This window comes from Thamnophis sirtalis, unplaced genomic scaffold, assembly GCF_051295495.1.
Source record: "Thamnophis sirtalis isolate CommonGarterSnake01/CBP01778 unplaced genomic scaffold, rThaSir2_p1.2 scaffold_11, whole genome shotgun sequence".
Taxonomy (NCBI): Eukaryota; Metazoa; Chordata; class Lepidosauria; order Squamata; family Natricidae; genus Thamnophis; species Thamnophis sirtalis.
Window position 1 is genome coordinate 11,111,508 of NW_028261391.1, and position 72,089 is coordinate 11,183,596.

Genomic DNA, 72,089 nt, shown 5'->3' on the forward strand with positions numbered 1-72,089 from the left:
AGTAACAGTCATCACTATGGTTCTTTTGCTCTCACCATACCATAGGAATCCCATAATGGAAAGATTTTTTCTTACCCTTGAACCAGTTTCAGAGGTCCTCAACACATCGTTTGCACACTTTATGAGGCGCCCAAACTTTGTCTTGATCTCCAATTTTTAGTCCAAAGTATGCAAAATATACTTTTTTTCCACAAAGTCTGTAATATTCTGCTCTTGCTTCAACACTGTATATTCACCACAGATGAAACAGAAGCTGTCTGGCGAATTAATACACTTTCGCAGAACCATAACAGAGAGGTTGAAGAATGACGAGCTAATATGAATTGCCATGAAAAAGTATGAACAGCCTTGAACCAAGAACCTGATGATTCGTGCACAAGTGTGGCATGCAGGAGAGAGCAGCTCTGTGTCTGTACACAAGAGGTCACAGTGCTGGCCACGCCCCCTGCACTGACAGGAGATGCTGCTATCTGCCCTGTGTCTCCCTCCCACTGGATTCTTCAGGAAAGATTAACCCCTTCTACCATTAGAAGCACAGACTTAAAACTTGCTTATGTATATTGCTGACCATAAGATTTAGAGTGTTATATTTTTTTTACATAACTCAGACAAACCCTTTAAGGTTTTTTTAGCATTTTATATCTTAAATGCACTTATGTGAATTAATTAATAGTAATTTGGACTTTAAATTTGGTTAAAACCCGTAATATAAAAAAAAATCAAAAATTTAAAAAAATTGATAAATTTGAAGACAATTTTGCATGTTGTGTCTAGGAGTTTTTTCAGTATTTTATTTGTTTTCAGCACACCAAAATACATGGAAATTAGATGAAAATAATCAAACAGCTTTTTAGTTGCAGACCTGTGTTATCTGTATCTATAAAATAAATTAAAGATGCAATTACTAACAGATAATGAATGTTTACATTGTTCAACAAAAATAGCCTCTTAACCGTTTACGTTCTATACACATTTGTTATATTCTACTAGCTACTGTCAGAACACCATATTCAAATTATATTGCACTCTGAATAATACCTATTTTTTGGGGGGAGGCAAATGTGATCAAATATCCAGATTTCAGGAACATTTTCAAATCCTGTGAACTCAGTGAGATAACATTAGTATAAAAGAAATGGCATCTTAGGTTTTTGGGCTCAGGATACACAATATTATAAAAAAATATTTATGGAACAATTTGTACCAGTCACTATGCTGGTTGATGCCAATTTTTTTATGAGTTTCATATTGCAATAAAGACATACAGTATACACAGGCACAAACGTATCTATAAAATATTGGTTGGTTCTGCATGCTGCAAATTATGTAGCAGTCTGAAGACTGTTTAACGATCAGATTTATATTATTATTTCTAGTTTGTTGGTTATTCTAATTAAGCAATTCCTTTCCAGCAGTCTAGGAAGGAAAGCCAAGGGAGAGGTCGAAGGCAAGTTAAAAATAATCAAGATACCCCAATATCTTTTAAAGAGCATTGCCTGAGATTATTTTTAGGAAGATCTGAAAGATCTTATGTCATTCTAATGCATCAAAACTAGCATAAAGACGAATCAGTTTCTACTTCCATAGACAGATCTTCTTATAGAACATTCAGTTACCAATGGAAACAAACTTTGTGGCGTTACTTTGGTTAGGATGCTGAAGACACAAGTTTCCCCCTTTTCATCCAATTGTTTCTCAGTCTATTCAAGGTTATTTTCTGACTATGTTAACCACAGGTATTAAGATTTATTCAAAGAGCTCCCAAACTTTTATAAGAATGTTATAAATATATAATGTTCCCTTTTGGGTAAGCTTAAAATAAGTCAAAAGATTTCTAGAGTCCACTTAGCTTAATTTTACCATTTGAACTTCAGCAAATGTGCTCGAGTTCAGATAAAACTTTAGGATTTAAACATGTTTATTATTGACCATTTTGGCACTCTCCAGATATGTCTGGGTATAACTCCCACTACAAAGCGATTAGTTCTACTGGATAGGGAGGACAGCAGCTGTAGCCCAATAGATTTGGCAAATGGAAAGGTAGAAAAGGCAGTTGTAGACAATGGAAATTGAGCATTCTGATCGCAAGTCGTATTTATTTGGAAGCAAGTGTTACCAGTTTCAAAAGATTTCCCCCTTCCCCTTTGTGACGGCGCAGACAAGGAATTGCAGGCCCTGACCTCATCCTAATGCCAGTACAGACTCTGTACAGCTGCCGAACCTAAGCAGCCTTCTGAATATATGAACTGTAGGCGTACATATCCAGCTTTGCTCAACTTGCCACAGAGAGGTCTCAAAATCTACTCAGCAAGTGCTGAACAAATCCCCGGATGTAGTAAAAATATGTTCTGCAGTGCCCATAGTTCTGCATTTGAGCTGGTTCTAAAGTCAGAATTTGCTACATACAGAGAAACCATGCCCGGAACAGCACAGTATTCTTTAACTCTGATCCTACAAGTCACTGCATCAGTCTAGTGGTTTATATAAATCTGTTAGACAAAGAAGTGGTCTGTAAAATTAAAATGACAGAAAATCAACATAAAGAAATATATATATATATATACATATATATTAATAAGTTTCTGTTATATAAATAACTTTTATAAAAATAATTTTTAATTCTAATAACTCACCTCTTTTTTTTTTAGGCTCTGGAAAGCATGCGGGAAAATGTTTTGAGGTTTAGGTTAGAAAAAATAAAATAAAATCCAAACTCCAAAACCTAAGAAAAACCACTACTCTTAAATCCACAAATTTATCTGACATTATAAAGGCACCATCCCCTCTATTTTTTTTTAACTGAGTACAGTTCATGGGAGAAGAAAGCTCTTTTAGAAACAATGAACAAAATTGCTAAACTTTCCTTCTTTTCATTATTCTGTAACTTATCTGAATCCTTTTTTTTCCCACTATGTGAAAGACTGGACATGTGAAAGATTGGGCTGTTATGCTGGCATAAATCCCCAGTTAAATAAACCAAGTTGAACAAATCTCCAAGTTTACCTTCTTACACTTAAGGCAATAACACAACTACACATATAGGAAAGTTACATGTTGAAATGCATGATTTATAGTGTTCAAAACACTACAAATGTTTTATTTAAATAACTTTGCATCTTTAACCTTGTTGGAAGTTCAAACCCTGTCCTTGGTTTGTGCAACTGTGATGCAACAAGGCCTTTTTTTTTTAAGCTGTTGAGGCAACAGTGCAGTGGAACAGCCAAAAAAACTAGGCTTATCAGTTTTTCATTGTCTTTTCTTTAGTTCAAGGCGTGCTGCTTGATTGTGTGGAAGATCCAGTCCATTTTTGTTGTCCAACCACCATGATGAGCATCATTCATCTGCTTCATGAAATACTCAAGTGCTTCTTGTTCAGTTTTGTCCAACGCAAGAGTCTTGCGTATATATGCAATGTCATCAAAAGACTGTAGTTCTGGCATCCCTGAACCAAGCATCATGGAAAAGAGATTTATGAAGAGGTTGGCATGTTGTCGAATCGCTAGGTAGGCCTTGTAACACATTTCTTGGAACCTTGAAAAGAGAAAGAAAACGCACCACCCTATCAGATTAACAACAACTTGCGATCAGGCCAACAAATACATAGGCATCCTTCTGTTTAAAAAGATTATCTGGATGACAAAATTTTGTTCGAATGTTAAGGAAAACAATTTTATAGTATGTTGTAATCCAGAATGAGTGAGTAGTATTCACTCATTCTGGATTACAATTCCTCAAATTCTAAGCCATCCCGCAATCAGATCATTTGAGTTAAAGCTGTAGGAGCTGTAAGTCAACACATCTGGAGACATATTGATTGCCAAAAGATATATAATTTCCAAGGAATATCTTTCCAGAAACAGTTTCTTTAAATGTAAAAGTAACAAACATTACTCTTGAAAGGGTTTGCGTTATTCAGCTCTATACTTTTGACAATAGTCACAATCAACAACCTCCACGTTCAGCATTAATAAGCATAACTATCATGTGAATACATACAGGAAGATAAAAGGAAATACAGCTATTTTTATATAAGGCTTATGGGTGGTGCCAAATTCATCTGCAATTTTCAGTGTAGAGATCATAAGGCCAAGATGTGTTTTTGTAAGTTTCCCACCCGCAAATTGTTCATGGAGGAAGGCTTATTTATGAAGCTGAGGCTAGATTGGTTCATCACCATCATAATTACCACCATAGTTATTTTGGTAATTTCTATGTTGTCTGGGTGGCTTACAGTATAAAAATGACATGTAATATATGAAATGAAAATATCTGAATTGCTGTGCCAAATTAAAAAACTTTGCTTTCAAAAACAATGCACAGCAGAACTATTTTTACTATTTTCTAAAGGATAAGAAGATAAGCTGTTCTACACTGAAGGGGCTGAGAAGAAGTCGCCTTCTGTGCCCCCAATTCCCTTGAGGAGTGGGTACCTGCACTATAAATACTCTTACCCTAGCTAAACTATCTAGAATGAGCAGGTTCTACTTGGAGAAGAAGTTCCTAAAAATATGAAGGACTTAAACCATAAATCACCAACAGCTTCAATTATGTGCATCTCCTACAGAGTAAGTGCAATTGTATTATGCCAAATATTCTTGTGATAGGTAAACTCTTGAATTCCCTTCAAGGACAGCTACATGTAATGCAAAGTACAATAGTTTAACTGAAAGATAAGAAGGATGTGAGTCAGCACCTTCAGTATTTGGTAACATTTTTTTGGTGGAAATCTCTCTGTGATCATAGGGCAGATTGCTGCCATTTGGCTTCTAACCTGCTTTTCCCCCCTATTACAATAACAACGGTGACTCATAGGCATATGTAATTATTTTCTAGAAAGTGTAATTGAAAATTGGGCCCAAATTGTTGATGCTACCCAATGTTTTTATTCAGGAAAACTCAAGGCAACCGTAATACCGTTTTCTCTATAGCACATAATTGTTATTGTTTGTATATCCCTCCCCCTCATTTTATGTAAGCCGCCCTGAGTCCCCTCAGGGAAAAGGGCGGCCTATAAGTATTAATAAATACTCTAAATACTCTAATAATGCATGTTTTTGCACCGCCCTGCAACAGAAATTTGGTCAGACCAAATAGCATTTCTATTCCAGCTTACTCACCTTTCAAATTCTCTTGTTTTGGTACATTCTTGTGCTCCTTTACTAATCACTATCAAGAAATCTTGTGTTAAGACAAATGGCACGCGCTCCCGTTTGTAACCAAACTTCTTCTTTTTGTGATCCAAAAAGTGCCCAAAATCAATATGAAATAGCTACGGAGAATATATTTCAGATTGTTATTAATGTGAACAAAGACCAAATGTTAATTTTCAGAGAAGAGCAAGAAAGATGGCACTGGAGACTAAAACATATGAACAATGGTTTCTGGAATTGGGTATTTTTAGTTTAATGAAAAGAAAGACTAGGGGAGACATGATAGCAGTTTTTCAATATCTCAGGGGCTGCCACAAAGAAGAGGGGGGTAATCTATTCTCCCAAGCACCTGAAGGCAGGACAAGAGGCAAGAGGCAAGAGGCAATGAACTAATCAAGGAGAGAAGCAACCTAGAACTAAGGAGAAATTTCCTGACAGTTAGAACAATTAATCAGTGGAACAGCTTGCTTCCAGATGTTGTGAATGCTCCAACACTGGGAGTTTTTAAGAAGAGATTGGGCAACCATTTGTCTGAAATGATATAGGACTTCCTGCATGAGCAGGGGGTTACAATACAATACAATTCAGTACAATAGCAGAGTTGGAAGGGACCTTGGAGGTCTTCTAGTCCAACCCCCTGCCTAGGCAGGAAACCCTATACCAGCGATGGCGAACCTTTTTTGGCTCACGTGCCCTAAGTGGCGGGGAGCGCAGGGGGTGTCGTGTAGGGGCGTGCCACACCCATAATGCAATGCGCATGCGTGCACTACAGGCGCTCCCCCCATTTTTTGCGTGCTTTTTTCGCCCTTCCCAGGCTCCAGAGGCTTTTTAGGAGCATGGGGAGGGCGAAAACTGCCTCCCCACCCCCCGGAGGCTTCAACGACCTTCAGGAGGCTTCCCTGAAGCCTCCAGAGCAGGCAAAATGACCCTCTGGGCAAACTGGAAGTCACTTCTGGTTTGCTCGGAGGGTCGTTTTGAGCGCTCCGAAGGCTTCAGGGACCTTCAGGAGGCTTCCCTGAAGCCTCCGGAGCAGTCAAAACAACCCTCAGAGCAAACCAGCTTTTTTGGCAGCTGCTGCATACGGCTGGCTCATATTTAAATGGTTGTCCACTAGGACTCCAAGATCCCTCTCGCAGTTACTACTATTGAGCAAGGTACCACCTATACTGTACCTGTGCATTTCGTTTTTCTTGCCTAAATGTAGAACCTTACTCTTTTCACCATTGAATTTCATTTTATTAGACAGTGCCTAATGTTCAAGTTTGTCACGATCCTTCTGTATCTTAAGCCTGTCTTCTGGAGTGCTGGCTATTCCTGCCAGCTTGGTGTCATCTGCAAATTTGATCAGTTCCCCATTTATTCCCTCATCCAAATCATTGATGAAGATGTTGAAGAGTACTGGGCCTAAAACAGAGCCTTGGGGTACTCCACTGCATTGGAATAGAAGACCTTCAAGGTCCCTTCCAACTCTGTTATTCTGCTATACCTGCTCTGGTTTTGCAGTCCATATGTCAGGGTACAAAATAATTCTATAAGATTAGCACTCTTCAAAATGTACTAGAGAACTCTCGCATTTATTAGAAGTTTGTTTGGAAAATCTTAACTGTGTGTGGGGGAGGGATTTCCACAAAACAATGAAGTTTCCAATGAAATGGAAAACACTGGGTGAATTCTAAAGAATATTCTCAGGTCACATTTGTAGTGCTACAGTCTATGCTTCTTTGCTTGTGTCCCATGTGAATGTTACTAGAGCTAAAGATTCTTACAGTGCACAGAGAACACAGGACCCATATCTATAATATCCTCAACTGATGCACAAAATATATCTCTAAGATAGAAAATATGACAATTATTGCACCCCATAAATAAAGATACTGAAAGAGAATATATTTCAAATATTTTTACCTGCCCATCATCTTTTACCATAATGTTGCTATTATGACGATCACCAATTCCCAATATAAAAGTAGCTACACAATAGCCAGCACATGAGCGAGTAAACAAATCGATAGCTGGATCATACCTAGGAAATATAAAAAAAATGTTAGTTAGGTAAAGACTGCTTTGTTATTTTGACGTGTCAAATAATGTAGAATAATTATTAATTCTTGTAGCCATCTTGTAATAACCTTACAAACATTTTGGCAGAAGAGAAAGTTAAAAAAAAGATTTTAAAGATTCCTTTTTAATTAAAGTATTAATAGCATGATTTTTAAGTTAACAAAATATACAGAGTGCAAAATCTTATGTAGATCTTTGTCCATTATCAAACCCTGCTGTCCAATAATTTTGTGATGAAATAACAAACTTTATTATATCTATGCTGTAGATCATTACATCAGATTCCAGTGCCAGCTGATTTGAGCTGTCCTCCAAAGCTACAACTTTTATAGTACTTTTGGTATTTTCCAGCTGCCAACATCCACCATTAATATACTGTCTATCACAGAAACTAAGCTTCTGTAACATTTACAGAGAACTCTGGCGTTTATTAGAAGTTTGTTTGGAAAATCTTTACTATGTTGTGGTGGTGGTGGTGGTGAGGATTTTACAGAAGATACAAAGTTGTGCATGCTGTTACATCACCCTAACTTTACATCTCGGCCACAATCAAGGAAGCTGGATGACAAGTGTCAATCATCTACTGAGTTCTACACTTATTGGTGTGCTTAACGTCATTGGGTTGTGAGCACAATAGTTTTTAGCAGAGGAAAAGTCAAGATGATTAGGTTTCACCAAGAACAGATTATTTTAAAAATAATAATAATAAAGGTTAGTTATTCAACTCACATTTCCCCTTTGTTCTTGTCTTTGAGCCACTGGTGTAAGGTGTGGCTGTTGAATTGCAGCGCACCTTTAAGGCCACCCTTGCACTGGATCTGCATGATTGTATGTGAATTTCTCACAACTTCAATAAGCCCCACACAGTCACCAATAGATAAGCATCCATAAGGTAGCATCCTAAAAAAAGAACATGACACTTTTGTTTTCCAATAGAGTTGTCAAAATACTAGTAAATGAGTATGTCCATCGAACAAAATGCACAGGTATGCAACCCTAGATTGCAATAATTAGGCTTGGGTTTTCTAATGGAATCTAATTAACCTCACACTCGTCATTGAGCTATCTTGTCATTAAGAAGAGATTTTAAACAATTGTGCAAATAGTTCCAAGGGCCCACATGAGCCACCCAAGTTATGTCTAAAATGGAGAAAGTTTCATGCACACTTTGTGGTATAGGGCAAGATCTGTTCTTTCATTTGAAATATTCCACCGTGAATGCCTGAAAGGGCTTTTTAAGTCTTGGCAAATGTATACAAACAAAACATTAGAGCACAGTGGTACTTTCCTGAGCTGCTTGAATGAAACAAAATGCAAAGTCACCCTGCACAAAGAAAAAAGACTGCAAACAAATTGAAACACTTGTAACATTGACAAAGCCATGATAAGTGATGACGTAATATTTGCTGCAAACTCTTCGCCAAGATCATATTCTTTATTAGACAGCAGCAGAAAGGAAAAACACAAATAGAACTATTGGCAGAATTTAGGAATACTTGCCTAAGATCAAGGCCTTGATTTTGCCAGATGTTCTCCATAATTCGAATTATTTGAAGCGTGAGCATATCCTGGCGTAGGTCTGGATAAAAAAATGCATTATGTAAGGGATGAATTTTAGAAAACTGAATAGAGTTTTTACAACTTTATTTTTTTTTAATCAAATGTACAGTATTTTTTATTAAGATTACTTTAAAGACTGCTAAACCAGCTGATGTTAAAATCCAGTTTTAATCCAGAGATGCTGAGTTTAGGAATAACGTTTATAAACTTTGTGATAGGCACTATAGGGGACAGAAGCAGAGATCACCAAATATTATAGTCAGTTCTCAACTTCAACAAAATAACTTCATTTACCTATATACCTATAGGAATATACCTATAGCAGTCACTGCATGTGCCTGTATACTCCGTGGCCAGGTAAAGGTAATTCTTTTGTGATACTATTAGATCAGAGTAAAAGAGAACAGGAACAAGCAACAATGTCCCTGCAAGGACTTCTCTCTTGAACAAAGCATCTATCTATTCCACCCAGGGTTTCATCAAGAAAACTGCAGGATCCCCAAATATTTGGTAGGAAGTTCAACCATGATGGCAGCATTGTTCCTTAGGCTGGAAATTCCCCTCTCCATTATTTCTCCTTCTGTCTCCAATACTCTGTAAATCGATTGCCCTGCTCATCAGAATGGAAATGATGTGAGTTTTTGCCAGAAGTTTTCATACAAATATAAAGCACCAAATTCCTTCTTTAAAAAAACAAAAAGAAATTTGCCCAGGAAAAAAATCAGTTGAGCATTGCTAAAATGTTATTTTATGAGCCACGGTAGCACAGTGGTTAGAGTGCATTACTGCAGGCTACTTCTGCTGCCTGCCGGCTGCCTGCAATTTAGCAGTTCAAATCTCACCAGGCTCACCAGACTCAGCCTTCCATCCTTCCAAAGTTGGTAAAATGAGGACCCTGATAGATGGGGGCAATATGCTGACTCTGTAAACCGCTTAGAGAGAGGGCTGTAAAGCTCTGTGAAGTGGTATATAAGTGTAAGAGTGCAGAGAAGAGCAACAAAGATGATTAGGGGACTGGAGGCCAAAACATATGAAGAATGGCTGCAGGAACTGTATGTCTAGTTTAATGAAAAGGATGACCAGGGGAGACTTGATAGCAGTCTTTCAATATCTCAGGGGTTGCCACAAAGAAGAGGGAGTCAAACTATTCTCCAAGGCACCTGAGGCACAACAAGAAGCAATAGGTGGAAACTAATCAAGGAGAGAAGCAACCTAGAACTGAGGAGAAATTTCCTGACAGAACAATTTATCAGTGGAACAACTTGCCTCCAGAAGTTATGAATGCTCCAACACTGGAAGTTTTTTAAGATGTTGGATAACCATTTGTCTAAAATGGTATAGAGTTTCCTGCCTAAGATGGTGGTTGGATTAGAAGACCTCCAAGGTCCATTCCAACTTTGTTATTCTATTCTATTCTATTCTATTGCTATTTTCAAAATGAACAGAGGGCTCTCACATAGGAGAGAAACACATTTAAACTGTTCGATAGAAAAGAACACACTCCTGCTCTGTGTGAAATCTTCACCTGATACCATTATGCTCAATAAATCTGAATAAATTTGGATTTAGAAGGGCAAGAAATACCTTCAGAAAATAATCTCAGATATATATCCTGGGATGCATAGGGATACCACTGTGTCAGTATCCAGATATCCATGTGAAATGAATTTTTATGCTGGGATATACACTCTGAATTGGAGTGTTTCAAGGCAGGATAGTGAAAACAACAATGTAGAAATTAGAACAAAATGTTTTTCTTTACCATCCCCATTTTTAAAGATGATCTCATTGTTCTGAAATAGCAGCTCAGACATAATATCTGGGTTTTCCCAATTAAGCCATAAGGGTCTTTTGGCAGAAGACATAATCCTGCATTCCTCAAGCCTACAAAGAAATAGATATCGGTTTAAACAAGTTTTGTTCCAGTAGACATAAATTATTACATTTCTGTAGAACCCTTAGAAGTAGATTAACTTTTCACTTCTAATGATCATTCTCTAATTATAATTTATAATGAAAATATATCACTGTGAATTAGTTTTAACCACAAAACATATCCAATCTAAAGCAACAGTGTCACTGTTTATGCCATGAACGAAAAACTGCATTGAAAAAGCCATTCTGAATTGAAGTCTACAGAAACATTTGTTGGACAATAATTTACAGAGATGCTTTTTTGAAGGAGTAGGTTTTCCTTAATTAAAATCAGCAAAAAAAAATCATGAGATTGACTTCTGATTAACCCCACCTGATTTTGGAGTGATTTAGAATTTATTAGAACTTAACAGAACTTATAAAACAGTTATAAAGAGAATATCATACATTGCTAATGCTTTGATAAATTTAATTTTATATAATTGTATTTATTGCAATATTACATTGATATACTCTGCTACAGTGAAATAGATTTGCAGAATACAGAACATAAAGCACAAGTTTAATTTGATCCAGATTTGATCAATTTTGCATTTATCAATGACAATATGTATGAATTGAAATTAGATTTCCATTTGGTTTTATTGGTGCGCTAATACAGAATTAATCTGAAGACACTCAAAGCAAAAAAAATTAATTTAATGTAGATAATCTAAATAAGGCATGTTATTTAGGTACAATAAACACTATACTGCCAAAAGTATTCGCTCACCTGCCTTTACTAGCATATGAACTTACTGTAAGCGACATCCCATTCCTAATCCATAGGGTTCAATATGACGTCGGTCCACCCTTTGCAGCTATAACAGCTTCCACTCTTCTGGGAAGGCTGTCCACAAGGTTCAGGAGTGTGTTTATGGGAATTTTTGACCACTCTTCCAGAAAAGTATTTGTGAGGTCACACACTGATGTTGGACGAGTTTTCGTGGCCTACCACTTCATGGCTGAGTTGCTGTCGTTCCCAAACACTTCCACGTTCTTATAATACAGCTGACAGTTGACTGTGGAATATTTAGGAGCGAGGAAATTTCACGACTGGATTTGTTGCACAGGTGGCATCCTATCACAGTTCCAGGCTGGAATTCACTGAGCTCCTGAGAGCGACCCATCCTTTCACCAATGTTTGTCAAAACAGTCTGCATGCCTAGGTACTTGATTTTATACACCTGTGGCCATGGAAGTCATTGGAACACCTGATTCTGATTATTTGGATGGGTGAGCGAATACTTTTGGCAATATAGTGTATGTGCGCAAAATGTTTTGAGCTTGCAACACATTGACTTTATTTTTCCAAGTTTGAAACATTCCAGATTTCAAATACTTTTACTTTTAATCAAAATCAAATTGTGTTGGTCAAATTTATAAGTTAGTAATAGGAAAGATGCAAGAAAGCTAATTAAAAATCATAGGTTCAAAGAAATCAGCAATGATTGGTTTAATAACCTACCAGTATAATTTCAGTTTTAATTGGTAGACCCTAGGATTTAACTATAATCTAGTCATGGAGTGCAAAGTGAAATCTATGTGTGATATAAGAAACATGGTGGTCCACCAATCATGAGATGTCTTTTCTAGGTCATTAAAACATCTATGCTGACTGAAAAGGGGGAAATTGAATTTGGGTGCTAAGGAGCACACTGATTACTTTTTTCTAACTCTGAAAATCTTAGTTATACCATCTCTTTCATGGTATCATTTCATTATTTGAAAGAAATAATAAAGAATAAAGATATTTCAATTGTTTTATTTATTTTAACACACAATTTTATTCATTTACTAGCTGGATACCCATGCTTCGTGATGAAGCTATGTGATTGGGCTATGCAGGAGAAATTTGGTTCACAATCTGTTGGCTCAGTGATGGTCGGTGATTGAAACACATAGGGGAATATTGCTCCATCAGCCTTGAGTCCGGAAGCAGTTCCATAGGTGGAAGACATAAACATTTTGGTGAGGTACTGATGTTTAGTACTCTAAGCAGCCCAAGACCGCTCCTGAGTGAAGGAGTGGAATATCTGCCAGTTTGAACTGAGGTAATGGAATGTGAGGCAACTGGCAGTTGGAACAGAGTTCTTTTCAGTGGGGAGAGGGAGTAGAACTCCCTTAGCATCAGAGCGTGTTAATTACTGTATTAAAAATACTAATGATGTGATGGTCATTTTGAAAAATCCTTTCTTAGCAAGCACCTAGAAGCCAAGAGGAACATAGATGCCAAATTTCAAGTTTGTAGGCTTTACAGTTCTGGACATTTCATGATGAGTGAGTGGTATTTGGTATACAAAATGTAACAATTACTTTGTATCATCATTGGTTTCCTTATGCCAATAAATTTAATATTTTCTTGGGCCATCTTAATTCAACAGTCTTTGTCCTACAAGTTGCAAGATCAAATCAGGACGAAGAAGACAAAGTGAACTCATACTTTTAAGAATTCATATTTTGATACCATCCTGCTGATCCATTATTCACATTCCATATATATTCCTGGCTCAAATAATTTCTGGAAAGGAAACAATACCTCAGAGTTCCAAGCTGATGAGCAGGATTAAGAGGAGATATGAAGCCTTGAAGAGCATCCATGAAGTCCGGCCGCCTCATTTGCTCCACAAGGAATTTCATCTGTACCTGTTTAATGACAGCACTGAGTAGTTAATGATAGACCCATATATTTCAAAAGTTTTGCTTTTAGCATGAATACCAGCATGGTATTTGAAACATTTCAATGGGAGAAAAATACAGCAAATTCTACAAATGCTGCTTTCTAAATACATATAGTTGGAGCCAGTTTGCTATAATGGCTAAGGTGCTGACCTAGAAACCAAGCATTGATCAGTTCTAGTCCCCCCTTAGGCATGAAAGCTGACTGGGTGACCTTGGCCTAGTCATTCTCTTTTAGTCACCTTACAGGTTGTGGGGAAAATAGGAGTATATTCGCCACCTTGAGATACTTATAATGTACTAAAGGCAATGTGAAAAATCTAATAATAAAAATATAAAACATGCCACAATTTTAAACCTTATTTTGCTGATGCATAATTTTACCTTTTGTGTTTCATCCTTTTTCTCCTGCTTCAGGATATCTGTGAGGTTAATCAATTTTTCCATAGCTTCCACTTGTCGGCTCAAATGTTTTAGGTACATTCCACAAGCTCGGCAGTAGGAATCCAAGAGCAGACCAAATCTCTGGCTCACATTTTTATTGTGCATTTCAGACCTATACATAAGAATATCTTAGCTTAAGTAATGATATGGATTGCTAAAGGTGTTCATAAAACATACTCAATTTTATGTTATGATAATGGTTTAATATCACCAACTTTTTGGCATTTATTTTAGAGCCAAAAGAGTTACTGGAAGATCTTGTTTATCAAGTATATTTTCAATCATATAAAACATTAAAAAAAAAAAAACTATTTTAGCTTCTTAGTCACAAGATAGTTAAGCTTAGATTCCTTGTCTTTATAATACAAGGTATTATAATGTAATACTCTTTAAGGGAGATGGGTGGTTTAGAATGAATTAATGAATGAATGATAATAATAATGATGATGATGATGATGAAATATGTGATCTGGCCATCGAAACTACAGAGCTATGGATGAAGCATGTAACAGTGATACCCATTGTCATCGGGGCACTTGGCACCATGTCCAAGAATTTTACAAGATACATCAACAAATTGCAACTTCCTGCAATAACACCAGCGGAACTGCAAAAAACTGTGCTACTCAGAACATCTTATATTTTAATAAGGTACTTGGTTGATACCTAGGACGCTGGTAGCAACCCGTATCAACCATTAGCACCAGTCACTGGTATTTGTAATGCATTTTTGAATGTTCAGTTGGCTGAGTTTCATGTTTAATGAATAAAGTATATAACAACAACAACAACAACAGATACCCATTGTCATCGGGGCACTTGATACCATGTCCAAGAATTTTATAAAATACATCAAGAAATTGCAGCTTTCTGCAATAATATCAGTAGAACTGCAAAAAACTGCGCTACTCAGAGCATCGTACATCTTAAGAATTTACTTGGTTGATACCTAGGATGCTGGCCGTTAGCACCAGTCAATGGTATTTGTAACACATTTTTAAATGTTCAGTTGATTTGAGTTTCATGTAAAAGAGATTAAGAACAACAACAATAATCTAAACTTACTTTAAATGCCAAAAGAAGAAGTGTCCTATTCTCTGATTAGTCAGTGCCTTTTTGAGTAAAAATCTTACCAAGAGGCTATCCAAGTACTGTTCATACTTCAGAACCTAGAGATAACAATGAAATTGAATTGTGATTGGCATTATCAGTATTTCTAAGGCTGGAACACTCCTGAGAACATCAGCAATGGGTATTTGTATACAGGTAGTCTTTGCTTAATGATGGTAATTGGGAGCAGCTGCAACAATGTAATTCTAAGCCTGTTGTAAAGTGTCTTGACGACACATGGAAGTGGGGTCACTGTGATGGCAACAACTACGAAGACCTGACATAAGTCCCCTTCATTTACCACCATGAACAAGCGGTAATTCAATGAAGACATCCTGTACTATGTTTTCTAACCAATACCTCTTAAGTAGGTATTGGGGTTTGGTTATTGGGTGGGCTAATGATTTAGGATTTTATCTCATTTTTTTTTAATTAATTTTTTTTTAAATTTCAATTTAAAACAAGTACAACATCTCTCTTTACATGCTATAGAAAGTGTATCAGTCGGTCACAAATAAACTTTGGTACATCTCCTCCACAGTCAACAAACATAACTCATGTTAACTCAAGCATTTTAACTCAGATATTCATACATATCACCATCATCATATATCCATTTTCATTTGACTGTAATTATTATTTAAAAATATTGATAATAATACTCTTAAACAATACATGCCCACACCAGTGGGAAAAGAAAAAATAAAAACAACAACAACAACAAAAACATAAAAAACAAAAAAAAAAACAACAACAAAAAAGACAAAAAGAACAAAAGACAAGGCAGGGAAGAAAAAACAAAAAAAACAAAAGAAAAAAACCCACAGGTATATATTATATAAAAAAAAGTATATCAGCTGGTTACAACATGTTTTGGTGCATCTCTTCCATTAATTCATATTAATTCAAATATCTTAGCTCAAATGTTTACCATATTGACATCATTATACCTCCACTTTTAGTTAACTACAGTTATTTAAACATCCTTCAACCTTAACTATGCCAAGGATTTAATCCATAACCACATGCTGACATTTCATTTACTTGTTTGTAAAATCCTCTATTAACATCAAATCCTCATATCCTATTTTAGCTGAACATCCATAATATTTAATACCAAAAATTCCATCTTCCATGCAATATAATTTATTATCATTCTCCCTTCTTTATGTAGTTATATAAAGGATTTTATCTCATTTTTTAATGATGCTCATTTGTGAACTGCAGACGCTTGCATCTTGTGCAGTGGTAACTTTTCAGATAGCTGCCCATAAAACAGTTCTTTTCAGTTACATTTTTTCTTTGCTTTCCTCCTCTCATGAATTCCAAATCACTTTAAAAATTCCATGAGAAAAATTCTGTCATACTGTCCTTTGGGAAATTTCATTTAAGTATGCAGCTTTTGAATTCCTGTACATATGATAGAAGCACAGTTATTTCAAACAGAGCACAGTACCTGAACCAGCTGAATCAAATACTGAGAGAGTTTGTCATCTGTCAAGTATTTTTCCAAACACCGAATTGCAAAGGCTCGCATCATTGGATCTGGATAATTGCAGTCCAGAAGCTCCATTGCTTGCTCGGGCCTGATTTGAGGCCAGTCTTTTATCAAGCAGTACATCTGTGTGAGTAAGAGAGCAAAATTTTGACTACAGTCATGAAAACAATCTTCTGAGTCAGACCAAATTCTTCTCAGCTAATACCCTGCTTCCAACAATGGACTACCAGGTATCGTGAGAAGGGTAGAAAGAGGACATAAGTTAATGGCTGGCTTTTAGTCCATAATACTTGGTAGCCAATGGTGCTCCATCTCTAAATATGGATGTTCTACCCATTCAACAGGCCCAGTAGCCCCAGGGAATCTTATCATATTATCCCATATTGCATCAGATATAATATAATAGCATCCTAATATAATGAAACATTAAAAGTCCTGCTTAATAAACAAGTTTTTTTAAGGCATTTGTTTACCTGGGCTACTTCATCCCTGGAATTCCATTTAACAGACAAAAGAAGTTTAGGTAGGATTTCTGGCATAGATACACAGTAGTGCCTGAAAAAGAAGACAGAGAGGAGTATATTGCACAAATAATTCTATCTATTACTTCTGTATGAAATCTTATGAATCAAGAAATAATATATTAAACTAAGAATAGTATTTTTAAAAAAGTTGGTTTGAAAAGAACATTCTTAAATGTCAGAAGAGTAACTTATGAGTCTTAAGGCAGGACATAGGCCCATACTCCAGAAAAGATATATAGAATCAGTGTCATCAATATAATCTCAAAAGACCTTGATGACTTTAAGTAAAACATATTCAGATTATTTAATACATTTAAAACTTTAGGAATAATCTCCTGTCTTGAACTGGAACCGAACCCTATATATTAAGAGAACTAATATATTGGTTAAACAAATGCAGATAGCACAAACTACTCCCGATACATTTTTTAAAATTTCTACATTCAGCACATACTAGGTGGTTTCTTTATTTATTAAGAAAATTTTTATGGCTGCCTAATTCACTCATAGTGACTCTGGGAAGCTTACAGAAATAAAATTCCATATAAAAAACCTCTACCCAAGTTTGGAGCAGCTGAATCAGTGGTGGGATTCAAATTTTTTTACTACTGGTTCTGTGGGTATGGCTTGGTGGGCATGGCAGGGGAAGGATACTATAAAATCTCCATTTCCACCCCACGGGAAAGTTACTACAAAATTCCCCTCTTCCTCCCGATCAGCCGGGACTTGGGAGGTAGAGAATAGATGGGGGCAGGGTCAGTCGAGGTGGTATTTATCGGTTCTCTGAACTACTCAAATTTTCCGCTACCGGTTCTTCAGAACTGGTCAGAACTTGCTGAATATCACCTCTGAGCTGGATCATATCTAAGGACCGTAGACATAGCTATGCTCTGTAATATCATTTACATACTGAAAAGCTGGTTGTTATACCTGTGGCTCCAAAGGAAGTCTTTTTCTTGTTCAGTTATTTCAGATAAGGGGTCTCTAGTACAGATTGCCCGGAGCTGCTCTTTGTCGTTGTCTCTTAACTCATTATCTCTAGCTATTCTGTTACTCTGTGGAAGAAAGGAATACATAGCATCATTCATATAATGAACACCTTGTTCAAATGCTGTTATTGCCAAAAAGGCTCAAAAAGACTTATTTTATCTTCTGAATCAGCGGACGGAAAACTGTGCTTGGGAATATTTCTGTTACAAGGTTTGCAATGGAAAAAGTGTTTCTTTGTTCAGCACTAAAGAATGTACATGAAGTTCCAGAGATCTTCAAACAGGTTTTGATGCTTCCTCAAATGATTTAAAAATACAGCATTATAGACATAGATGATTTAATATTTTTCCCCACTATGATATAATTTGATGAACTAAAATCTGTGGGTTTCCCCCCATAAATCAATAAGCTTGCACATATTATTTTTTTAAAAAAAATGTTTATTTTAAATAAAAGTTATTCAATGACTTAATATGGAATATATCTAAAGAAGGGCAATTATATTAATGAGCCTGTTCAGAGTTTTCAATCAGGTGAGGACTCAGGTAAACAGTAGTTTACTTGGTTTCTCCAACAGGTTGAATACAGATAGTTACAATTTTATTGTTAGGTCATGACACTGAACTCATGCTATTAGTACTATATAATTTTGAATTTTACATTTTGAAGATGTAAAACGATTGTTATTTTATTTTGCTACCTAAAGAGGAGGTTGATAGCTATATTTCTATTCAAAAAGGACCTAGGAGTTGGATGTGGCTCATTGTTCATGTTCTTAGCCCCAAGAAAACTAGAGAAGGAAAAAAAAAAGTCCTCACCAGCCCTGCATGGTTGTAATTAAATCCTTGTTCTCGAGAAATAATCCAGTTGGCATGTTCTTCTATTACTGACATGTCAGGAAACTTGACAGGACTGCTAAACCAATCAAATTCCAGTTCCAAACAAGGAGTTTCCTAAAGAGAAAACATGTTCTTTCATTTATAGACAGAAATAGCGTGAAAATACAAAACTTAAAATAACTAAAATGTTTAACTGTCTTAGATCATTAGTACTGCTTCTTGCAAATAATCTTGTACAGAGAACATGAATGTATCTGAAGCAGGGATTTCTGCTCAATTCTTTTCATGCCAATTAGTTGTTGTTTATTTGTGTGCTACATGGAAGAGCCACGTAAATCCTGACTACGCCCAAAATAATATTTTACCACCTTATTACTGTAAAACAGAATGGTATGCAAATGAAAGTAAATGGACAAAAATAAAGTTTAATTTAAGCAAAATTTAAAAATTAATTAAAATTAAATACAATTAATATTATTCTGCAGGTAGTTAACAATTTCTTTCTTCTGTAACTTTAAAAAAATATTCGCCTAACTTGAAAAGAAATGAGACCAACGAAATCTTTCAAAAGCTTTGAATCTATGATGAGATGTTTTACAGACAATTTTTAGGAATTATGATCAAAACCTCTGATTTAAGACAATGAAGTATGCTAGAAATTGGCTTTAAATATTTTATTATAAACACAATAATGTGAAATCACAATTGCCAGTTCATTAGTGGGTATTAGCCTTCAGATGCACTGAATTTTTCCCAATAATTTTGAATGCTATTATGTATAGCAGAATAGTTTAAATGCAGATCCAAGCAATGTGGCCTTTTGTAATTGATAGGTGGAAATTTTTTCAATGCACCAATTTCTTTAAGTGCCATCCAAGATGTTTTGGTAGAATACCTAGTATTGGTTCCACCATGGTCATCTATTTATTTGTATCCTGCCTTTATTATTTTTATAAATAATTCAAGGTGGTGAACATACCTAATGTTCTTTCCTTTTCCTATTTTCCCACAACAACAACCCTTTAAGATGGGTTGGTCTGAGAGAGAGAGACTAACGTGCCCAAATTTGCCCACCTGGTTTTCATGCCTAAGGCAGGACTTGGACTCATGGTCTCCAACTTTCTAGCCTGCTGTCCTAACTACTAGTAGACCGAACTTCTCTCCAGTTATACCATAGTCTTTCACTTTGGATTTTCAGTACTTTTTGATCCTCTCCAATTCTTTGTCTTATACTCTACTCTCCCCTGGCTGCAAAGTCAGATGGTTGGACTGAGTTTGGCGTTTTTATCTATCTATTGAGTCATTATTATTATTATTTACCTTATTTGGGTTGGATCCGGTGACTCCAATAGGATTAAGAAGGTCTTCTAACCCATGGGGGACAGGCCACAGATTCAGAGCCATTTTGCCAGAAACAAGAGTGTCTGTGTAATCAAACATGTTAATATTTCCCCACGCCAATGGGCAGTGCTCCTTCAAAAGAGCAAATAATCAGTGTTTAGTCTCCTCTATTAGTAAGATATTGCAAACTCAGATTTTAAGGAAATAAACGAGGAAACATAAGTTACAGTACTATTTCTATCAATCAAGACAGTATAAATGTTGATATTTTTAAAACAACAGTTTGCCCTACATTTCTAATAGTCATGAGAAGAATTTTACCTCCTTTGCACCCTTTCTGCCTTTAACAGAGCAGATAGAAAGGCAAAGCCGAGCAGCGCGTGGAAGATCAAGTACAAGCATCTCATACTGCAGCCATTCATTCCATCTGAAAGAGATATGTTTATTGCCAAATATTTTTCAATGACATGGTAAATCAAAAATTGGTAACAAAGATTTTTAGCCATTACTGATTATTTCCTGGGTACAACTGCTTATTTAGCTATTCTAATGGGGCAGGTACAGCACATTCAGTGGTCATCTGGAAAGTCCTAAAGAGCTTAGGGCAGAGGTGTCAAACTTGCGTCATAACATCATCATTGTGTGACTTATCACGACTCCACCCTCTCGCTAAACTGGGTGTGGGTGTGGCCAGCGCATGATGCATCTGGCCCGTGGGCTGAGAATTTGACACCCCTGGCTTAAGGGCTGACTTTAACAAGAGCTAATCCTGTTATTAAAAACCTAGGCAAATTTTAATTCCTGCAAATTTGCAGGAAAGGCTATTCTGAACATTCCATTTTGAATGCAGCTCTGTTAGAGCTAGCCAGAATGCCCTATGCCATTATCAAAACTGAGCGTGGTACACTTTCCCCCTTATTTATGCCAATTAGAGAGAGTAAAGGAGACAGATTTCAGCTTCAGAGTTAACAGATGGCTATACTGCACTTGCACAAAGCATAATGTAGGGATTGTATAATCCCAGGAAGAGGCATTCTAATACTTGTTCAAAGAAATTAACTACACGAAAACAAACTATCCAGATAATGGTCATGGGCAGTAAAGATATTCCTTAGCTTTTGACCTCAGTTGGGACTGGAATTTCTATTGCTAAGTCACTTTATGCCAGTCATAAAGTGCAATGTCATGAGACAAATTCATTCTTTATCAGCAAGGGAATAAATTACCTAAGCATACTCTTGATAGAGAAAATTTGAATGTCATCGTCTGGATTTGCTCATATAAAAAATATCAAATTAAGCACAAACGTGAGTTGACATTAGTGAAAAAGTAGCATGCCAAAATATGCCATCCATCCTTCTACACATGAATATAAGTAAACATATCATGATGTGCTCTGTTAATACAAAGGGTTAGTTTCCTTTTCTTTATTTCATTTGTATCATTTACCTGGGATTGGAACAAGGTACTCTTTGAGTATTTACATTATCACATAAAGGCTCTCCTCCATGATAGATACCAGTTCGGACATAAATCTGAAAAAAGTATAAACATAATCATAGAGGCGCTAAAAATTGACACCGGTTCAAGAAAAGCAAAATGTACAAAATGTACAATCAATTGATTGATTATTTTTATGTTTATTTTATTTCTTTATTTGTATCCTGCATGTAATATTTTTATAAATAACTCAAGGCAATTAAGAGCAACTTTCAAATTAAATAGAATTAGCAAGTACAGGCCAATAAAAATGTTTTCTTTTAACAGAAGAATTAGCAAAAATACTTTTTTTTATATTGCAAATCCACCGCACTTAAGACTAAATGCAAGCATTAAAATTCTGCAGAATAAAATCAAGGCCCTGTGTAAAAGTTTACCGAATTTCTGATATAGTTCAAACTTGGATGAGTATCCAAAGAAAAAAGAAAGAAGTTTGTAACAAAAAGTATTTTAAGATGATCCAAGTGGTAAACCAAAACACATAAATTTCAATAAGAGGGACCCATGACACCCTCATCAGAACATTTACTAATCAACTTCCATTTCTGATTGGATTGTTTTTGTTAAGATAGTCCACAGAGAGTTCAGAATCAGAACATATTTTTATGTTGCTAATCAAGAACACAACGATCATACCCACACATCTAGTGTTCCTCTCCTACCTACCTTGTCAATGTCCCGAATATTTACATTTACATAAGTAGCACAGAGAATCTTAATTCTCAGATGACTGTTAATAGCCCAGAGAGATTTGGCAGAAGCTTCCCCATTCATGTAAGGAGTAGCTGTAGATATACGCCTAGAATAAGACGGCATTGCAAAAGTATCCAATGGCAGTTGGGCGTAGAGACTCTCTTTAGTCATCAGCATCAAATTCGGCATTCGGCCAAGCATGATACAGCTCCGAATATACTGAAATAGGTAAGCAGAACAAAACAAAAGCACAATGACTATCCTGGACATACCTCTTCTGAATCATCTTTAGGTAGCTAGCAAGTTCACAATGTCAGCACTGTTAAGATTTTGCTATTTAGGGCCAAAAGGTAACACAACACCAGCATCTAATGAAGCTAACATGCAACACTCAGGCTAAGGTTAAATAAAGTGTTACCATTTTATTTCAAACAGTTGACCTGTCAGGCACTGGAGTCAGTAAGATTGATTTCCACTATATAACAATACATTATATTAAGTAAGTAAAATATTCAAAATTTCCCAGTAAACCTGCTAAATAACACACACATAAAAATAGTTCCAGAGCATCGTATTTTACACCTGATACATTTTTCTTATTTACACAAGTCTGTTTTCCCACAATTCCCCGACTCCATCTTGGATGAATGACATTAATTATGAAAATATACTTGATATTCACTTACCTTATACTGACTCAGTGGATGTTTTTCTAACAAATACTCGTCACAGCCACAGACTTTTAAAATATACTTCCCCTGGTACTCCAGCACACAGAGTTTCAGCTGTTCTGACGATAGCAACATACTACGTGTTTTTTTCCTGATTGCTTCAGCAATTACTTGTTCTGGCACATAATCGTGATTGATTTTTAAGGTGTACTTCTGTTTGTCATTGTTGGGGGAGACTATAACCCAAATCACTACTATTATTTGACCTGAAAGAAAAGAAATGTGGTTCGGATTGCATTAGGTATCATACCATGGAACAGCAGACAGAAGGAAAAAGCTCTGCTCCTTTTAAGTTACTCTACATCATACCGTATTTTCACGACCAAAAGCCGCACCGGATTATAAGCCGCAGTATCAATTAACGTTAATTTTTCAAACTTTTTCCACATATAAAGCGCACCGGGTTATAAGCCGCACATTTCCCGACGCTTCTGGACATCTGTTGCAATCGCGAGGAGCGGCACGAGGGTTCTTGGCACTCCGGGGGGCGCCGAGGGCGGCTGGGAGGGACGCGCGGCTTGGTTTCTCCTCCCTGGACGTCGCAGCGGCGGCCCCGGGCGCACCGATCTCTGTGTTTTTCGCATCGGGGCATGCTCTTGCAGCGCGCCCCGATGCGAAAGGCACTGGGATCGGTGAGTTTGGGGCTGCTGCTGCGGCGTCCAGGGAGGAGAGGCCGGGCCGCGCGCCTCTCCCACTTCCCGGAGCGCCGGGGGCCGTCGCGCGCTGGTGGGGATGGTGGGGATTGGATTTCCGGCTCGGTGGTCCCTGTCGCTTCTGGACGTCTGTTGCGGTTGTGGGGAGCCGAGGAGAGTGTGGAGGGGAGCGCGCGACGGTTCTTGGCGCTCCGGGAGGCGGGAGAGGCGCGCGGTTTGATTTCTCCTCCCTGGACGTCGCGGCGCACCGATCTCTGTGTTTTTCGCATCGGGGCGTGCTGCAAGAGCATGCCCCGATGCGAAGGGCGCGGGGATCGGTGCGCTTGGTGCTGCTGCTGCAGCGTCCAGGGAGGAGAGGCCGGGCCGCGCGCCTCTCCCGCTTCCCGGAGCGCCGGGGGCCGTCGCGCGCTCTTCTCCGCGCTCTCCTCGGCTCCTCACAGCTGCGGTGGACGTCCAGAGGCGACAGGGGCTGTCGAGCTGGGGGTCCGGTCCCCATTGGCCCCAGGGGCCGCTTCTGGACATCTATTGCAGTCGCGAGGAGCAAAGCAGCTGGGAGATCTTTTTCCACATATAAAGCGCACCGGGTTATAAGCCGCACTGCCGATTTTGGATCAAATTTTAGGATTTTCAGTGCGGCTTATGGTCGTGAAAATACGGTACATATCCTAAAATTAAAACAAAACAAAAAATGAACAGACCTAAAGCACTAAATACCATCCATCTTTTTCTGATATAATGGTAACAATTAGGTTTTAGAAACATGAATAAAAAGGCTATAAGGCAACAGGATTATAAATTGCCAAACTGATATACTGTAGCAGGGTGAGAGGCAGAAATCAGTGAAAGGGCTTGGAGAGATTCAGGCTGTATCAGCAGTAATAGCAGGAGGCAGGTGAGATGGAGGATCCTAGGACCCAGAGGTGCTGCACCTTTTCTGGTTCTGGAACAGGCAGCACAGGAAGGAGGGAGAAAGACAAATTGCTGTTGCAGAACAGAAAGAGTCAGTTTGGACAGGAAGAACTGATTGTATCAAGTCAAGTTTCTCCTTTTGTTTAAAGTTGTATCAGCAACATGCAAATAAATCTTACAGGCAGGAGGAGATATGGGGTGGGGGTGGTGGGGGAGAGGGGAGAAAGGCAAAGGGGAAGGATGTCTACAATCTTGCTACAACATTTCAATTCCACTTAGAAAACAACAGCTGAATTCATTGGTGGTTTACTATACAATAAATAACAAAAACTTCTGGAAACTTTGTGATTATTATTAATTTGAGAAGAAATGGTTACGCCAAACAAATAAAGGTATATCTTTAAAATAAACTATTTGTAATGAACAGATTACTCTGATATGAGAGCAACGTACATCAAATAAAATCTATTATGGACAGAGACCAGCATGGTGTGCACTTCAAAGTTTGCTTTACAATTTACAGTAAAAATTCATAAAATATCACCCCGATTCTCTGAATGCTGAAACAATTAATTGGTGCATTTTCTTTACCTTTATCAAGTTTATTGTATATATGCTTTGGTAGATCAGATGATTCTATGTTTGGGGGACAGACGTACAAGGCTCTACTATGGGGAGCGTTAGCATCGCGTAGTTCTACTGCTTCTTTGCAAACGTTAAGAATGTTTCGTCTGAAATCCTGAACTTCTGGATCCTTTACCAAGTCAAATTCACAAACAGGCATGCCAATAGCAAAACCTAAAAAGAAAAACACCTCCTTTGAGACAGTGCTAGAGTGCAAGGCTTCCCCATCCCATCTCAAAACCTGCTGGAGATTGGACAAAACCCAGCTCTGGGCTTGAATATCAAGCATGTTGCAACTATCTCCAGGAAGTACCCCAAGAACTGGGGCTGGTTCTTCAGTTCAAGCTACTGTGTTACCCTGAAAATAAGAAAGGGTCTTATTTTCTTTTGACCTCCGAAATAAGCGTTTGGCCTTATTTTAAGAGAGGTCTTATTTCTTTTGAGGTGTAAGAGACCCCTTAACCTCAGCCCGTGGATCAGCTGATCCAGAAAGGGCCGGAAGTTCTGTTTCTGTTTCACACTCTTGCCAGCCCTAGCCTCGCTGGGCCTGCTGCTTTTTTCGCGGCCGCCACTAAGAGAAGGGGTGTAGCTAGGATTTGCAGGAGCGGCCTCTGCGAGGCCATTCCACATGGATGGCAGTTGCATGTGGGGCATGTTCCTCCCCTCCCCATGGCGGGGACTGGCTACACATGCATTTAAGTATTTTAGGGGAGACCGATTGGGCTTATTATCCAGGGAGGTCTTATTTTCATCGAAACAGGATAGATGTGAAATGTGTCCCCGTTGTGCTAATCCAGTTGTTTTAAGCAAGATGTGTTAAAAAAACAACAGGAGCCTAGCTGAAACAAAATGTTGAACTATAAACATGGCTTAGAATACATTAAGAGCTGCAATCACACATCTTGTTAAAAGCCGAAAGCAAACCACATTTCCCTTCAATATGGGATGGTTCCAGGACTGCGATGATAGCAGGTTCATTAACCATATTTTTCGGAGTATAAGACACACTTTTTTTCCTCAAAAGAGGCTGAAAATCTGGGTGCGTCTTATACATCGAATACAACATTTTTTGCCTCCTGAAGCCCCCCCCCTTCACCAAAATGGCCGTGCCTAGCCTTATGGAGGCTTTCAGACAGCTCCTGGGGGCTGGGGAGGGCAGAAATAAGCAAAAAATGGGCCACTTTTTGCCCCCCCCCAGCAGCATTATATAAGCCTCTATAAGGCTATGCATGCAATTTGTTTGACAAAAAAAACCCACCTGTTTTCTCAAAAAAATGGGCCTTTTTGGCTCTCCCCCCCCCCCCCGTCCCAGGAGCACTCTGCAAGCCCCCCAAGGCTATTCATGCCTTTTATTTGAAAAAAAAATGGGCCCGTTTTCTTGAAAAATAGGCCTTTTGGGGGAGGTTTGCAGAGAGCAAAAACTTTTTTTCCCTTTCAGAAAGCTCTTTAGAGTGGTTGATGAGAATTACATTGATCAAGTGCTGTGCCAGCAGAAACAAGTCTTAGGTGCTGCAGGTTTTCAGTGATTTCCTTCTCCAGCACATGGATAAATACACCTGGAAACATCTACCTACCTACCTACCTACCTTCTCTCTCTCTCCCTCCCTCCCTACTGTATTTCTCTCTATCCCTCTAACAACCTACCTACCTACTTTCTCTCTCCCTACCTACCTACTGTATTTCTCTCTCCCTCTCTATCCCTTTATCTACCTACTGACCTATCTACTCTCTCTCCCCCCCCCCCCACCTACTGTATTTCTCCGTCTCTATCCCTCTATCTACCTACCTACTTTTTTAAAAAAATTGCCTCTTCAAAACCTTGGTGAGTCTTATCCGGTGCGTCTCATACTCCGAAAAATACGGTAATCAAAAGTGGTATGATTTGTTCTATTTTGGGGATAAATTAAAAGAGTTTGGATGCCACCACTACGATAAGATACATTTGGTGTGCTTTCAGTATCTATGGAAATTCTCAGTCATCCAGATCATGGCTATTCTAAAGGTGCTTTTTCAAAAGGGAACTAGACTTTCTTGGGGTTTTTTTTTCTTTGAAGACATTTTGCTTCTCACCCAAGAAGCTTCTTCAGTTCTATTCTTCTAGTGGTGTTATCTGTTCTCTTATCAGTCAATTCTTCCTTAACATAGGAACTTAGAATTGGAAGAGAGGGGAACTGGCATCCTGTCTCCCATTTACTCAGAGGATCTAATAGTATATGGACCCTGCTATTATGTGGACAGAAAACATGGGGAAATTGTTTCTGTTTGGATGTACAGGACATAATGCTTCTTTACAGCTTTATGCAGGTTGTCCTTGACTTACAACTGTCATTAATGAATGTTCAAAGTTATAATAGTCATGAAAAAGATGCTCACAAAGCATCACATCCTTATCACATGGCCACATTTGGGATGCTTGACAAGCAGCCCCCTTTTATGACTGGTTGCCGTGTCTATCACACGACCACAACTTGTGCTCTTTTTCCAGAGTGCAGCAAAAATGCCAATTTGGGAGGATGGATTCACTTAGTGACCACGTGATATGCATAATGAATGTGTAATTCAGACTTATGACCATGCGATTCATTTAATCACCTCTGTGAATATGGTAAAAATATTGAGTCTAGATCATGTGGGCACCCCGACTTATAACTGCAATGACTTACAACCAAAAGTCCAGTCCCAAATATGGTCCTACGTTGAGGACCATCTGTAGTCTTCTTTGTTCCAGGAGGCACCGATTTCCCCTACCTGGTTCCCCTCCCCCAGGTAACTCTTTATTTATCTTAATAGTTATTCTAAAAGTTGGCTCATATGAAAGGAAGGATAAAAGCAAGAAGTGGTGCATAACAAATTAAGTTTTGGTTGTATGTTAAAAGACTGTTTTATTACTGGAAGGGGTAAAACAATCTTTTTAAGTTACTGAGCACATCAGTTTTAGAAGTGTATAATTACAGCAACTGACATGAGCGAATTGCAGATTCACAAAATGACTATCAGGTCCGGTTGATCACAAAACAACCATTTATTCCCCAACCTTTGGAATATTTCTTTATTATTTAAACATATTTTTTTCTTACTTTGAGGGCCAGTAAGCACACACCTAAACAAAACATTTGATTTAAATCACTCAACTTTTAAATTTTCTTATGTGGTTACTATATTTTTAAGCTAGTCCAAACTGTAGTTTCTGGGCATATTTTCAAAATTATTTACAATACTAAAAATGGAATCAAAAATATAAATAAAAGCACCCGCCACCTAGGACTGCAAATAACTCGAGTATATGCACAGACAGCTCCATATGAAAGGAAATCTTCCTTGATATATTCTTGCCCCAAGTAATTTAAAGATTAGCGTCTCCCCCCATCTTAGATAGCTCAAACAACTGTAGTTTCTGGGCATATTTTCAAAATTATTTACAATACTAAAAATAAAAGTGCTAGAAGATTGGCAGTCAACACAGTTGAGGAAGCATTCGAACATGTCCTAAATTATTATTTTGTATACATGACAATGCAGAGAGTGTATCTCCTCACCCAATTAAAATCAGGTGAAAGGTCATTCAATCACAATTCCCGAAAACTAGCAGTGCCTATCATATGAATCATCTCTCCCTGAGGTTGGAGGGAAGTGAGGCACCTTTCTTTACAAGTATTTCAAATTCCATGCAGTAAATCATTATACATAGGTGCTGTAAACAGTAAATCATATTTATAGTTGCAATAAATAAAGAGAGATCAAGCCTCACCAATTTCTCGATTCAGAATTTTTTCTTCTCTGTTGCCCACTGGTTCTATCACTTTTAAAAAAGGCTGGAAGAGTCGCAGATCACACAATCGCCGGGTTTCATCAAAGAATTCTTCTCTTTCTGCTTCTTGGGTAACACTTACAAAAATGTAAGATGACTCGTCTTGAAGGAGCTGATAGAGAGGGTATTTTCTAGCTTCTTTAAAGAGTTCATGTTTAATATTTAACAAGGTGGCCTCACGGAGGCATTCTAAAGTCACTATCATACCGTTAGGTAGAAGACATTCTACTAGGATTTTGGGGGGCATTAAGTGCATGCCCCATAATTCACCGGATGATGGTCGTGGAGGCATTTTGTTAGGCCTTTTCTTTGAATACTATGAAAAAACTATGATTGTAGATTCCTGTAGGAAAGACTAAGTAAAGATAAATAGGTTTGTGTGTGTTTTCACAATCACAATTTATTTCATATCACACCTTCAGAACTATGCACTGCAACAACAAATACAAGATTTGTCAACAATTTTCCTTCCAGTCTGCATAATTAGGTTAATTGAACCACCTACGGCTCATTGGAAAATTAATAATATTGCAAACCACGTTTGACTAGGAGCACGTTTGCAGGGATAAAGTATTTCACCATGCCTAACGGGGACCTAAAAACCCACCCAACAGAAAATAGGAAACAGAAATGGCAGCAATCAAAGATGGACAAATTTGCCAGACAGAGAGTTTAACAGAACAGAAAGATAGAGCAATCAGGTATTAATTAATTACCATATTTTTCACTCCATAAGACGCACTTTCTCCCCCTCAAAAGTGGGTGGAAATGTCTGTGCATTGGTGCCTTTGGTGAAGAGCAGCCGGGCTGTGGCAGCAGGGTCCTTTTACAGTGCTAAACCCCACCTCTTCTGTCTTTATCATTGCCCGCCTCCTCTGGCTCTTTTCTGCAGTGCAGGAGTCAATAGGCAGAGCTGGCACATGAGGACACCTATCTGTGGTCCTCTCAGACTCCGCCTGATTTTTTTTCTTATTTTCCTCCCCTAAACCTGTGTGCGTCCTATGGCCAGGTGTGACTTATAGTGTTAAAAATACGGTACATTAGTTATATAATTAATTAAATTTATCTCCCCATGGTTTAGGCAACTCTTTGCGGCTTACATCTAGATAAAGCAAAATCCACAATTATAAATATAAAAATGAATTAAAGTTACAAAAATTGAAACAAGCTTAAACAAGAAGGGTTTGGAAAGGACAGGCAGACCCCATGCCAGTTGGCATAGGCAGGTTTTAAGGCTTATCCTGAAGGCTGAAAGAGGTAAACAGCTATTCTGTCAGAAGTTAAATGTGACACAGTTCTGGCCATAAACAGATTTTGGAACCAAAGTTAGAATCCGGCCAGTTTACCATGACATACATTTGTTGCAGTGGATAAGATTCTCTCCTCCCTTATCCAATACCTCTTCCAATGATAGCTTAATCAGCAACCTGAGTCACTGGATAGAAATATAGTATGTTTTAATTTTTAATTCTTTTGCTATAATTATATCTGTATTTGAATAAAGTAAACCCCTTATTTTACTTAAATATTTACTTAAAAATTATATTTTTAATAAAGTAACAAGGAAATTTGACTAGATTTGCATTTGGTAAACTCATATGTTCTTAAATTCATAGTTTTTTGCTCTGGGAGAGAACCTTGTTCGTGCTATACACACAGTGTATACATACATACAGTGCACATGCAAACCCACTTTAACAGACCCCCCCATTCATGGAAATTTTAAATTTTAAATTTAAGTCTCTCCAGTTAGACCTTGATCACTCTAGCACATTTTGCAGAGCAGGTCTCAAGGTAATTCAGGTTTGAGAATTTCTGCACTAACAAATAAAAGTACATAAGACTAATGTAAATTGAAAAGTGGATCCTCTTTAAAAATGCAAAGGATTGAAATATTTTGAATTCAACAAAGGCAAAGTCTAATTTATTCTTGGACCGTGCCCAATTAATATCTCTCAGTTAAAAGAATGATGTTTACTCCAATAATGTCACAGACGAACTTCAGGAACACTCTTCTTGTTAGTCAGGGTATCAACTCTTCAAAGGATTCCCTAGAAACAGTTGTTTTTAAACCCTAAATCTTTTTTTAAATTATGCTTGGGATTAAGGTACAGCAGCATTTGAATGTTTCTCTACATATATTATTTGTTTCTGCAAGTTAGAGTGCATGATGTAACCTTCTCATTGCCCCTAAACAAAATCACAGTACCTGCAGACTGGTGAGTTTGGAAGAGAAATAAACAAGCAAATAAAATAAAAACGTACCTGTAAGTATTATTTTGGAACAGGGAGGTCCCACACAGCTCCCTACTTCACATGATGGTCACATTATTGGGAAGTTCTCTGTTATCCAATTGTTGCAATATAGGAATGGATTTTTTCTATCATCCAGAAACATTCTACAATATTTATATGAACTTTTTCTCAACTCTTGGACATCATACTGTTTGATTTTTTATTGAAAACACTAAACTTATAATCAAATTCAACATAGCTATTGAAGGGGAAACGTCCAAGTCATATGACCCTAGAAAAGAGACAGACAAATGGAGAAAAAAGAATGATTTCAACAAGTTATATCATGGAAAGCTACACAGACAGAAGAACTCAGATAGCAATACCAATAGCAGTTAAGACATATACTACTTCATAGTGCTTTACAGCCATTTCCACGTGGTTTGCAAAGTTGACATATTGTTCCCAACAATTTGGGTCATTTTACCGATCTTGGAAGGATGGAAGGCTGAGTCAACTTTGAGCCAGTGAGGATTGAACTCCTGGCAGTGAGCTGAATTAGCCTGCAATACTGCACTCAAATATTATATACTATAGAATGGGAAAGGCATTTTAGGGGCTGAGATCATAGATTTTTTTCCTTTGTAACCTTACATTTTGTTTTATGCCTCATAGAATTACCAATTAATATATGTTTGAATTTATTAGTTATTGATTAAAGCTGATATCCTAAATATAGAGTGTGTCTTCTTGGGAGTTAGACTGCCTTAAGAATCCAATCAATCAATACATGTCTATATACATTGACAAGGTATTTAGTAACTTGTCACTTCTGTTTTCTGAAGTTACTTAAAAAAAACAACTTCAGAGACTGAGATGACTTTCATCTTTCTTTCACATCTCCCTAAAATTTGTAATCCCTTCCTTACTGCCTCTTCTGTAATGACAAATAAGACTAATTTGGTATGTAAGAATTTATATTTTTACATTAAATTATTTAATGAAATATCACCATGTTACAAAATCCAAACTATGCACATGTAAAACAACATATTATTTTTGATTAAGCCACACTGTGCGAAGCTCAGAAAAGGATTCTGAAATTATATAACGAAAAATATATTAATAACTCACATCAGTAGAGAAAAGCAACACAGAACATGCAACATACAGGACAACTGTCATAAATGGGATTGTAATTAGCCTGTTACTGCCTTGTTTAATGACTATTCAGAGTAGCAATGGTGATGAAAAAATAACCTTATAATCAATCACATCTACAATCTTTGCAGGTTTATAAAACAAAGGAAAACTGAGTAAGATCATAAAACACAGTCATAGTTTCACTCAGCAACCACTTCACTCAGTGAGCAAATTCCTGATCCTAATTATGATAACTAAATCAGGAATGCTGGATCATGGAGAAAGCTAGGGAGTTTCAGAAAAACATCTACTTCTGTTTCACTGATTATGCTAAAGCCTTTGATTGTGTGGATCACAATAAATTGTGACAAGTTCTTAAAGAGATGGGAGTACCAGACCATCTTATCTGTCTCGAGAAATATATATGCGAGTCAAGAAGCAACAGTGAGAACTGGACACGAAACCACTGATTGGTTCAAAATTGGTAAAGAAGTCCGGCAAAGCTGAATACTGTCACACTGCCTATTTAACTTATATGCAAGCACATCATGAGAAAGGCAAGGCTAGATGAATCTAAAGTTGGAATTAAGATTGCTGGGAAAAATATCAACAACCTCAGATATGCAGATGATATCACTCTAATGGCAGAAAGTGAAGAGGAACTGAAGAGCCTCTTGATGCAGGTGAAGAACGAGAGTGCAAAAGTTGGCTTGAAACTCAACATTAAAAAAACTAAGATCATGGCATCCGCCCCTCTCAATTTTTGGCAAATAGATGGGGAAGAAAAGGAGGTAGTGACAGATTTTACTTTCCTGGGCTCCAAGATCAGTGCAGATAAGGGACTGCAGCCAAGAAATTAAAAGAAGCTTGCTCCTGGGGAGGAAAGCTATAGCAAATCTAGACAGCATACTAAAAAGCAGAGACATCACCCTGCCAATAAAAGTTCCTATAGTCAAGGCTATGTATGGCTGTGAAAGTTGGACCATAAGAAAGGCTGAGCCCAAAGAATTGATGCCTTTGAACTATGGTGCTGGAGAAGACTCCTGCGAGTCCCTTGGACTGCAAGGCGATCAAATCGGTTAGTCCTAGAGGAGATCAACCCTGACTGGTCTTTAGAAGGCAAGATCCTGAAGATGAAACTCATATACTTTGGCCACCTAATGAGAAGGAAGGACTCCCTGGAGAAGAGCCTAATACTGGGAACAATTGAGGGCAAAAGAAGAATGGGATGACAGGGAATGAGGTGGATGAATGGAGTCACCAAAGCAGTCAGAGTGAGCTTAAATGGACTTCAGGGGATGGTAGAGGACAGGAAGGCCTGGAGGAATGTTTTCCTATGGGTCACAATGGGTCGGACACGACTTCGCAACTAACAACAAAAAACCAGGATCATCTGTAATCCAATCTGGGATTTTATCAAGAAAATTGTATGGATCAACAATATAAAGTGATTGAAGATATAGTGGACAATGAACTCCACAGGTTGGATAGCATTCAACATACTATTGAGGAAGAGCAGAGGATCTTTCAGAGTTGTTAGTTTAAACCTTCAGAGTCTCTGGCTGCTGATGTTGCAATGCAGGAAAAAAAGCTTCAAAGTTACAAAAGCAGATTTATAGCGGAAACATGGAAAATAAGCAGTATGAATGTGGGAAAACTTAAACATAATGAAAAATAAAATGAACCGGCCACATTTTGACAGGCATCAGTAAATTGAAAAGGACTGCAATTGGATACTTTTGGTAAGAAAGTTACTGGAAGAACAATTTATTATTTAGCGCGTGCGCGTACACACACACAAACACAAAAGGAGGAGGAAGACGACTGCTTCTATAGTCAGGAAAGATAAAGAAAGACAGTCCATGGACACAATGCAGTCAATGAATGAAGATCAACAGTTGACCTCTTGGAAAACCCATTAATATACTGATTATCCAAGTTTATGGTCCAATCGCTGATGCAGAGGAAAAAACATGTTGATGATTTTCAAGTTCAATCATGTTCAACAGAATTTTCAAGCAGATTGTGCTGCTTGTGGCTGAAGATCGGGATGCCTAAGCTGAAAATATTAAGAGGAAAACATAGTTGGATTGCATGGCATTGGAAATGAAACAGGGGGATGATTTAATTTCTGACAATCCAGTTATTTCTTCATGGCTAATACAATCTTCCACAACATTTTCAGTCTTCCACATGTACCATCATCGCCAGAAGAATATAAAGAAATCAAATTGGCAATACTATACAATGGAATAGAAAAGCAGAGCTTACCAGAAATTGGCAGTGGAACAGTTCCTGTCCAAGTTCCAAGTCAATCTAAAGTAGAAGAAGAAAAATAACCAGTTTTCATTATATGAATTTTATTGCCTACCTAGCATGTTCAAGGAGAACATTAGGAATTGCTTTAAAGTCCACTGAGAGGCAACCAGAGAACTGTGGAATGAAATGAAGTAATTTGTTAGGGATGAATATGAAATAAAAGATACAGAAACACAAGAACACAAAATAAATCTCAGCTCAAATGGTAGAAATTGTTAAGAAGAGAATTAAAAGCCAAGAAATATGTTGACCTCTAAAAGGAACTTAAAACATCTCATAGAGTTTAGAAGAGACAATGACATTTATAAAGACATGTGTAAAACAGACAGAAAAAAGATGAGTGTCTTCCCAAAACACTGAAGAGGGTTCTAAATCTGGATTAGTAAAATAAAAGGGTGGTGGTGGTGTGTGCGTGTGCGCACAGACACATATATGTGCATACATGCATATGCATACTTTCATGTCAATGTTGACTCCTGATGACTCTCTGGACAAGTCCCTGAATTTTTTATATGAAGGGCAGGACTAGAATTCATGGTCTCTCGGCCTGATGCTTTAACCACTACACCAAAGTGGCTCTCTTAATGGATGCTAATGGATAGATTCTAAGTAGATCAAAGAAATTAAATTGTGTACAGTAGAAATGTTAACATCCAAAATAGAAAAATATTCCCTTTTTATAAGGACCGCTAGTACTAGGTTGGTTTCCCTTGTACATATGTGTTAGTCGTTGCCGACTCTAGGGGATGCGGCTCATCTCCATTTCAAAGTTGAAGAGCCAGCGCTGTCTGAAGACATCTCCGTGATCATGTGCCTGGCATGACTAAATGCTGAAGGCGCACAGAACGCTGTTACCTTCCCACCAAAGGTGTCCCTATTTTTTTACTTGCATTTTTACATACAACTGCTAGGTTGGCAAAAGCTGGGACAAGTAACGGGAATTCACTCTCTTATGCTGCGTAGAGATTCGAACCGCTGAACTGCTGACCTTTCTGATTAACAAGCTCAGCATCTTAACCACCGAGCCGCCACGTCCCTTAGTACTAGAATATGAAATTAGAGTACCCTTCTAATCATTACAAGTTGGAAGAATACAGGAATTTATAGAATATCTACAGAAATATGACAAGCAATAGAAGAAAAAGAATCAGTTAAGGTTCTAATCAAATAATTCTAGTAAAACTGAAGGAGGACACATTTGCCAAAAGATTCGAAGAGATCAGTTTATATACAGTATCAGTATCAAAGAAAGGAGACTTCACAAAGTGTGTAAAGTGTACATTTGGTACAATATTGTTAATTTTGCATGCCATCAAAGTAATACTTAGGAACATCCATTGCAGACCACAACCCTATATGGAAAGTAAGATTGTACACCACCCAGAGCTCCTATTTGGGGAAGATGGGTGATTAAGAAGTATGAAACAAACAAACAAACAAACAAACAAATAAACTGCCAGGTGTTCAAACTGGCTGAGGAAGAAGCAGTGTTACTGATGATGCCAACTGAGAAAGCCAAAGAGTACAAAGTAAAAGTCAGGATATGCTTCAATGGTTAGAGAAAGGCCCTTGATTATGTCGACAATGTCAAGTTGTAGAATGAGTTTAGGAAAATTGCAATCCCAGGTCATACTGTCAACAGTTGCTAATGAAACAATCCAGATGTCCTGTGGAAACCAAGCAGATGTATCAGATCCCTAGAATTGGCAGATCAGTTGGGTCTGTACTTCTGGAAGTGGGGGAGGGGGGAGACAGGCTCCACAGCAATGGTCTGACCATAACAAAAGATGGATCTTAATGTCCCCTATTCTCAGATTATGTTACTGTCAGGGCTGCTTCACTTAATAACCAAGAAAGAAACCACTCAACTCCATTTTGCAGAATTAAGAGTACTTTTGCTGGTTATAAGTAAATAGAAGCTAAGCAAAGCTGGATCTGAGCAAAAGCGTGAGAAAGCATTAGATATCAATACATGACCCATTCCCCTCCCCTTGGTAACCCCAGTCCATAGTCCAATCCAATATCTCTATAGCTGTCAGGTGGGAGACATCTTCAAAAAGCATCATCAGGTTGGTATGCTGGACAGTTGGCCTTGGTGGGAAACTCCCCCCCTTGCCACATGCGCAGTAGATGGTGAGAACAACTCCCAAATAACAGTCCTCCTGTACAGATTATTTTCCCACACCCAAATACCATGCCCCCCTTCCCCGTTTCAATGGCAGCTGAAAAGCAAGCAGCAAAATACAGGCTGACAGTCACATCTGTTTCAGATGGCAAGTTCAAATACCAAAGAGAAAGGACGTAGATTTCTCCTTCACACTTGGCAGAGAAATTGTCCACTTCCCCCACCACTCCTGTCTAATCCAACTCTACCAATAAAGACAAATTGTACTTAGTGCTATGGTCTTCATCCTGCAGTCCAAGCTGACTTTTTCAGGAAGCATCAAATCAGATCTCATTCCATAGTTGATGTTCCAAATGGCCAATGGCCATTTGTCCTCTTCTCTAACAGGCTGCAAGGGAGAAATTATGGTGGCCACATCAACTGACATCCACCATCAGGACAGCTCCAAGTCATGGCCTGATATTACTCCAGACCTGCTCCTATTGTTCAAACTGCTCCAAGTCAACAAATCTCTGCCAACTTCGACTGCTAGCACTCCCAATAAACCAACTCAGCCAAGATGCTTGGTAAATAAATCTGCAAAACCCTCACTAGCTTCATCCACCATATTCTCCACCTCTGAGGGAGAAAGGTTTGTTACCAACAAACCTTTGTTTGTTGCAGGAGCTACAGACACTTCAGTTTCAACGGGCATCCAAAATCCTGGCTCCTACCCAGTAGCAGGCTTGCCACTCCAGCTCCAACTTGATAGATTGTGCTACCTCTTTGTCACTGTTGCTGCTACTCAAGGTATTTCAAAGCCCATTATGGTTGCTTTGCAAATACAAAAGACTTCCAAAGTGTAGAAACGGTAGCTCTGCAAGGGACATTTCACAAAATTTCAGATTAGAGAAGTTTGAAAGTAAACTATTTTGTACAACGCTATCATTATTAATCCCAAATTAGCTTTATCTTCTTTAGCTGCCATCATTTATTTTTATTTCTAAGAGTGTCTATGTAGCTTATTCAAATCCAGATTTTGTTAATGTATTTTTCCTTCTGGAAAAGGCTACAGTAATTTGTTGGGGGGAAAAAACCTTAATAAATCAACAATTAAAACAATACAAAAATTAAAAGAAAATTCAATTGGTCATTGTTCAGAAGTATTATCATCACTCTAATCTGCCCTTTTGGCTTCCAGGTGACTACACATCTGTATTTGACAATGTAGTGCATTTGTAATGTAATGTAAATCTACCCCAGAAAACATGCTCAGTAAACATCAGCTCCATTTTACTGTGTGAAATAAATTATCTTGTCTCATACTTACTGAAACATGTTTACAGGCATTTCTTGTACATTTTTAGAAATAATGTTGTGATTTAGCTGTAGAATTATCGGTATTTTAACATGCAGTTCTTTGTATGGTTTGGAACAACCAGATTCTAATAATGCCACTGTTACTATGCAACAGATTAGCAAAGCCACAAAGTGAGCAGATTAGCAATCCTGCCAGTTCTTGCACTGCGTTTTGGACTACTATGCCCAAGAAAAAGATGAAAACATTTTGTTCTTTTGGCTTTGGGATCTTTGGCATATGAAGCAGCCGTTTTATACAGGCAAGCATTTTAAAAAGTGACTTGATATTACTTCTGAATAACGATAAATTAAGTCATCAAATGTTAAACTCATTTTTTTTCTATTTGGTGATCTTTATGTCTAGATCAGTTGTAAATTTGTAATTATACCAAAGTATAATTGTCAATGAACAATATTAATACATTACAGATCACCCCAAATTTATTATTAGTCACTTAGCAACTGTTTGAAGGGTTCCACCACAAAAGCGCGTAGGACAAAATCGCGCTCGACAAAAGCGCGCTGTGACGTCATCACAGCGCGACGAAAAAGTTCGAAAAAATGTAAAAATAAATCTAAAACCTTCCCCTAACCCCCCCAAACCTAACCCTAAACCTAACCCTAAACCTAACTCTTAACCTAACCCTAAACCTAACCCTAAACCTAACCGTTAAAGTAACGAAAAACCTAACGCTAACCCTTAACCTAACCCTAACGCTAACGCTAACGCTCTAAAGCTAACCCTAACCCTTAACCTAACCCTAACCCTAACCCTAAACCTAACCCTTACCTTTATGTGAATCGGCTTGCTTTAATTTAATTTTTATTAATTTTTATTTGAATTTTTCGATCTTTTTCGTCGCGCTGTGATGATGTCAAAGGCGCGATTTTGTCGATCGCGCTTTTGTCGTCCGCGCTTTTGACGGGTCACGGTTTGAAGCTATGATGGACTTCCTCAGAGTTACTTATGACCTGAATTCAAAGTTCCCGTGTTCATGTGATTGCCTTTTGGGCGATTGGCAAATGGCCCATATCTATGGCCATTTGTAACATCCCATGGTCAGTCCAATTTACAATATTTTCTGCAAGAAACCATCATTTACTTTCATTATCCAGGAAAAAATACGCATTGTGGGTAATAGATTTGCTTAACAACTGCCGTATTTGCTTGATGGCCATGATGTTTACTTACCAACTGTGGTGAATTACTTTACAACTGCCACAAAAAAGTCACAAAATCGGTCATGGTCATGTGGTGATCTATTTAATGACTGGCACAATTTACAACTGTAACTCTGGGTTCAATTATGGTTGTAAATTGAGGGTTAACTTTGTGTACATTTAGGACTAGATGATGGTTTCAACAAATTTAAATTGCCACACTTCTTTCAGAATCTTTTGATCTAAAAATAATTTTCCTATTATGGCTCAGGAATAAAATATTTTGGCAACAAATTCTGCTTTATTTTTATTAAATTTCAAATGCTATATCACTTTCAAAATAAGAGCTATTGACTTCATTTAGAATAATATATTCCTCTCAGTCTGGATCTTGTCTATATTTTTTATATAAAAAGGTTTCTGGACAGGATGATTTATACCTGTGTTGAATAAAAACCTTTACCTGACCCTTCAGTTTTAAGAGTTTGTCTTCTTTCCCTATACTTCCTTTTTGAATTGGATTTATAATATTCCGATTACAGGTAAGGATAGAGCTGTTTTGTAATCTGTCTTTCATCTTTGTAGAACACATCTGAAAAATGCTTTAAAAAGATTAATTTCTACTTTGGAACTAGTTAAGTGTTGGTAACAATATTAAACATTGAAACAAAAGTTTCTGTTAGTACCTAGATGAAACAAACAAAGAATTTGTTATTTCCAAGAACTAACTCAAAACCAATTCTGCCAACAGATGCATAAACATGCTGGATTAGACCAAGCGTCAACCAAGTTCCTTATAATGTCTAACAAAGAGAAAAACTAAGGGTGACATGATAGCAATCTTCCAATATTTGAGGGCCTGTTACAGAGAGGAGGGGTTCAATCTATTCGCCATAGCATCTGAAGGCAAGTCAAGAAGCAATGGATGGAAATTTATCAAAGAGATCCAACCTAGAATTAAGGAGACATTTCCTGTCAGTGAGAACAATCAGTTGAACAACTTGCCTTAGAAGTTGTGTATGTTCCATCACTGGAGTTTTTAAAGAGATTGGACAGCCATTTGTCCAGAATTGCATAGTCTCCTGCTTAAGGAGGTGGGACTAGAAGACCTCTAAGGTACTTTCCAACTCTGTTATTCAGTAATTCTGTCAATAATAGCCTATTACTCTATACTTCAGGTTAAGTTAACAGAAGATAATTTTCCCTCTGTACAATCATCTTGTAATCAGTAATATTACTTTCTTACTCTGTATTTATTCTCCTACTGAACTATAGTTCCTCTTATGAAAGGACAGCTGTTCTTAAAATAAGCAATTTAACATTTGCTAAAAGGAACAAAGATAATCCCCAGGCTCACAATTTTTCCAATTTCAAAAAATGTAAGAAACAATACTTTGGTTTGTTTTATTTATTTTACCAATTTATGTAGCAGCATCTTGTAACTGTGATTCTGGGAGGTGATTTTAGGATATGATGTAGAATAAATAATATTAACAGAATACTATAATTACACAGAGGGATTTACCCAACCTTCAGACCACTGGAAACATTCAGATTTTTAAGAACTTTTTGAAATACTGATGAAGTTAGAAACAAACAAATCTTAGATGGTTTGGAAATTTTGGAGGGCAGACCTGTGCACAAATGTCTATAGAATTACCAAACTATTGCAATATTGTTTTGGTCTCTGCACCAACCTTCTCAAATTTCTTTATTGTCAAGGCCAAGTTTACTGTTACAATTTAAAGACTTCTATAAGGTATCCAGCATTACTCTAAATATTGTGTACAAATAAGGAAATGCAATAAAACATAGGTTTATTATCCCTTAACACAATGAGAAAAGTGTATTGAATCTACATTTTATTAAATTGGAAATGTAACTCATACTTAGAGTGTATGTATTAAACATTTCAGAGTATTATCACACCAGAGTGAACATAAGTATGAGAGTTTAACACTGGAATTTTTCCCTTATTTCAAGAAATAAATAATAAAGAAAACCATGCAGTTCTCACTCACATTGCTAGAAAAAGATCTTTGTAGAATATCATAACTGTGCTCAGATTTTCTTAACTGATACCTGATATATTTCATTACAGTATTAATTCTTCTTTTCAGTGTACCAAATTATTCTGTCTAGGTTTTAGAACTTGGGGCAATCAACCTTAACAATCAATAAGAGAGTCCTGAACCACCTAAGAGTTTTTAAAAGGATTCAACAGTGAACTCATTAGCATCACAGAAAACATGTGCAACTTGTACTCAAACAGGGCTCAGTACCAGAGAGTAACCAGTGTTCCATTCCTGTTTAAAAAGGGACCTGGGAAGATCTGAGAAATTATGATCTGGTCACAAAAATATTGATTCGAAGCAAATTGGTAAAACATTATTGTATTATTAACATATAGTCCTTGATTTATGATAGTAATATCCCATAATGCCCATTATGGTTGTAAGTTAGAGCCGAGGTGGTGCAGTGGTTAGGGTGCAGTACTGCAGGCCACTTCAGCTGACTGCTATCTGCAGTTCAGCGGTTCAAATCTCACCGGCTCAGGGTTGACTCAGCCGAGGTGGGTGAAATGAGGACCCAGACTGTGGGGGCAATATGCTGACTCTGTAAACCGCTTAGAGAGGGCTGAAAGCCCTATGAAGCGGTATATAAGTCTAACTGCTATTGCTATTGCTAAGTTGTGATGGCCTAAAACTGGTTACCTAAGTGACTGACCCAATTTTACAACTTTGCTGCAGCAGTTGTTAAGTGAATCAGCATGGTTGTTAAGCAAACGCTGTAGTCATTAAGTAAACTCACTGCTCGCTATGGGGCGTTTTTGCTGAAAAGTGGAAATAAATATCAGTTATTGGCAAAAACATTGTCAATCATTGTCACATGACTGTGGCACACTGCTAACAGCTGTAAATGCAGGCTGGCTTCCATGTCATGGATTGCATTCACATGACCATGGGGTAGCAGCAGTCAGAAATCCAAAACCACGTCGTAAGTACCTTGGGGGGGGGGGGGGAAGCGTCATAATTTTGAACTGTCACAAAACAACTGATTGTAAGTCAAGGACAACCTGAAGTTAATCAAATATTTACACCTATGAATTAGCTCTATTAAGTAAAATATTACCTACAATTAATATACAATTAATATAAAAAGTTAACCCAAACAATACCATTCTATATATTATAGGAATGCAGCATTTTGTACCTGGTATTTTATGGATAACAACAGCGGTATTAAATGGCTCAGATTTTGATTATAAGTGTTCCACTTGAGGAGGAAAATAAATATGCATATAATAGACTGATAAAGTGTACAATCTACATACAAATTATGCTTGGTAAAATATAAAATAGGTCTATAAAACAACTGTAAAGAGATTTTCCTCCAGTGCCAGGTTCTGAGTTATGCGACAATATTAAATATTCATTATACAATAGCAATAGCAGTTAGACATATATCGCTTCATAGTGGTTTACAGCCATCTCTAAGCAGTTTACAAAGTCAGCATATTGCTCCCAGTAATATAGCTCCTCATTTTACCGACCTCAGAAGGATAGAAAGAAGGATAGAGTCAACTTTGAGCTGGTCAACATTAAACTCCTGGCAGTGGGGAGAGTTAACCTGTAATACTGCAATCTAACCACTGCACCACTATGGCTGTTAGAATAAAAAGGTACAATTTATTTTTTCAGGTAGCATGGCTATATTTAATGATGTAATTTAAGAATGGGAAGGAATGTGGTTCTGAGCTATTTATAAATACATTCATTGATAAGGTCTGCCTTTGATACCATGATATCTTCTTTTTAAAGCACTTCTAAATGTTTTTTTTCAAGTCAATGTTTACATAAGAAGCAGCTCTCGGTGTTTATGGAAACCATATTCCTCTCATCTTATGTTAATCATAAGAATGAATTCCAGACTGCTGCAATAATAAAAGGAGTAAGGTGTAATCAACTACATTTTTGTCCTACTAGTCTGACTGAGATTACTCAGGTTTGTTTACGCAAATGGAAACACTCTAAATGGCAAGGGACAGATTGCTGTTATTGAAAATTGTACTTATAAATAAACAATATTTGCAATGTTCCAGTTTTTACTGTTTTCCCCAACTATATTAACTAGGCAGCCAGGTAAATATTCCACATAGTTAAATAAATAGTGGGGGGGGGGTGTTCTATTAATCTGCAACTGCTTTTGTAAAAAGGAAAGATAGAGTTTAAAGGATATAAACATGACAATCCCGAGAGAAGGGGGAAAGGTACAAAAACAGGATTGGGGCGGAACAGCCAATAGAAAAAGAAGATCCAGGAAACAGGAAAACAAGGAGGCCATCACTTGGCAGAGGGTAGGTAAAGAAATAGGGACTGACAGCCTTGCTGCCCCTAATCACATTTGGAGAGGAGGAAAACACATTCATATTGGAAAATAGGAGAAGGAAAGTGTGTGGAATATGTTTGCCACCTTGAGTTATTTGTAAAAATAATAAAGGCATAATATAAATAAACATCAAAAATCTTGTTATAAAAGAGCATGGCGATATAAACAAAAGGAAGGCATGTCCACAGCATGTATTAGCCCTGTAGAAAACTAAGCTGTGCTCTTGAGTTAATGTGTCTATGATTGGACTAATATATGTTTCCTGAATCATAATCTTCCACTGACATTTTGTAATTCCAAATAGGACAGTCTTGTCTAATGTGACACTCTGGATGTGACTGGATCAACTCCCATCATTCTGAGTCTGCAGCCCAGAGGTGGGTTGCTCCCGGTTTGGCCCGGATTGGGCAAACTGGTAGTGGCGGTGGGGGTAGGCTCTGCCCACCCACCTGGATGTTTCTTCGCATGCACAGAAGTGTTGCGTGGGCGCATGAGCGCACCAGTAGTAAAAAAAAATAGAAACCCACCACTGCTGCAGCCATATTACCCAGGTATTATGGGACTTGAAAGATTAACATATTTTGAAGGGATCATTTTAGGGAAGGCTGAAAAACACTTACTGCCTTATAAACATTTACCTTATAGTTCCCATCACCCTTTTGGCTTTCCTATGGAAGTTGTCTCAAATATTATTCAAGGAGGGAAACAGTGATATGGGAAGAAAGCAAAAGAAGAAGAAAACCCAACAGCATTAATATCTGTTGATGAGAGATAGATATTATTACTAGATATGCAGAATTATCTGTGGTGAGTTTCAAAAACCAGACAACCACAAGACCGCTGCAAGAAACATAGATAACCCAAGAGTTCTCAAATTAAGGGTTGTGACAGTTTTAAAGTATTTCACAGATAGGGATTATTAATGTAAATGAAATGGCCAAAAGCCTGATTTCAGCACGTTTACACATTTTCAGGTTTTGATGGTGTACTACCAACAGCAAGCAATATTGCAACCAACTATTTCTAACAAATATTGGCACAGTTTCAGCACAGTGTAGTGCCATATTCTTTGCAGTGGCTGTAGAAATGTGATAATGAAGTTCAGTATTTTTATTCTTTTTATTTTAGAAAGTTGCACTGCTGTATCTACTTTTATTGAAGTATAAGAGGTCTGTGAGATGGATGCTATCATACTGACTGTTGTTCCCCTCAGCTACCACTCTTTGTGTATTTATTGTTTTGTTCTTTTTCTATTGAATTTTAATTTTAGATTAGCCGGCCAGAGTTGTTGTCGTGAGATGGACAGCCATACAAATTGACTGAAACACAATAAACAAAGCCACTCCTAAAAGTAAATGGAATGTTTGCTTCTTGCTGAACATCAAGTCAATAAAATCATTAATATTCATAGGAGTGTCACACAAACACTTTTCGGGAGACACAGTAGTGTATCACAAAGTTTGGAAAGACTCAGCTTAGCTCCTTTTTACAGACCTTTTCAAACAAGTACACGGGGAAGAGAAATATTGCAAGAATGCCAGCAAGAAGACCTCAAGGATCTTGAAATCAGGATGAAATGAAAACGTAATAAAATATACAAAGGATGAGCTGGAGACAACACTTCACGTGTGGGGTGCGGATGAGATTCCCCCAACCACAGCTATGTCAAGAGCCAAGGTGGCGCAGTGGTTAAATGCAGCACTGCAGGCTACTGCTAGATCAGCAGGTCAGCGGTTCAAATCTCACCGGCTCAGGGTTGACTCAGCCTTCCATCCTTCCGAGGTGGGTAAAATGAGGACCCGGATTGTTGGGGGCAATATGCTGACTCTCTGTAAACCGCTTAGAGAGGCCTGAAAGGCCTATGAAGCGGTATATAAGTCTACTGCTATTGCTATATTGCTATTGCTATTGCTATTGCTATGTCAAGATAGTCCTCAACTTACGCCCATACCTGAGCCCCAAATTTATGTGGTTAAGTGAGAAATTTGAGTTCTTCCCCATTTTGCAAACTTTTTTCACCACATTTGTCAACTGTACTTAAACCAGCCAACGCGGCTGTTAAGTGAATCCGGATTCCCCATTGACTTTGCCTGTCAGAAGGTCGCAAAAGGGGATCCCATGAACCCCTGGGCCACTGCCGCCATAAATGTGAGTCCGCTGCCAAGCCTCCGAATGTAAATTGCGTAATCCTGGGGATGCTGAAATGGTCATAAGTGTGAAACACGGGCATAAGTCACTCCCCCTCGCCAGTGCAGCTATAACTTCGACCGGTCACTGAATGTTGGACTAGATGACCTCCAAGGTCCCTTCCAACTCTGTTACTGAATGCGGTGTTGTAAGTCGAGGACTACTTGTAACTCCTTGGGCCCGTATGGATTTTTTAAATTTTATTTAAAGGCTGAAAATAGCTTTCGTTATTTCAGCAGGTGCGAAACGAGGACAATAAGATCAAGCCAGCAGAGGAGGGCGAAGACCCAAGCTCGTTTTATGGTGAATTAAGCGAGGAAGGCTGGAGCTTAGCCGGGGCGAAGAGGCGACCTACCGGGGGTCTCTCCCTGCCTGCTGCTCCCGCCCGGGCTTCCTCTCGCCCTCTCCCCGCCCAACCCCTCCGGGCTAAGCGAGCCGAAGAAGGGGAGACCCGGCAGCCCACGAAGCCTCCTTTCAGCCACTGCGGACGCCTCCCCCTGCCAACCCACCCTCCGTCTCGATTCCCCGGCTGAGGACCATCATCCCTTCGCCGGTTTACTCACCTTGGCCGGCCTCGCGTGGACCGGAGCCCAGGCGTCCGGGGGGCAACGCTTCCCTCAGACGCCGACGCCGCCCGTGATCGCCCGCTTCTCCGAAGCTTCCAACGGGTCCGTGGGGGGCGGGCCGGCGGGCGCGCGCGCGCTCCCTCACGCCGCCCTGGGTGTTTGACAGAGCCGCGGGCGCGCTCCCGCTCTCCTCTCAGCGGTCGGGGCCCCGCGCACGCGCACCAGCGCCGGGTGCTCGCTTTCCCATTGGAGCTTTTTTTCCCCCCCCTTCCTTCCCTTTCTTTTCCTTCCCGCCCTCCCCTCCCCTTTTTCCTTCTTGCCTTCCTTCCGCCTTCGCTCCACCCTACAAACAAACAAAAACACCCACCTACGCTCCTCCCCTCCCCACTCCGAACAGGAAGCGAAAAGGAGGCGACCCCGGATGCAGACCCAAGAAACGGCCGTTGGGAAGGGAGGCCGCGCGCAGGGAGTTGGGAGGTGGGGGAGAAGACAGAGAAATCCGATCACAGGCACCGATCGATTTCCAAAGCGCATGCGTCCCTCAGTGACGCAAGCGCGGTGTTTTGAGAGGTGTCGGATGGGCAGAGCAATTGGGTTGGGGGGAAGAATCTGACCCACACATTGTAATAAGTCTTCGCTTGCTTAACTATGGTATACTGGTAGTCCTCGACTTACGATTACAATAGAGCCCAATATTTCTGAGACATTTGTTAAATGAGTTTTGCCCCAGTTGTTAAGTGAATCCCAGTTGTTAAGTGAATCTGGCTTCCCCATTGACTTTTGCTTGCAAGGGTCGTAAGTATATGAACCCGTTGCCAAGCATCTGAATTTTGATCATGGGGATGCTAGAAAGGTGGTCACTGTTAAAAATGGTCATAGTTCACTCTTTTCAGTGCCGTTGTAACTGAATGGTCAGTAAGTGAACTTGGAAATCGAGGATTACCTGTATTGAACAAGACACTATAGGGCCGTGGTGGCGAACGTATGGCACGTGTGCCAGAGGTGGCATGCAGAGCCCTCTGCGGGCACGTGTGCCGTCGCCAGCTGCTCTTCTGGTTTCCGATGCGCAAATGCACGCCCACCAGCTGGTCTTTGTGGGCAGCGGAGCCCCAGAAAATGGCCTGAAAAATGGCCAAAAAACCAGACTGTTTTTCGGACCATTTCCAGGCCAGTTTTTTGGACTGTTTTTCAGGCCAGTTTTTGGCTGTTTTCAGTCTGTTTCTTGGCCTGAAATCGGGCCAAAAAAATCCGACCTGAAAACGCCCCCAAAACAGCCAAAAAACAGGCATGTGCAGGCCAGCCAGCTGGTGTTCAGATTTCCAGCAGTCCGGCGCGCGCACACTTGCATGCACACATATTCCGGTTTGGGCACTCGGTGCTGAAAAGACTCACCATCGCTGCTATAGGGAATAGCATGGAGCGCTAAGCCATATGCCAGAAATTAACAGATTCCCAAAGCTACAGTCACAGAACAGCCCACCTTGGAATGTGGCTTTTTGATCTTGATGTGCAAACCTGACACTCCTGGCTCTTTCCCACACAACCGCCACCCTGTGAGGTGGGTCTGGCTAAGAGACAGAGTGACTGGCCCTAAAGTCACCCAGTCGGTTTCATACATAAGGGAGATAGATCTAAAATTCACCTTCAGCACTGCAGGAAACTGCCTATATATCAGTGTGTTGACTAAGTGTCACTGTTAACTTCATGGTGTCTAATCAAATACATGGAGGAAAATGTATAGTTCAAGGGTTGAAATGTGGAGTCCTTGGTACTTTGAGCTAGTTTCATTACCCTGTTGAAGTCTTTATTATGTAAAGTGGGCTAGCCTGGCCATCTTAATGGCCCATTAGCTAGGGATGGGCAGAAAGCTATAGGCAACTATTCTGTCTTTTGAAACATGTTTCTTTTCACATCCAGAGAAATATTCTGCCTTTTCAATATTTCCTAGGATATTTCATTTTTCTGGGAGAGGGCTGGATGATAACTTCCCACAACCCAAACTAGGTAATACCAGTGCTAGTAGGAAGTGGGGTTTGTTCTCATTTTATATTCTCATGGTTTGCTCTGTCAGTGTGGGTGGGAGTCTTGGAGATCCCTTGGCTGGGCTGGTTAAATAGAACAGCTGGTTAGCATGGAAATGTGTGGTAATGTGTATGTATTTGTGAGAGCTACTGGGTGAAAGCAACAGTTGGTGAAGTTTTCTGCTGGGTGAAAGTTGCCCCCCACACCTTGAGAGGAAGGAATCCCTAAGTATTGTTCTTCACACATTTCCTCTTATCACAGGTGCCAAGAATGTGTACAGCCGGCTTTTGTAGCACACAAATATAAAAACGATATAGTTAGTCATCCTGCACTGAATCATGGGTTACTCCCTGTGATTCCTTAAGGATTTTTGAGGGGTGCTTGGTGGAGCCTTGTTTTAGAAGGGCAGGGATGCAGTCATTTGCAATTAGTCATGACTTGATGATTGATTGTCAGCTAGAATGTATAATGGTTACTCTGGTGTACAAATGAGTACCTATTTCTGGAAAGTCCAAAATGCCAAGTCTTGGAAAACAGGTACTTATTATAGAACTTGGAATAATTGGACTATTTTGTCAGAAATTATGAACATGACATCATGCTGGATGCAGCTACTAAGAGGATTGAATGAATGTTATCAACTGGTTAAATATAGTAATTTATGCACATTCAAAATGATGAAAGAAATATATAAGCTATGAAAGCAGCAATATGATTTGTTAATTAAATGTTGGAAGCCAATGACATTTTTCCATTTATGAACGCATTTTGATATCGCCTTTAAAAATCTATGCTTGGCAATGTTTTTACATTGCATTTCCACTGAAATGCCATCTGGGTGAAGCGTAGCAATATTAAAATATTAGTTTAAGCTACTTTAAAAACGAAATAGGGTGTTGGAAGAAACGTCCTTCTGGGTTCAGTTCCAAGTGGGGAAAAAGACACTGGAAACAGGGAGGCTGCTTGGAAAGATGGTTTAATGGTGGACAGGATCACATGGCTTGAGCTGGGCAGAATCATATGGCTTGAGCTCCTGAGCAGAAAGGGGATCACATGCTTCAAGATGTTGGGTGAAGAAAAAAAAAGCGGGGGTGAGAGGCTGAGAGTCCCTGAGTTTTATATCCTCTCCTGGGCCTCACTTCCTGTTCCTGTTCCTATGCAAGAAATGTATTCTGATTGGTTGTCAGACCCCCAGAGATGTGTGTGTGTGTGTGTCTGTGTGTTGTGTTAACTAACTTTGTAGGCTGTCCTGAGACCCAAGCTCCTGTGCCTAAATTCCCCAATGTTAGTCCAGCCACTTAACTACTAGACCGGCTGATGTAATGTTCCCAGGTGCCATGTGGTTCTGGCTCAGGCAATAGCAATAGCAATAGCAGTAGACTTATATACCGCTTCATAGGCCTTTCAGGCCTCTCTAAGCGGTTTACAGAGAGTCAGCATATTGCCCCCAACAATCTGGGTCCTCATTTTACCCACCTCGGAAGGATGGAAGGCTGAGTCAACCCTGAGCCGGTGAGATTTGAACCGCTGACCTGCTGATCTAGCAGTAGCCTGCAGTGCTGCATTTAACCACTCCGCCACCTTGGCTCCATTGGAGGGAAGGACCATTAAGCCGAGGTGGCGCAGTGGTTAGAGTGCAGTACTGCAGCCACTTCAGCTGACTGCTAAACTGCAGTTCGGCGGTTCAAATCTCACCGGCTCAAGGTTGACTCAGCCTTCCATCCTTCGGAGGTGGGTAAAATGAGGTCCCAGACTGTGGGGGCAATATGCTGATTCTGTAAACCGCTTAGAGAGGGCTGAAAGCCCTATGAAGCGGTATATAAGTCTAACTGCTATTGCTATTGGTATTGACAAAGGTGGGTTGGGGGCAGGAAGCTGCAGGGAGCTACTTTGTCTTTTAAAAACATGTTTCTCTCTTTTCACATCCAGGGAAATATAATATTCCGCCTTTTTAATATTTCCTAAGATATTTCATTCTTCTAGGAGACGGGTGGGTGCTAACATCCTACAAAGAGAAGGCTAAATTTGAAAGACGTTCATCTTTTCTACAAGGTGTATACATATTTCCGTTTGAAACAGCTTACAGAATAATAACAAAACAGTCCCTTTCAACTTTATTATTCTACGTTCTATGTTTCCAATCTCTTCTTAAAAGCCTCCTGTGTTGGAGCACCCACAACTTCTGGAGGCAAGTCATTCCATTGATTAATTATTCTGTCAGGAAAGTTCTGTATTTTAATTACGTGTATTGTGTTTGTATCCCCTTTCCCCTTTTGAGTTGTTCGCCGCCCTGAGTCCCTCCCGGAGAAGGGCGGCATACAAATAAATTAAATCTTAATCTTAATCTTACTTCTAGGTTGCTTCTCTCCTTGATTAGTTTCCATCCATTGCTTTTTGTCCTGCCTTTAGGTCCTTTGGAGAATAGCTTGACCCCCCTCTCCTTTGTGGCAGCCCCTTAGATATTGGAACACTAGTTTTTATAGTAATTAATCTATATGCAGTAATAGTATATAGTGATTTTATAGTAATTAATCTATATACAGTAATAATATAGAATAGAAAGCCTTTTCTAATGTATGCTTTGCAAGGAGTTAAGTAGGAATTATACTGCCTGGACTCTAATAATTAACAAGGGTCATTTTGAAAAAGGCAGTTTTTGGAATAGTTAGCTTAGGGCTTAGAACGAAGATTTGCAATTAAATCTAGAAATAATTGGACTAGACTGGGACTAATATGGCTGTTACTACATGGTCATGAATCATTAAACAGGGAAGATGGGAACTGGCCAGCCAAATGCTTCTAAGGCATCATGTGAAAGTTATAGTTAGTCTATCTCATTTACCAGTAAGAGGTTTCTGTTTTGCCTTTGAGTCATACTTGATTCCTGGAGACTACAGGGGATTAAGGCCATGCAGTTACCCAGGCAGGCAGCAGCGTCGGAAGTATTTTGTCACTACCTCCTTGGAGCTGAGAGAAAGTAACCAGCCTAAAACCATCCAATTGGCTCCTGTGCCTAAAGCATTTCCCAATGTTAGTCCAGCCACTTAACTACTAGACAAGACCAGCTCTCATCCATTTTAATTATAGAAATTCTACTGCAGCTGTTCTGTATAATAACATGAATATTATTTAACGTGCTAGGAGATATCAAAGTTATTTTCCACAAATATATTTAAAGCCTAATGACCAGAGGTGGCATTCAGCCAGTTCTGACAGGTTCTGGAGAACCAGTAGTGGAAATTTTGAGTAGTTCGGAGAACCGGCAGATAGGCTAAGCCTGCCTCTGCTGCCTCCTAGCTGATCTTCTTTTAGCAATAGCAGTTCAACTTATATACCGCTTCATAGGGCTTTCAGCCCTCTCTAAGCGGTTTACAGAGTCAGCATATTGCCCCCAACAACAATCCGGGTCCTTTTGTTACCCTGAACAGGAGAACGGAGCTGGAAAGCAGGTTAGTGGGATGGGGAGGGAATGGAGATTTTGCAATATCCTTCCCCTGCCACGCCCACAAAGCCATGCCCACAAAACCACACCCACAGAACCAGTAGCAAAAATTTTTGAATCACACCACTGCTAATGACCCCTATATCAGTGATTTTGCATCTAAAGCCAACAATTCATAATAATGACCTTGTTGCTCTAGATTACTCTTTTCCAGGTTCCGTCATTAGGGAAAGACCAATCATTTAGAGAAATGAAGATACGGGTGTCAAACTTGATTATGTCACATGATGTAGCATTACATATCGTGATGTTTTTTGCCTTTGTGGAACCACGGTGGGCGTGTCCTGTGTGTGATGCATCCGAGCCGTAGACTGCCAGTTTGACACCCCTGCCTTAAGACAGTAAGATTATGAAGCCTACTCAGGAGCAAATAGAACAGAGTAATTACAATCAACTAGTTGTAATCAAAATAGTGCATCTTAAAATCCAGACAGAATCTTTTTAAAAACTAATTCTTAATTAAGCAAAAATAACTCAGAGTTGTTGGCAATTGGACAATGTACGAATTGTGTGTTTGTGTACATAGAGGAATATATATGTGTGTGTGTGTATATGTGTGTGTGTATACACACACAAACACAAACAGTATATATATATAAATAAATATATATGCTGGTCTTGTTGTATTCGGGTCTTTTCCTGTGTAAGACTGAGATTGTTTTGGCAATGTTTCGGCGAGGTCTCACTCGCCATCTTCAGGCTGGGTTTTGGATTTAAAGCATGGTCGGAGCTGCAGTCCAACACTTAGTAACAGGATATGAAAGGAAAGTATGATAGGAACAGCTTACACCAAAAGGCACAACCAACTAACTGGCATTATATATGGGAATATCTACAGTGTACGGACTAGATCCTCCCAAATCCAGATGAAGATTTCCATCGAAGGTCATGGAGAATTGAGGGCTAAGATCCTCTGGAACTTCTGGATCAAGATGGACAAGCAGGTATAGCAATAGCACCTAGACCAGTGATGGGCAACCTTTTTGGCATGGTGTGTCAAAAATCGGCAAAAAATCGAGCATAACTCGCGTTGTGTGTCACTTCGACAAAAACATAATTTTGCACAATTTATAGATAGCCAATTAGGGGTTAACTAGCCTAACAAGCTAACACAACCTCCCCCTCACTTATCTCAGTTATTGTGGGCAATTACAAGTCCATGGCACCCCAATAGTTGCTGCTAATGGCGCTCACAGTTCCCGTTGGCACTCCGCTGTTCCCTGCTGTGGTGCGGTCGTAACCAACAGTCCCAGGAGTAGACTCTCTGTGCCGGCCTGACTGGAGAGAGGCGCGCACTGTTCCCGCGCTCCTCTCCTGCGGGTCCTCCCTCGCCGCGCTGATGACGTGTGTGCGCATGGCACGCACGCCTTACCAGCAGCCCCTGCGCTCAGAAAGGGGCGGCAGCGATACAGTGAGTGTGGGCGGGGGAGATCACACGTCCCGCCCCTCCCGTTCCTCCAGCACAGATTCTTTCATCCTCTGCGGCCGTGCAGGAGCCGAGGATGAATCGCATGAAATCCTGTGCGTGTCACCCCAAATGGCTACGCGTGTCAGCACTGACACGCGTGTCATAGGTTCGCCATCACTGACCTAGACGTATATACCGCTTCATAGTGCTTTATTGCCCGCTCTAAGCGGTTTACAGAGACAGCATATTTATTGCCCCCAATAATTTGGTTCCTCGTTTTATCAACCTCGGAAGGATGAAAGGCTGAGTCAAGCTCAATCAACAAGACCTTACAGTAGAAGTCAAGAACCAGAAGACAGGATGGTGAGAGATACAATGGTACCAAATGACAGCAATAGCTTGAAGAAGAAGGAATATGAAATGCTGGAAAAGTATCGCGGCCTGAAGGAAGTACTAGAGGGGATGTGGACAGTAAAGGCAAAAATGACCCCAGGGGTAGCAGGAGCCCTTGGGGCTGGGACTCCTAAGCTGGGAGAGTAGCTCCAACAGATAGCAGGAACAACAGCGCTTTGTGTATTTCATGTCTCAGTGAATATTGAATAAGGGTTGATTGCGGTTGCCTTCCTGTTGGAGATGCAATTAAGGAAATGAAATATTAATCCACGTGGTTTCCATTTACCTTTTCACTGCAACATTTTGGGCTGAATTTGAATAATTAATTAATAGCATAATTAATACGACCTGTTGCATATGGAACATGCATATATCCCTCTTAGTTATTTTTATTTATTTATTTATTTGTCAACAAGGAAACAAGTATGAAAACGCATGAAAAAATGGCACAAACAAATGGATATAAATAAGCAAATAGCCATTCAAATAACCAATAAACAAAGAGTACATACAAATGGGTCCCTGTGATCACCTTTTGCGAAAGTCCATGGGGGGAGTCAGATTCACTTAACAACTGTGTTGCTAACTTAACTGCACAACTGTGCAGTTCACAACTGTGGCAAGAAGTATCATAAAACAGAGTCAAAACCTACTTCACTGTCTTGTTGAAATCTTAAATACATATATTGTTTGCATTTAGTATGCTTTAATGTGCTGCAATGGCCTGGAGGCGGAACTCTCACCTCACAATCAGGAGGCTGTGAGTTCAATCCTAGGTGGAGGCAGATATTTCTCTCTCTCGGCACACTGAGAATATATCTGCTGAATATAACTCCGCATTGGCGACAGGGAAGGGCATCCGGCCAGTAAACACTCAGCTCCATTCAGTTGCCCAGACTCCACCCCACAAAGGATTATGGTGTCATTTAGAATAGAATAGAATAGAATTCTTTCTTGGCCAAGTGTGATTGGACACACAAGGAATTTGTCTTTGGTGCATATGCTCTCAATGTACATAAAAGACAAGATACATTCGTCATGAATCTTAAGGTACAACACTTAATGATAGTCATAGGCTACAAATAAGCTATCAAGCCATACTAGGAAACAATCAATATAAATCATAAGGATACAAGCAACAAAGTTCCAGTCATAAGTGGGAAGAGATGGGTGATAAGAACGATGAGAAGATGCATAGTAATGCAGACTTACTGAATAGTTTGACAGTGTTGAGGGAATTATTTGTTTAACAGCGTGATGGCATTCGGTTAAAAGAGGAGGAGGATTTGGTATGTTTTAATAAAAATCACTGCTAACAGTACTGGTTCCTCTGCAATAGAATATTCTAATTCACATCAGGCTTCTTTAAAAGAATTTTAGCTTCAACTGTGTATTCATTAAAGAAGAAAGACTAAATTGTGATACATCACTTGGGTGTAGTAACGCAACTGACAGCAAAGCTGCTGCATCTTGACATATGCTTTTTGTTCCTGGATGATTACTATTAATGTGATACGTAGAAATAAGAACAAGTTTCAATATTTTCCACGTCTGTAACCACTGTAAAATGAGTACTTCATGTAAATATTTGAATTACGATAGGCATTTTTACAGGGGGCGAGGGGCTGCGATTACTCAGCAGTTAAAGGCTCTGAACTTGTCAACTGGCGACCCAGGTTCAAGAGCTGAGCCCCATGCGACGGAGTGAGCTCACATTATTTATTTATTTATTTGTTTGTTTGTTTGTCTTGTATGCCGCCCACTCCCGGAGGACTCCGGGCGGCTCACAAAAGACAAGGGAAAGGGGGGAACGAGACAAAGACAACATATTAAAAACAAAACCAACATTCACAATTTCCGTGGAGGTAGATGCTTCTCAGCTCCCCCCAGCCTGCTGGAACAGCCAGGACTTGGTGGCTTTGCGGAAGGCAAAGAGTAGTAAGGGTCCGGATCTCAACAGGGAGCTCGTTCCAGAGGGCCGGAGCTGCAACAGAGAAGGCTCTCCCCCGGGGAGTCGCCAGCCGACATTGGCTGGCAGATGGAATCCGGAGGAGACCTAACCTGTGCGATCTAATTGGTCTGAGAGAGGTAATTGGCAGGAGGCTGTCTCACAGGTACCCAGGTCCGATGCCATGTAGGGCTTTATAGGTAGCCCTTTATAGGTAGCCCTGGCTCCTGCTTGCTTAGCAGCTCGAAAGCATGCAAATGTGAGTCAATAAATAGGTACCAGCTCGATGGGAAGGTAACAGTGTTCTGTGTAACTTGGAGTATAGTTATGCTGGCCACATGATCACGGAAGTGTCTTCGGACAATGCAGGCTCCCTCAGCTAAGAAGCCAAGATGAGCGCCGCCCTCTAGAATCGGACCTGACTGGACAGAGGAAATCTTTTACCTTTTTAATTTTACAGATGCTTGGTCTCTTGAAGCAAAATGAGATATCGGCTGCAAAAATCTAGAAGCCACTTTGACACCCCTGGTTTAGAGAGAAAAAGGGAGGGAGGGAGGGAGGGAGGGAGGGGGGAAGAGGGAGAGAGAGAGACAGAGAGAGAGAGAGAGAGAGAGAAATATGCTAACTATATAAGGTTATGATATAATGCAGAAAAAGCATCCACTTTTAATTAGTATTAATTGGAAGACAGGGCACTTCACTCCTGATCTCCAGTGTTTATCCATTGTCTGGATTGTCCTTCCATCCAAGGGTAAACAACCTTGGATGACAGTCTAGAAATTCAGTGCCATCTAGTGACCATCTAGATTTTTGCAGCCTACATGTGATAACCCTGGGTTATTTGGTAGGTGGATGTTTTGCTTCCATCACTGCATAAAAACAGAAGGGAGATGGAATTCAAAACTCTAAATGGCCCTGCTTGACTCGGATCTTTTTTTAAATCACTACTCCAGTTATAGAATTACGTGCCAGCGTAAAGAGTCTTATTCCTTCGGTAGCTAAGTGACTATACTCTTGTTACTTTACTGTGGGTGGGTGGGGGGAAAGCAATCATCTGCAAACTCTTCAACAAGAAATTAGGGGCACGCACTGTGCTTAATTACATACCGCCATCACTTTGATATGGGTTGGCGCGCTGTGCCAACCCGTTCGCTCTGTTTTGTACATCACGGCTTAGGATTTAGCATTAAACTGAACCAAGCAGCACGCGAGAAGCAGGTAACTCCTAACTGGGTCTGCAAATTGAGGCAAATTTGCAGCGGTTCCTCCAGCTCCACTAGGACTTCCCAAATAATCACTTATTGCTTGTATGCACACTGAGTTTATGCACCAGAGACAAATTCCTTGTGTCCAATCACAGTTGGCCAATAAAGAATTCCATTCCATTCCATTCCCCTTCCCATTTCTCTTTCTCTTTTCCTTCCCATTTCTCTTTCTCTTTTCCTTCCCATTTCTCTTTTCCTTCCCATTTCTCTTTCTCTTTTCCTTCCCATTTCTCTTTCCCTTTCCTTCCCATTTCTCTTTCTCTTTTCCTTCCCATTTCTCTTTTCCTTCCCATTTCTCTTTCCCTTTCCTTCCCATTTCTCTTTCTCTTTTCCTTCCCATTTCTCTTTCCCTTTCCTTCCCATTTCTCTTTCCCTTTCCTTCCCATTTCTCTTTCTCTTTTCCTTCCCATTTCTCTTTCTCTTTTCCTTCCCATTTCTCTTTCCCTTTCCTTCCCATTTCTCTTTGTCTTCCCATTTCTCTTTCCCTTTCCTTCCCATTTCTCTTTCTCTTTTCCTTCCCATTTCTCTTTCTCTTTTCCTTCCCATTTCTCTTTCCCTTTCCTTCCCATTTCTCTTTTTCTTTTCCTTCCCATTTCTCTTTCTCTTTTCCTTCCCATTTCTCTTTCCCTTTCCTTCCCATTTCTCTTTTTCTTTTCCTTCCCATTTCTCTTTCTCTTTTCCTTCCCATTTCTCTTTCTCTTTTCCTTCCCGTTTCTCTTTCTCTTTTCCTTCCCATTTCTCTTTCTCTTTTCCTTCCCATTTCTCTTTCCCTTTCCTTCCCATTTCTCTTTTTCTTTTCCTTCCCATTTCTCTTTCTCTTTTCCTTCCCATTTCTCTTTCTCTTTTCCTTCCCGTTTCTCTTTCTCTTTTCCTTCCCATTTCTCTTTCTCTTTCCCTTCCCGTTTCTCTTTTTCTTTTCCTTCCCATTTCTCTTTCTCTTTTCCTTCCCATTTCTCTTTCTCTTTTCCTTCCCGTTTCTCTTTCTCTTTTCCTTCCCATTTCTCTTTCCCTTTCCTTCCCATTTCTCTTTGTCTTCCCATTTCTCTTTCCCTTTCCTTCCCATTTCTCTTTCCCTTTCCTTCCCATTTCTCTTTCTCTTTTCCTTCCCATTTCTCTTTCTCTTTCCCTTCCCATTTCTCTTTTCCTCCTTTCCCATTTCCCTTCCATTGCATATAAAATACTGGGCTTCGGTCCTGGGAATCTCTCGGCACCCTGGGAATTGTAGTTCAGCGCGCTCGGAGGCTCTCCGGCCCGGGGAAAGCTCGCCCGGGAGAAAGGCGATTCGGCGGCGCCTGGAAGACTCATGCGCTCTTGGAGAGACGTGGCGGGGTAGTTTTTTTTCCCCACCGAGTCTCCTCCCTTCCAGCTTGACTCTGCGGTCACTTCCTGCAGCTGTTCGCAATTGTGTCCGGTTAATGCTTCGCCCTCCCTCTCCCCCTCCCCGGTCTCAGCCTCAGCCTCCCTCCTGGGCTACACGGGCAGCGGGGCTGGGGCGATGGGAAGGAAGAGCCGGAGGTGCTGAGCCTTGCAACGGAGCGCCATCCGCGTCCAGGAGGCGAGACTGACGCCCTCGCACCTCCCTCCGTCTCCCTCTCCGCTTCCAGCTTCGCAGAAAGCCGGTAGGTCCGCGCCGTCTTCCCCCACCTGCCTTTCCATCTCTTGGCGTGGGAGAGTCGCTCGCCAGCCGGCATCTGAATTCTGGGGGGACGCGGGGCGAAGAAGCGGGAATTCCCGGCGAGGAAAGCGGAGGCTCTACCTTTTGGGGGGGGGGGAGCTTTTCCGCCTCTGTTTGCAGCTGTTGTTATTCCGCTTGGTTTGGAAGGGGAAAGTCTTGAGTGGCTGCAAAGGCGGTGCACATCTGGATAGGGGGAGGGAGAGTCGAGAAGGCGAGGGAGGAAGAAAGCTCATGATGATGATGATGGTGATGATGGCAATGATGATGGCGACATCAATTCCTTGCAATTTAGCCATCTGTCTGTAGAGATTCTCAGTCTCAGCCAGGTCATGGTTGTCCCCAAGGTGCTTTTTTCAAGAGGCAACTGGACCTGCTTGGTTTTTGAAACGTCTTCAGTTTCACTTCCCATTCAAGAAGCTTCTTCAGCTCTGATAGGAGAGTGGGGAATGGGAAGGATTTATATTCCTTGCAGACAGCTGGTCATTTGCATCCTTTTTAGAGGGTCATTGAAGCCACACTGAGGTTTGTCTGTGTCCTGAGTAGATCCTCCTGATTCCTGTAGTCTACAATCCCCCCCCCCAAATCCATTCCTATTCTCACAACATTCAAAGGGTGTCCATCCCAAATTGTATAGCTAAAACTCTATAGAGGGTCTCAGTCATCCAGGTCATGGTTGTCCCAAAGCTGCTTTTTCAGGAGGCGACTGGACTTCCTTGTTTTTTTTCTTTTGCAAGAAAAAAAACTTGCAAGAGAAGCGAAACGTCTTCAAAAGAAAAAAAAAGAAAGTCCAGTTGCCTCCTGAAAAAGCAGCTTTGGGACAATTTAGCAATCAATGTATGGTGAGATCCCTACACTATTGGGGCAAGTGAGAAAGAAAAATATATACAGGTAGTCCTCAACCTACGATCCCGATGCAGCCCAAAATGTATCATGCTAAGTAAGACCGTGGCACGACAAAAACGCGCTCGTCAAAATAGCGGTGATAAAACCGTGTCGCTAAAGCCGCGATGTCATCACCGCGCGTCATCACCGCCGCGACAACAGCGCGGCGACAGAAGGGCGCTTTAAAACAGCGCGGCAGCAGAAAGCCGATTTAAATTAAGGCAGTGTTTCTCAACCTTGGCAACTTGAAGATGTCCGGACTTCAACTCCCAGAATTCCCCAGCCAGTGAATGCTGGCTGGGTAATTCTGGGAGTTGAAGTCCGGACATCTTCAAGTTGCCAAGGTTGAGAAACACTGAATTAAGGTAAGGGTTAGGATTAGGTTTAGGGGTTAGGTTTAGGGGTTAGGTTTAGGGTTAGATTTAGGGTTAGTTTTAGAGTTAGGTTTAGGGTGCTGTGTGCTTCGGAAGGCGCGGATTTGCCCTCGGCGATTATGTCATCGCGGTAGGGTCGCGTTTTTCCTTAGCGCTTCGAACGGCGTGGATTTGCCCTCTGCACTTATGTCGGCACGGATAAGGGCTTCGCTGTTTTGTGGTGGAACCAAGTAAGACATTTGCTAGGTGAGTTTTGCCCCATTTTTCTTGCCACTGTTGTGAAGCGAATCCTGCAGTTGTTATGTGAGTGACACAGTTGTAAAGTGAATCTTGCATTCCCCATTGACGTTGCTTGCCAGAAGGGTCTCCAAAGGCTGATCGCTTGACCATGGGACAACGCAACCATGATAATGATGAGTCAGTTGCCAAGTGGCCAAATTTTGATCACGTGACCATGGGGACGTGACAACAGTTGTAAGCGTGAAAACTGGTCATAAGTCACTTTTTTGAGTGCCAGTGTAATTTGGAAGGGTCTCTAAATGAACTGTTGTGAGTCGAGGACTACCTGTGATGCTTAAATTAACCAGAGGAGAGCCTGCTCTGCAACCTTAGCCATATAAGGAGGTTCTTGCAAGCCTCGTCCTCAGCTGTGCTGAATCTGTTCTCTTTTGGGGTGGGGTGGGGACACGTAGTAAAAAATAATCATTCTGTGTTGTGAATTTTCTGCATGAGGAATCAAGTGCTCCTCTTTTATTAGGCTGTCCCAGAGTGCTCCTTTCTATTTCATGAGCCCAGAATAGAATAAAATAGAATGGAATAGGAATAGAATAGAAATAGAACAGAATGGAATAGAATAGAAATAGAAATAGAACAGAATGGAATGGAACAGAATAGAATGGAAAAGAATAGAATGGAATGGAATGGAATGGAAAATAATAGCCAACACTCTAGAAGACATGCTTAAGATACAGAAGGATTTTGATAAACTTGAAAATTGGGCACTATCTAATAAAATGAAATTCAATGGTGAAAAGAGTAAGGTTCTACATTTAGGCAAGAAAAACAAAATGCACAGGTACAGTATTAGTTTCCACCCATTTCTTCTTGTCCTGCCCTCAGGTGCTTTGGAGAATAGGTTGACTCCCTCTTCTTTGTGGCAGCCCCTGAGATATTGGAACACTGCTATCATGTCTCCCATAGTCCTTCTTTTCATTAAACTAGACTTACCCAGTTCCTGCAACCGTTATTCATATGTTTTAGTCTCCAGTCCCCTAATCATCTTTGTTGCTCTTCTCTGCACTCTTTCTAGAGTCTCCACTTCTTTTCTACATCGTGGTGACCAAAACTGAATGCAGTATTCCAAGTGTGGCCCCACCAAGGCATTATAAAGTGGTATTAATACTTCACGTGATCTTGATTCTATTCCTCTGTTTATGTAGCCTAGAACTGTGTTTGGCTTTTTGGCAGCTGATGCACACTGCTGGCTCCTATTTAAATGGTTGTCCACTAGGACTCCAAGATCCCTCTCACAGTTACCACTATTGAGCAAGGTACCACATATACTACACCTGTGCATTTTGCTGAATGAAGCTTGCTTGTTCTTTCTGGAAAATCTGTCCAGTTTCTAAATTATGTATTTATTTTTTTATTTAGCTGCTGTAGAAAGATCTCTTCTGACGGTTCACTTTTATTTGCCATAATGAAGCATTGCAAAACCTGGACACTCAGACCAATGCAATGGCAGTCATGCATCTCCAGCAACAATGTAGGAAGGATACACACATGTCCTTGTTAAGGTGCCTCATGAACAACAGGTGCCCTGCTTGAATCTCTGAATGTCTCTAGGGAGTCTCAATCATCCAGGTCATGGTTGTCCCAAAGGTGCTTTTTCCAAAAGGCAAGTGGACTTTCTTTTTTTGAGGTGTGTGTGTGTTGAAAATGTTTTTGCTTTTTCAGTTCAGTGCAGATGAAAAGCGAAATGTTTTGAAAGGAAAAACAAAAAACAAAGAAAGTCCACTTGCTTTTTTTGGGGAAAAAATGTCTTTGGGAACCTCTGGGACATCTGAGCACCCTTGTCTAAATTTAAGGATGAGTTCCCCCTTCCCATACCCCAATTTTCCACCTGCAGGCATTTTGACAAAGGTCGTCAAGGACTGCCCATATGTGTTTGTGATGGGGGAGGTGGAATTAAAGATACCTGATGAATTGTCACAGGGAAGGAGTTCCATAGTTGTAGCTCCATTTACCAAGAAGGTCCTACTCTTTTTTCCAATTTGCTACCCCTCCTATGCAGGTAGAATTTCCAAAAATAATTTGATAACCTGAATAGGTTCATATGGAAACGGTTCCACCACAAATGCGCGCACAACAAAAGCGCGCCTGACTAAACCGCGGTGTCTAAAGCGCGGTGACAAAACCGCGCGACGAATGAGCGACTAATTAGCCCTAAAGCGCGCCGACAGAGGCGCGCTGACAGAAGCGCGCTGTAACGTAACCCTAAACCTAACCCTAAACCTAACTGTAAATCTTACCTTAAATGAAATCGCGCTTCTGTCGGCGTGCTGTTGTCGGTGTGCTTTTGAAATCGCGGTTTTAGCGCCGCGGTGTTGTCGGCGCGCTTATGATGTTTGCGCTTTTGACGGGTCACGTATAGAAACAACTGTTTCTGAACGCCTTTGGTTCCTAAACTACGAAGTTGAGTGTTTAATAGCAAGGTAAAGGTTTCCCCTGCACATGCGTATTAGTCGTTCTCGACTCTAGGGGGCGGTGCTCATCTCCGTTCCAAAGTGGAAGAGCGAGCGCTGTCCGAAGGCGTCTCCGTGGTCATGTGGCCGGCATGACTAAATGTCGAAGGCGCACGGAATGCTGTTACTTTCCCACCAAAGGTGGTTCCTATTTTTCTACTTGCATTTTTTTACATGCTTTCGAACTGCTAGGTTGGCAGAAGCTGGGACAAGTAATGGGAGCTCACTCCATTATGCAGTGCTAGGGATTTGAACTGCTGAAGTGCCGACCTTCTGATCGACAAGCTTAGCCACTGAGCCACCACTTCCCTGGGTGTTTAATGTTAGCATATTAAATCACGGCTGAGGAGAAGCAACTAAAGAAGACGAAATTAAATCAAAATTCTATGCTTTAATTTTTTGCTAGAGACAATACAGGTAGATCTCCGCTTATAACCATTGGCTTAGTGACCTGCGAGGTTACAATGGCACTGAAAAAACTGACTTATGACCAACGTCCACATGTATTTACGAAGTTGCAACCATCCTGGGGTCATGTGACCAACATTTGCGACCCTCTTAGGCCAAGTTCTCAGAAGCAAAATCAGTGCAGGAAGCCAAATTTGCTGAACGATCACATGGTTCACTTACCAACTGCAGTGATTCACTTAGCAACCTTGGCAAAAAGGTTGTGAAATGGGGCATGACTCACTGAACAACTGCTTTGCTTAGCAACTGAAATTCTGGGCTTAATTGTAGTCATAAGCCAAGGACTGGATGTACCTTTGGTTAAAAAAATATGGATTAGAACCTGTCTTCCTTCTCTTTTTTCTGTCTTTTCCCCTCCACAGAGAAGTACAGGCAGTCCTCGATTTATGGCAATATGAGCCCAAAATTTGAGTGGCTAAGTGAGACATTCGCTAAATGATTTTTGCCCCATTTTACGACTTTTCTCACCACATTTGTTAAGTGAATCACTGCAGTTCTTAAAACAGTAACACAGTCAATCTGGCTTCCCCATTGATTTTGGTTGTCAGATGGTTGCCAAAGGGGATGGATTGACAGCCGTCATAAATGTGAGTCAGTTGTCAAACATCCGAATGTAAATCACGTGACCATGGGGATGCTGCAACAGTCATAAGTGTGGGAAATGGTCATAAGACATGGAGCCATGGTGGCACAGTGGTTGGAGTGCAGTACTGCAAGCTATTTCTGCTGACTGCCAGCTGCCAGCAGTTTGACAGTTTGAATCTCACCAGCCTCAAGGCTGACTCAGTTTTTCATCCTTCTGAGGTCCAAGATTGTTGGGGGCAAATAGGCTGACTCTGTAAATCAGGGGTGTCAAACTCAAGGCCCGCCGGCTGGATCTGGCCTGCGGGGTATTTAAATCTGGCCTGCAGGGCTGGCCTGGAAATAGCAAAGGACCATCCCCCAGTGCCTCTGCTAGCAAAAACGGGGCACGGAGGATCCCCAAGATCACATGATCAAAATTAAGTCAGTTGGCAACTGATTCATAGTTATGACAGTTTTGGTGTCCCGGGGTCATGTGATCACCTTTTGCGACCGCCTGAGAAGCAAAGTCAATGGGGAAGTCAGATTCACTTAACAACCATACGGTTCACTGGCAAATGCGCGCCTGACAAATGCACGCTGACAAAACCACGCCGACGAAACCGCGCCCGCCATCAACAAACAACATAATGGGATGCGTAAACAACATTATAACCCTAACCCTTTATAACGTTGTTTTCGCGTCCCACTATGTTGTTTGTTGATGGCGGGCGCGGTTTTGTCGGCGTGCATGTCAGGTCCGCATTTGACGGGTCATGCAACCATACTTACTAATTTAGCACCTGCAGTGAATCACTTAATAGCTGTGGCGAGAAAGGTCGCAAAATGGGGTGAAATTCACTTATCAACTGCCTCACTTAGCAACAGAAATTTTGGGCTCAATTGTTGTAAGTCAAGGACTACCCATATCCTATGCTAAATCACAGGCTTACAATGTCCATTGACTGGAGAACCACACCAGGCTACTGGTAATATGTCAAGGGCTGGACTCCAAAACCCTCTGAGATTATATCCTCCATTTTGGAAGCAGATTTGGGGAGTTGTGCAGCCGGGCAGCAATTCTGACCTTCATACCTGTGTTTCTCCTAAAATAAGACTGGGTTTTATTTTATTTTGGGCCCCAAAATAAGCGCTAGGGTTTATTTTTTGGGGGGTGTCTTATTTGTTCCCATATACGAGAAGCCCATTTCTGTTTGCTCGTGGCGGGGCAGGATGCCGCTCGGCGCACCAGTGCCACCATCACGAGGTGGGGTGGAGCTGCCCCACGTGCCTTGCACCGGCTTATCCCAGGGCCGCTGCAACCAGGCCACCCTCTGGTTGATAGCCTACTTGATCGAGGCCCTGTGGTAAGGTGGTACAGGGCATGTGGTGCAGCTCCACTACCACCCCACTTTGCCTTGTGGCTGGTAGCACCCCGAAGAACCAATAGCAATAGCAATAGCAGTTAGACTTATATACCGCTTCATAGGGCTTTCAGCCCTCTCTAAGCGGTTTACAGAGTCAGCATATTGCCCCCACACTCTGGGTCCTCATTTCACCCACCTCGGAAGGATGGAAGGCTGAGTCGGTTCCACCACAAAACTGCGCTCGACTAAACCGCGTCCGACTAAACCGCATAGCTGACGTCATCAACAGGGCGACAACAGCCCGGAGACAGAAGCACGCTGTAAACCCTAAACCTAAAATTATCCCCTAAACCTAAACCTAACCCCCCTAAACCTAACTCCCCTAAACCTAATCCTAAACCTAACCCTAAACCTAACCCTTAACCTAACCCTAAACCTAACCCTAAACCTAACCCTTAACCTAACCCTAAACTTAACCCTTAACCTAACGCTAAACCTAATCCTAACCCTTAACCTAACCCTAAACCTAACGCTAAAGCTAACCCTAAACCTAACCCTTACCTTAAGTTGAATCGGCTTGCTTTCAAAGCGCTATTTAAAGCGCCCTTCTTTCTCCGCGCTGGCTGTTGTTGCCCTGTTGATGACATCAGTGACGTGGTTTAATTGGGTGCGGTTTAGTCGAGCGCGGTTTTGACGGGTCACAGGCTGAGTCAACCTTGAGCCGGTGAGATTAGAACCGCTGAACTGCAGATAACAGCTGAAGTGGCCTGCAGTACTGCACCCTAACCACTGTGCCACCTCAGCTCTTCCAGACAGAATGGGCAGGAGGCCGGTTGCGCAGGCTCTTAAATAGGGCTTATTTTGGGGGGTAGGGCTTATTTTAGGCGCAAACGTAAAACATGCTAGGTCTTATTTTTTGGATAGGCCTTATTTACGGGGAAACAGGATAGCTCCCCAATTCCCACAAAATACCCCAACGCTGCACATTTTTGGTCCTACTCTCCCCTTTATGGGGGTAGAATTATGGAAAGAATTCCGGTGCATCTCATGTAGTCCCCGAATCTCACATTTTGCCCATCTGCAGTGGGCTGAAATAGGATTTCTTGGCCTTTGTCATAGCCTGTTATGTGACTGCAAACCACAGTTTATTATTAAGCCAATTGTGACCCAAAGGTGCTTTTTTTTTTTTCAAAAGGCAAACTGCATTTTCTGATTTTTCTTTGAAGACATTTTGCTTCTCATCCAAGAAGCTTCTTCAGCTCTGATTGGATGGTGGAGAATGAAAAAAAAATTACAATTTTTTCCTTGTAGACAGCTGGTCATTTGCACTCTTTTAGAGAGCCGTTGAGGCCACTTGGAGGTTTATCTGTGACTTCAGGGTCATCTGAGTGGTGCAAATGGGTGTGGAGCCTTCTTGGAACTGCTGAAAGGACTTTGTTGTGATTAGATGATGCTGTATCCCCCCACTTTTGTGGAGAGGGGGCTGTTCAGTTTTTCAAGCCAGCTGTGACTTAAGAGACTTTATAAAAAACAAAAATCCTTAGCGGGTGGAATACAGTTGATTGAGTTGAATCAAATCTTGCCCTGTAAGGTATATCACCCAACCCAACGTTGACGATGCTTGTTGTTGGAGGCCCCTGTTTGAGTTGGATTTTCTTCTTGCTTTTCAGTTCGAGATCCGAAGCTGCCTTTGGGTTCCGAAGAAAGAATGCTAGAAGATCGGTCAGCCAATGATTCTTTTGCAGCGAGCTGGGTTTCCGCCTCTTCCTCTTCCTGAAACGCCCCCACCTCTTCCTATGTCAGTGGCCACCAGGCCTCCAGCCACCTTGCGACTTTCTCCGCCGAAACCACTGGGACCGGGGCCATCCTTGCCACTTGGACAAGATGAGGAACTCGCCACGCGGGGGGAGCAGGACCCCTTGCTGGAGGAACTGTGCAAGCCATTGTGCTGTAGGCTTTGCAACGTCACCCTGAACTCCGCCCAACAAGCCCAGGCCCACTACCAGGTGAGGATAGCCTGCCTGCACGTTCCAAACCGCCGTGGGATTCTTTCGGCGTTGAGTTGGGTTTTGTCAGAGTTCGCTGCAGCACGCGCAATCGGACAATCACAGCAGGATTCAAAACCTCTTTATATACATAATAACCAGGGGTGGGTTGCTGCTGGCATTACTGCCAGCTCGGCGCGCATGTGCGTATTTGCAAATAAAAAAGGTCTGCGCATGCGCAAAACCTTAAAAAATGGGGGGAGGGAAACATTTGTTCTGCGCACGCCAGAACCGAAAATCAAAATGGTGGCTCCGTAGGAGAACCAGTTTGGGGACGTGGCACGGCTGGGTGGCTGCCGATTCCAACGACCCAGGCCCCCAAGTTACTACCAGTTCTTCTGAACTGCTCCGAACCGGTTGGAACCACCTCTGATAACAACACATAAGGCATACAATACCCTTGTAGGTTTTTCCACGTTGTAGAGAAGCAGTGGTTAGGGTGCAGTACTGCAGGCCACTTCAGCTGACTGCTATCTGCAGTTCGGTGGTTCAAATCTCACCGGCTCAAGGTTGACTCAGCCTTCCATCCTTCTGAGGTGCGTAAAACGAGGACCCAGATTGTTGTTGGGGGCAATATGCTGACTCTGTAAACTGCTTAGAGAGGGCTGAAAGCCCTATGAAGCGGTATATAAGTCTAACTGCTATTGCTAACTGCTAAATAGCAAGTACAAACCCAGCACACAATGGAAGCACAAAATGGAGAAGGCAAAATGGAGGAGAGAGAAGCTAGTGCCCTCAAGCTTATATACATAACATTTAAGCCACGCCCAGGCTCCAAACTGTCTCTTATGGCCCTATACAACAAATAGTATGCTCCAGTTACCAAAAAGTAAGTAAGTAAAATCTTTATTACGGTCAAAGACCAGCAATACACATTAGTTTTTACACTATATTAAAAAATACTAACATTAAAATACAATTAAAAAGTATTGACATTAAAAGTGGATAATAACATAATGGTCCAAAGATTGTTAGAGGTAGGTCCAGATAATTGGTACAAGATGGTACTATACTTCTGTAGCCAATTTTTTTCTTGTGGACATTGCAGCAGCACAGAACTTTGCCACTGAATACGTGGTAACCGGGTTAGTGTCCTGGAGGAGGAAGCCTAGATAAAAATTATCTGCCTTCCCTGGCAATCTCTCTAATAAGGGGAGAATATGTGCAGACCTACAAGCTCTGTATAGCTCGCAGTGTAATGGTAATACTTACAGTTACCAAAAAGGCCCCCATTGGCTGACCTGTTGCTATGCCCTATTCCAGTTCATGAATATACTCTGACAAGTTTCACAACCAAAAAGGTTGCCCCTTGTTTTCCAAGGTGATATATAGAAGTAGTTCTTGACTTACAACAGTTCATTTAGTGACTATTCGAAGTTACGGTGGCACTGGAAAAAAAAAGTGACTTACAACCAGTTTTCTTACTTACGACCCCTGTAGCATCCCCAGGGTGGTATGATTAAAATTCCGATGCTTGGCAATTGACTCATATTTATGACGGTTGCAGGGTGTTGGGGTCATGTAATCTCCTTTTGCGACCTTCCGACTAGCAAAAATGAGTTTGACCAATTTAGCAACTGCAGCGATTCTCTTAACAGTGGTGGTAAGAAAGGCCGTGAAACGGGACAAACTCACGTAACAAATGTTTCGATTTGCAACAGAAATCCGGAAGAGCAGTGTTCTGTTGCGCATGCATGCACCAGCAGCCGAACTTCCGGGTTTCCATTGCACGCATGTGCAACAGCCAGTTGTTTGTTGGGCGCGTGCCGGAAACCGGAAATTTGGGTGCCAGCGCATCAGTGGTGGGTTGCAGACGGTATGCCCCGGTACGGGCGTTACCAGAGCCTGCCCGGAGCACCGGATACTGTTCCGGTATGGTGCTCCATAGGGCCCACCCGCCCAAGCTCCTTTCCTGTGCTTTAAGCCTTTCGCACTTCCGCGCACGTGCATGGCACGTACGGCGCCTGCACGATGCTCTGCCGAGCAGCTGGAGAGCCGTGGAGGCTTATGGAAGCGTCGCAGGCAAGTATGATGCACGCGTGCACTGTGTGCATGTGTGCAGGCACTGTGCGTGCCCATGTGGGTGATGCCGGGGCCATTCCGTATCGGTTGGAACGGAATCTGGAACCCACCACTGCAGGGCGTGCATGCATGATGGAGCGCTGCTTTTCCAGGTTTTGGTGCTTCCGCACACGCAAATGCCGGAGAGGCTGCGCGTTCCTTGCGGGATGGTTTACGTTCCAAGTCGGCACATGGGTACAAAAAAGGTCCCCTATCACTGTTCTATACCATTTATTATTCTAGTGTGTATCCATTAAGGCCAACAGTCTGATTCCTCTCCCCCACCCCCCGGGTGAATTTGTCTACTTCCAATTTAATGTCTAGGCATTCCATAATTAATTCAACTTTGTCCATGTAATTCAGAGTTCCCCAACCTTTTCCGGCTTTGCAGACCGGCGGACAGGCAGTGGGAGGGGATGGTTCCATGTGAGCTGCCGGGAAGCATACATGCCCAGCTCCATTTGCGTGAGCGGTGTGCATGTGTGTGCGCTGCTCACACGAACGGAGCATGCACGCATATGCTCGCACGCTGTTCTCACAAGTTGTTTCTGAGGCCTAGTTGCAAACACCTCATGGCCCACTAATGGGCCGTGGCCCGGAGGTTGGATACCCTCTCTAATTGGCCCTAAATCTTTTGTCATTATGTGTTATTGGATTTTTCATTCATTTCATGATTTTTCACCTGTGATTGAGGGAAGGTCTTAGGCCTACATCAGTGGTTCCCAAACTTGGCAACTTTAAGACTTGTGGACTTCAACTCCCAGAATTCTCCAGCCAGCAGAGCTGGCTGGAGAATTCTGGGAGTTGAAGTCCACAAGTCTTAAAGTTGCCAAATTTGGGAACCATTGGCCTACATCTTAACCACTTTTACCCCACTGCCTCCTGGGCTGAGGGGCTGTGATAAAGTCAACCAGAGAGCTTCCTGGGCTGTTGTGGGGATGGATTTGAAATGGGATCTCCCTCAGTGCAGGCCTTCATCAGTGTCCCACACTTGCTAGTCTAATTTGTGAAATAAACTGTTCTTCCTGGAAAAATAACCGGGGGGAGGCTTTTATGTACAAGATAGTCCCTGACTTATCATCGGAACTGAGCCCAATGTTTCCGCTGCTAAACAGGGCAGCTTTAAGCGCATTGTGGGCTTCATTTTACAACCTTTTCGTCACAGTTGTTAAAGTGAATCCCTGCAGTTGTTAAGTGAAGCACATGGTCGTTAAGAGAATCTGGCTTCCTCCATTGATTTTGCTTGCCGGAAACCAGCTGGGAAGGTTACAAATGGTCATCACATGACCCCAGAGCAGTGTAATCATCATAAATGCATGCTAGTTGCCAAGCCTCCAAATTTTGATCATGCGACCATGGGGATGGTGCAACGGTCGTAAGTGTAAAGACCAGTCGTAAGTCGCTTTTTTCAGTGCTGTTGTAACTTCAAATGGTCACTAAACAAAAGCTTGTGTGTCAAGCACTACCTGTCATCATCATCTTTTAATGACCCCATAATCGCTTGTGGGGTGGAGTCTGAGCAACTGAACGGAAATGTGTTTTTACTGGCCAGATGCCCTTCCTGTCACCAATGTGGAGTTTCACTCAGCAGATATATCCTCCTTGTGCCCAGAAAGAGAAATATCTGCCTCTACCTAGGATCGAAAGGGTGGCTGAGAGGCTGAGCTTATCGATCAGAAAGGTTGGCAGTTCCGCAGTTCGAATCCCTAGCGCTGTATAAACGGAGTGAGCTCCCATTACTTGTCCCAGCTTCTGCCAACCTAGCAGTTCGAAAGCATGTAAAAATGCAAGTAGAAAAATAGGGACCACCTTTGGTGGGAAGGTAACAGCGCTGGCTCGTCGGCTTTGAAACGGAGGTGAGCACCGCCCCCTGGAGTTGGGCACGGCTAGCACATATGTGCAAGGGGAACCTTTACCTAGGATTGAACACACAGCCTGCTGATTGAGAGGCAAGAGCTCCACCAATTAAGCCACGGCACAGCTCCGAGGGAGCAGTTTCAGGCATTGTCTGGGGTAAAAGGGTTCTTCAACCACTGCAAGACTTAAAGCACCAGTTTTCCTCCTTAATTGAACCCCAAATCCACCCCTATTGGAACTTCTCCTCCTACTCACCCCTAACAAATAAACCAGAAACCTGTAGATTTTATTCCACCACTTAGTATTGATGAAGGCTTAAGAAAGAATGATGGTATGTCACTAATGGCTTTGGTGCACTTTTTTTGCTAGGCTAATAACAGAAATTTGGTTTTCCAGGGTAAAAACCACAGTAAGAAACTTCGGAACTACTATGCTGCCAACAGCTGCCCAGCTCCTGCCCGAGTGAGTAACTCTCTTGAGCCAGTTACTCATCCGATGGTGTCTCTTGCACCCCAGGTAAGGATGTATAGATAGCAGTGCTGTATTAATGAACCAGTAGTCCATGTTCTTCTAGAAGAGATTTTCTGACCTAGGCTTCCCCAAACCACAAAGCAGACACCTTGTCCCGACAAAACCCCTTTTTTATTAAGTTACTGTGAATTGCTCTCATTCACATCCAGCAAAGTCTTTCAAAGGTGAATTTACAGTCACAGACCTTACCTGGCTTGAGCTGCCAGGACGATATCTTCAAAACAACTTGAGAGACCGCCTGCTGCCAATTACCTCCCAAAGATCCGTTAGATCTCACAGGGTCGGCCTCCTCCGGGTTCCGTCCACCAGCCAATGCCATCTGGCTACTACCCGGGGGAGGGCCTTCTCTGTAGCAGCTCCGGCCCTTTGGAATGAACTCCCCGCGGAGATCCGGACCCTCACCTCTCTCCAGGCCTTCCGGAAAGCCATCAAAACCTAGCTGTGCCGGCAGGCCTGGGGTTGATGAGTTCCCCTCCCCTCTCGACTGGTATGGCT

The 72,089-nt window shown here is 40.8% G+C and overlaps 2 protein-coding genes across 2 annotated transcripts in view; one reads left to right on the forward strand and one right to left on the reverse strand.

Moving 5' to 3' along the window:
- Positions 1–755: 755 nt before the first annotated feature.
- PIK3CA (phosphatidylinositol-4,5-bisphosphate 3-kinase catalytic subunit alpha) lies at positions 756–46,708 on the reverse strand. Its single transcript, XM_014056531.2, has 23 exons — positions 46,489–46,708; positions 34,678–34,722; positions 31,294–31,555; positions 28,969–29,383; positions 25,188–25,394; positions 22,990–23,240; positions 22,277–22,522; positions 21,560–21,645; positions 20,432–20,537; positions 20,090–20,242; positions 18,749–18,883; positions 17,871–17,995; positions 16,890–16,971; positions 16,375–16,539; positions 14,874–14,977; positions 13,749–13,920; positions 13,225–13,331; positions 10,534–10,655; positions 8,712–8,790; positions 7,941–8,111; positions 7,056–7,173; positions 5,118–5,269; positions 756–3,531 (listed from the first exon to the last, which is right to left on the reverse strand). Exons 4-23 carry the CDS (start codon positions 29,318–29,320, stop codon positions 3,261–3,263), a joined length of 3,204 nt encoding a protein of 1,067 aa, XP_013912006.1. The 5' UTR covers positions 29,321–29,383; positions 31,294–31,555; positions 34,678–34,722; positions 46,489–46,708; the 3' UTR covers positions 756–3,260.
- A 20,067-nt stretch (positions 46,709–66,775) lies between these two features.
- The window catches only part of ZMAT3 (zinc finger matrin-type 3), a 23,241-nt gene continuing 17,927 nt past the window's right edge, over positions 66,776–72,089 (forward strand). Inside the window, exons 1-2 of the mRNA XM_087725211.1 lie at positions 66,776–67,106; positions 71,460–71,579. Coding sequence (XP_087581337.1) covers positions 66,831–67,106; positions 71,460–71,579 — 396 coding nt within the window. The 5' untranslated portion in view covers positions 66,776–66,830. The remainder of the gene's footprint in view (positions 67,107–71,459; positions 71,580–72,089) is intronic.

What these genes read in the sequence shown, in the direction of transcription:
- PIK3CA (XM_014056531.2), bottom strand. Translation starts at nt 29,320, where the DNA reads ATGCCTCCACGACCATCATCCGGTGAATTATGGGGCATGCACTTAATG. An exon ending in CCGGATCCAACCCAAATAAG is followed by an intron (nt 18,884 to 20,089) that starts GTAAATAATAAT and finishes TTTTCTCTTTAG; the next exon opens with GAAACTCCTTGTTTGGAACT. An exon ending in AATCAAGGCCTTGATCTTAG is followed by an intron (nt 8,112 to 8,711) that starts GCAAGTATTCCT and finishes TTCTTTTTTTAG; the next exon opens with GATGCTACCTTATGGATGCT.